Source organism: Hyperolius riggenbachi, chromosome 5, assembly GCF_040937935.1.
Source record: "Hyperolius riggenbachi isolate aHypRig1 chromosome 5, aHypRig1.pri, whole genome shotgun sequence".
Classification (NCBI taxonomy): Eukaryota; Metazoa; Chordata; class Amphibia; order Anura; family Hyperoliidae; genus Hyperolius; species Hyperolius riggenbachi.
The window spans coordinates 389,574,399-389,638,352 of record NC_090650.1 but is presented as its reverse complement, the minus strand read 5'-3'; the positions used below and the strand labels follow the sequence as shown (position 1 = coordinate 389,638,352).

The 63,954-nt window shown below is 45.3% G+C and overlaps 2 protein-coding genes across 3 annotated transcripts in view; both read left to right on the top strand.

The window, feature by feature from the left end:
* The first annotated feature begins 6,677 nt into the window (after positions 1-6,677).
* FBXO43 (F-box protein 43) lies at positions 6,678-32,876 on the top strand. The gene is made up of 5 exons (XM_068234898.1): positions 6,678-6,926; positions 12,773-14,241; positions 27,309-27,411; positions 29,069-29,254; positions 32,539-32,876. The coding sequence occupies exons 1-5, from the start codon at positions 6,816-6,818 to the stop codon at positions 32,788-32,790; spliced, it is 2,121 nt and encodes a 706-aa protein (XP_068090999.1). The 5' UTR covers positions 6,678-6,815; the 3' UTR covers positions 32,791-32,876.
* Positions 32,877-56,335: 23,459 nt separating this feature from the next.
* The window catches only part of RGS22 (regulator of G protein signaling 22), a 157,828-nt gene continuing 150,209 nt past the window's right edge, over positions 56,336-63,954 (top strand). Inside the window, exon 1 of one of the 2 annotated variants that reach the window (XM_068237725.1) lies at positions 56,336-56,400. In XM_068237725.1, coding sequence (XP_068093826.1) covers positions 56,397-56,400 — 4 coding nt within the window. In that variant the 5' untranslated portion in view covers positions 56,336-56,396. Of the gene's footprint in view, positions 56,401-60,073; positions 60,258-63,954 lie in introns of those variants that run through there. The other variant, XM_068237724.1, reaches the window with a different exon arrangement.

The following is a 63,954-nucleotide window of genomic DNA, read 5'->3' as shown; positions in this document are numbered from 1 at the left end:
TAAAAATGAGAAGTTTCACGGAGAAATAGTGAAATGTGCATGTCAAGCCTAGTACGAACGACCGTTTCCAACGATGTACTACTTTTGCAAACGATCGTCGTTGGTTAAAATCCGCCGAGATAGAACTTTCTTTTGTAGCGATTTGGCTCGTTCGTCGTTTGCCTTAATAGTCGGTGGTTCGTTTTTTGTAACGATAGTCGTTGGTAAAGATCGGGAAACGATCGTTACAAACGACTATAGTCGCATGTGTGTACGCACCTTTAGGGTCCTGGGCAATTGCCTAGTTTACCCCCTATGGAGACACAAGCCCTGCCAGTTACTGCTTTAGGCCTTGTTTCCGTCTATGCACTTCTATCTGCTTTTCAGCAACGTGTATCAATCTTTGGGCTCGATTCACAAAGCGGTGCTAACCCAGTTAGAGACTTTAGGCGTGATAACCATTGCAGCACTCTGGTGAAAAGCCAGTTTAGGTGTGATAGGTTTAGATCGCGCGCAAAGCAGCGCCATTAAACTCTATGCGAAGTGCACCAGACTTTGCTAGCGCAAAACTTTTGATCAGCTGTGCACTGCAGTGCTAACCCAGTTGGTGCTTTTATCACGCCTAAACTGAGTTTAGGCATGATAAGGGGCTTTTCACCAGGGTGCTAACTGTTAGCACTGCTTTGTGAATCAAGCCTTTTAACATTGATGTGCAGATAAAAAGCGGATAGAAGCGCACAGCGCTAAACTTGCACTGACACAATGGGCTCTAGTCATAAAAAATTTGTGGCGAAAAAGCTCCTGAAGGGAAAATACCGCAGCGGTATTTTAGACTTCTGGGTGGTCATTCAAAAAATCTAGCCAGCTGCGATGCAAGTGTGGAGATCTCCCGCTGAAGGCTGGCGGTAAGCTGTCGGAAGGCATGCGGAAACACTGAAGCCGGCAGTCCCTCCGTGCGCTGCTCTCTCTGGGAGGTCTGTCCCGTTCACTTGTATGTAATCCGCAGGCTTCGAGGAAGCGGTATTTCCCGTCCACATACCGCTTCCTCTAATCTTTATGAATGGCCATTTTGTTACTTTTTTCTAGATAAATCTAGAAAAACACTGCAGAAGGCGGAAATTTCTCGCTCTGCTGGGGGATTGTAGATTTTCATGCGGGAACAGCTTTTATGAATGCTTACTTTGCTAAATGGTCGGGAAAGTCTGCTGTTTTGATCGGAAAACTTGCGGTAACGGTTTATGAATAGAGCCCAATGTGGTGGACAGACCATTACAATATAATTGCATCATGTTAGCAATGTAATTATATTGCATGCTCACATCGGTGCATTAATCATGTATTGTGAAGGGTCTGTTAGCGTTGTAACAGTGGCATAGCAATAGGGGTTGCAGAGGTAGCAACCGCATTGGGGCCCTTGGGTCATAGGGGCCCCAAGGGGCCCTCCCTCAAGCACAATATTAGCTCTCTATTTGTCCTGTGCTGGCAATAATTACTTCTATAGATGCTTAAAATAGTAGTAATCATTAACAAACTGTTCCCCATCCCCTACTTACACCTCTGACACTGTGGAAATCCTTGGCAGGTTTTGGTGCGCCATATCAATTATGTATGGAGTGCTTGGGAGGCCCCATGTAAAACTTGCACCTGGGCCCGCAGCTCCTTAGCTACGCCACTGCGTTGTAACTACAGCTCGAGAAAACCAGCACCAGAGCTCAAATGAAGAGTAGTCCTCACCGATGGAATTAGACTGCTATGTGGGGTCTACTGTCCCCACCACGTTAACACCTGCCCCGCCCCCTCCTTTCCCCAACGTGTGTCATGGTGAAAAACGCCAGGGATCTGTTGGGATAATACAAGGCATGCTGTTTTCATGTGGTTCCGCATTAAGCATGGCTACCGCCTGAGGGAAGGAGCTGTTCCTATGCCTGGAAGTTTTTGTTGCCACTGAACGATATCTCACTATGTAAAGCACAAGTTAGAGTGAGCAGTGATTTCAACTCTGCAGAAAGTATAGAAAAGCAAAAGTGTAATGAAAATGGCTTTAAAAATGCTAATTGCAAAGTGTGAAACAGTCCTTAGGCTCAGTTCACATGGCGGATCAGAAACGTCCTGTTCGGAACAGACAGTGTAGTGTCTGCTTCCTGATGGTGTGTTATAGCCAAGAGCAGATGTATTTCCACTGTAGGTTACTGTGGGAAATGTATTTGTTTTCCAGAAAAATCATGCAGATCAGGTGTTTGCGTTGTGTTTACTGGAACAGTTGAAAAACATCCTGTCAACAACAAAGGATCCTTTTACTTTCAGTTTTTGTGGTCCAGGGAAATAGGCTGCAGTGCGAACTGGCCATAAGGCTAGATTTACAGTAGTGCATTGCAGTGCGGCATAACTGCTGCTTTGTATCGCGGCTTACTGCAATGCACCACCTATAGCGACATTCGCAGTGCCGCAGGTGTGTTGCAGAATAACTGCATGCAGTATCGTAAGGCTCCACATCAGGGGTAGGGAACCTATGGCTCAGGAGCCAGATGTGGCTCTTTTGATGGCTACATCTGGCTCTGACAAATCAGTAGTGGTTTATTCACTGCTCAAGCAGCGCAGCTTAGTGTGGCGTAACTGGAAATCACTGGGCCCCCCTGCGAAACTTTGGATGGGGCACCCTCCCGCCAACCCACCCCCTGCTTTCTGCACAAGTAAACTGAGAACCAATGTTATTCAATTGGCTAGAGCATGTTTTGCCCATGCAGATAAAAACTGACAGCAGTAAAGCATTGCAGGCATTTTCTTTATCAATTACATTAGTTGTGACAAAACGTGCATGTTTTCACTCATACAGACACACATGGTGTACAGAAAACGCATACGGAAAACTGACAGACGATTGTGCTCCCAGCCGCAGCTTATTATACTCACTCTGTCCATCACTGATGGAACAGAACTGGCTCTGCAGACTTCTCCAGCATCACTACAGAACACAGCACTTGGGGAGGGGTAGAGAGGTTTTGGGCTGGGCGCTGTACAGAGGAGCCTGCTGCACACTGAATAGGGACTATCTACAAATCTGTCTACAACACTTTGTATGATTTGTTATCAGTAGCTGAGCAGATGCAGTCATTAGAACAGTTGTGCAGAGAATAGAAAAGTTTTACTCTCTGTACCCATAGTTATCAGTCTCTCAGGATGGGGCCCCCTGTGGCTTCTGGGCCCCCCTGCGGCTGCATCCCTTGCAGTGTCTATTGTTACGCCCCTGGCTACGCTACTGCTCTAGCATGCACTACTAACTTACTTGTGCTCCCCCAAAACTAACTACCGCTCCAATTGTCCCACCCTGGATCCTGCCAGGTCCAGTGACTTTGTTGGACGAGATCCCCTAACTTTGATGAGCCCAATAGGCTGCCTGTCACTTGATGCATGTGAAGGGGTACTTGAGATGTTACAATAATGCTGAAACATTATGGAAGAGCGTTAGATTGTGAGCTCTTTTGGGTGGATTTATGTAAAGGTCATTTCGGCACCCGCTTTTCCCCGCGCTGCGCCTGACCTGGGTCCCGCCATAGACTTATTATATTTATGGCCACACAGCAGTGTATTTGGGGTGTCGGCGATCGCCAGATCCCAGATTACTTCTCGCTCCAAGTTGCTACGACTCGGAGGGGGAATAGTATTGTAACGCCACCCAAAATTTGTGCAACAGCAGCACCCTGCGCCAAAATGACGGGCGCCAAAAAGCCATGTACACGAATTTAAAGAACTGAAGCAAGAGGGATATGGAGGCCTTATTTGTCTCCTTTTAAGCAATACCAGTTGCCTGGTTATCCTGCTGATCCTCTGCCTCTAATACTTTTAGCCACATCCCCCTGAACAAGCATGTAGCAAATCGGGTGTTTCTGACAAGATTAGCTGCATACTTGTTTCTGGTGTGATTCTGACACTGCTGCAGACAAATAGACCAGCAGGGCTGCCAGGTAACCGGTATGGTTTAAAAGGAAATAAATATGACAGCCTCCATATCCCTCTCACTTCAGTTGTCCTTTAAGATGAGTAAGGGCTGATTCAGATGGACTGCTGAAGGCGACTGTCCTCGACATTAACACTAGGAATCCACCATGCTGTAACCGAGATGAATTAGAGCGTCTTTGTTTATCTCCCAACGTTTACATAGTTTTTAACCACTTCCGGATTTCGGGTGGTTTGGCTGATCTGTGCTGCAGGGGCTCTTCAGCCCGCAGCACAGATCAGAAATCAGGCAGGGCGATCAGACTCCCACCCATCCCCCCCCTTTTTTTCCCACAATATGGGGATGTCCTGCTGGGGGGGGTCTGGCCGCCGCGCTGCTGTGCCTAGCAGGGGGGGGGGGGCTCCTCAAAGCCCCCCTCCGCAGCACTATTCCTCCCTCTGCCTCCTCCCCTCCCTCCTCTCTTCATTATGGGCTGCGGAGGACGGAAATCCGTCCTGCGTGGCCTCAGATAGGCTTCAGCCTATCTGATGCCGGCGATCCCCGGCCAATCAGAGGCCGGGGATCGCCGATCTTCTTTACGGCATTGCTGCGCAGCCCCCTGTAGCAGTTATGTGCCACGCCGTCCTCCTCCAATCATTCCTTCCCCGCAGCCGGCACCGGGCAATTATTCGTCTAACAAGATGAATAATCCGCTCACATCTCTGGGAGCTTACAACGCAGTACGAGGTTTTCTTGTACTGCTCCTGCGCAGTAAGCTCCCGGAGACGCGAGCGGGAGCACGGCCACACAGAAGCTTGACACGCATAATTAGACCGGGACCGGCGGCGGGGAATGAGTGATCAGGGGAGGATGGCGTGGGACATTACAGCTACAGGGGGCTGGTAGAAGCCCCAGGAAAGTGTCTGTTTATGTTTATTGCAGGACTCCACAGTACCCCTTTAAGGGCCCCTCTGGTCTAGGGGCTCCGGTGCTGTCGCAACCTCTGCACCCCCTATTGCTACACCACTACCCTAATGCTACATGCAGCTTTTGGAGTTGGCTGCATTCAGGGCATATTCACAGTGGGACGTTGAGTTTTAATGTGACATTAGTTGCGACGCAGCATTACAACACAAAAAAGGTATTAACGCTGCATTCCTGTGGCATACAGTAGATACAGTGGAGCATACAGGCAATAAGTATGTCTCTCTGTATCTCTTAACGCCTGTGTTTAGAGGTAACGCACTACAAGCAGTGAGTTACCATAACGCAACATTTACAACGTGACATTAACGTCTCACTGCGGATGTTGCATAGGCTTAAAGGACTTCCGAGGCCAAAATCCGGGCCCAAAACATAAAAAAGTTAGCTACCTTCATGGCTTTGTAAGGCACGGAGGACGCCGTCCGCGCCCTCCGTGCCGTTCCGCCTGGTCCCCTCTGGTGAATAGCCCCCCGAAAGGCTGCGACCCCACGGTCCGGGTCGGCATCTTCTGCCCCATAAAGATGGCCGCCGGAGCTGGCCACGGCTGCGCAGTCCGCATAGCCGCTACTGCGGCTGCGCAGCTCTATGGCCAACCCTCCGATCCACGCTGCCTGTTACGTGATCGGGGGGTTGGCCCTAGAGCTGCGTAGCGGCTATGCGGACTGCGCAGCCGTGGCCAGCTCCGGCGGCCATCTTTATAGGGGCAGAAGATGCCGACCCGGACCGTGGGGTCGCAGCCTTTCGGGGGGCTATTCACCAGAGGGGACCAGGCGGAACGGCACGGAGGGCGCGGACGGCGTCCTCCGTGCCTTACAAAGCCATGAAGGTAGCTAACTTTTTTTATGTTTTGGGCCCGGATTTTGGCCTCGGAAGTCCTTTAACATTAATTCGTTAACCTGCGTTATGACTTTATAACACAGGACAATAAAGCCCCACTGTGAATGCGACCTCAGTTACATTGTACTCCATAGGGCTCTAAACGCAACACGGCATCACTTTCCAGTCGGCATTGTCTGTCAGTGCACACTGTAAATATCAAGAAACCTGTCAGTGCAATGATTATTATTTAGTATTTATATAGTGCCTACATCTTCCGCAGCACTGTACATAGTATATATTGTCTTGTCCCTAACTGACCCTCAGAGGAGCTCACAATCTAGTCCCTACCATAGTCATACGTCCTATGTGTATATTGTGTACTATGTGTTGTAGTCTAGGGCCAATTGAGGGGGAAGCCAATTAACTTATCTGTATGTTTTTGGGATGTGGGAGGAAACTGGAGCTCCAGAGGAAACCCATGCAGACACAGGGAGAAAATACAAACTCCTTGCAGATGTTGACCTGGCTGGGATTCAAACCAGGGACCCAGCGCTGCAAGGCAAACCACTACGCCACCGTACTGCTACTGCCCAATATGAGTATTAAGTGCAATATGAATTCGTAATATCAGACCAATTCAAGGCAAATGCAAAGAACTCTGGAATAAATGTGAAGCAATTGCCCAGAACAACCAATCAGCCTTCAGCTGGCAACTAAAACAAGGATTCGGTCTGGTTTCTGTGGACAACTGCTTCACTTTCGGTCAGACTGCTGCTGATCTACCCAATGATTCCGCTTCCTATACTGTCCGCGGTGCTGAACTGTATATAACCAGCTCCCTACACTCTGATTGGGAATAGACGCTGCGCGCTCCCGCGGTACAGGCGCTCGCTCTGGCACGGCCGCGCGCCTCGCACAGGCAGGTGACGGTTGGGAAAAGGCGGGCGATTCGAATGTCAGTGAGGGAAAGGTTGGCTGGGGGACGCTGCTCGGAGCCGCTGTTCCCATAGCGAGCTGCCCGGCTAGGGGATTGGTGTTGCCATAGGAAAACCTCGTGTAATGACTGTAGTAATAATATAACATTGCAGGTTTCAGTGGCATGACAGCGGGGCTCACACAGCATCCTCTCCTGCTTGTTTTTTTATTTGTATTTATGTCTATGGACTCGAGCCATGAGCCCGGATGCTGGAGCTTCCTCCAAGGACTGAAGGTGACAAGGGCAGGGCAGGGTGGGCTGCCAGAGCTGGGGGCTACTTTGTGACAGGAGAGCTGACAGCTGGGGATGACAGTGCCCACCTATGTCTGAATCTGGCAGTAAGGGCCGCTTCACAACGGATGCTTGGTGGCAGCCAGAAGCCATGACGTCTCATTCGGGGATCGTTCGGTTTACGGCGTTCTCAGCGTTTGTCACCCCTGCAAGGGGACAAGAAGACGCAGCGGCTAAGCGACCCCAGAAGCCGGCTGAACCGGACGTTAAATTGGGATTAGAACGCCGCGTTTGCGCAACTGCCGGTAACCGCGTGATGCTAAGCGCTCCCATTAAGGGCTCTTTTCCACTATGAAATGCGATTGTGTTCGCAATCACGTCTCAATTTCCACCATGCGATTACAATTGCGATTGAGCTACTATACTCCTAGTAAAGCTCAATCGCATCCAAAACGCGGCAGGACGACTATTGCGTTTTGACCAAAATCGCAATCGGATAGCACTAATGGAAATTGCTGCTGCAGTTTCCATTAGTTTAATGTACCTTGCGATTTGCGATCAGAATCAAATTGCAGGCTAGTGGAAAAAGGCACTAACTTGAATAGGAGCGTTTGGCCGATGAGTCCCGAGCGCTTGGCGGTAAGTGTCCGTGTGAACCAGCCCTTAGGGCTGGTTCACACTGGGGCGCTTTTGCAGTGCCTTGCTGGTCACCGGCGATCAGCAAAGCGCTGCTGCTAATGTATCCCTATGGATACATTCACACTGTGGCGTTTGCAATTTCAATCCATCGCAAACACACTGCATGCAGCATCTTTGGGGCGATTGCGGTGTGATTCTTGATCTATTGTCGGGAATCACAAGCGCAAATCGTGAGATTATACCAGCGAAATGCAATCGCCGGGAAGTGGTGGGCAAGCGCCAAATGTGTACAGGCCCTCCATCGGTCTTATCCCTGGTACACACCATGCAATTTCCTATCAGATGGGTCAAATTGATTACAGTAGAATTCCTTTCTAGTATACGCCAAGGGACAAGGAAAAGTAGTTTACTATATCAGAATTGGTCTTCCATTGTGTATACATGCATAGATGCATTTGCTGAGGACCGAGTTTACTATATCCAGATGTTTACAGTATCAGCGTTTTATGACATTATACTGTTTTTCTGACTTTTTATTACTGTAGATCTGCTTTCTGATCCTTTTTTTCTGATCGATTTTGTATAGAAGTTATCGGAAAAAGATAAATTATCAGACCTGTCGGAAATAATCGATTAGACCCATCTGACAGAAAATTGCATGGTGTGTACCATGCATTGGGTCTAGGATGGACATACATATTAAACGATTATATGGGTTTTTAAAGAGAACCCGAGGTGGGTTTGAAGAATATTATCTGCATACAGAGGCTGGATCTGCCTATACAGCCCAGCCTCTGTTGCTATCCCAAACCCCCCTAAGGTCCCCCTGCACTCTGCAATCCCTCATAAATCACAGCCACGCTGCTGACAAACAGCTTGTCAGAGCTGGCTGTGTTTATCTCTATAGTGTCAGTCTGCTGCTCTCCCCGCCTCCTGCAGAACTCCAGTCCCCGCCTGCATCCCTTCCCTCCCTGCTGATTGGAGGGAAGGGACGGGGGCAGGGACCGGAGCTATGCAGGAGGCGGGGAAGCAGCTGAGACTGACACTACAGATGTAAACACAGCCTCACAGCGTGGCTGTGATTTATGAGGGATTGCAGAGTGCAGGGGGACCTTAGTGGGGTTTGGGATAACAACAGAGGCTGGGCTGTATAGGCAGATCCAGCCTCTGTATGCAGATAATATTCTTCAAACCCACCTCGGGTTCTCTTTAAGTACTTGGATTTACTCTGTCCAACCTAAAGATTACTGCATTGTCTGCTTTTTTAAAATTTTGATGGTAGAAAGCTATTTATAGAAAGGTGTGTTTTTGTTTGTTTTTTTTGTTGTTTTTTTTTCCAAGTCTTATTTTCTCTAAAAATAAATATTGTAAGAACTCCTGTCCCTGATAATTTCTTTCTCCTTGATGCACCTTTTAATGGGTAGAGACTACTGTAAGCCAGGAATTCGCACGTGCTGTTTTGGAGATGCTTTGACCTAGTCGAGCCATCACAATTTGGCTGTCGTCAGTCGCTTATTAGATCCTCATTCGTGTCCATTTTCCCTACTTCCAACACATCACCTTCGTGAACTGTTCATTTGCAGCTACAGAGTGACGCACAAAAGACCAGTCTGGCTGCCTGTCAGGTGTTTGAGCTGGCAAGCTGACGCCAGTAGTTGGGAGCAATTTTGGGTGCCTGGAGTCGGGGAAAAAAATGCAGACTCCTAATGAATTTAAACTGTAATTAAAATAGAAAATATGATAAAATGTTCTATTTCTCAGATAATCGTCATCATTATGTATGTGTAGATACTAAATAACATCTATGCTGTAAGAATAAAGCCAGATGTGTAGCTGTATCACTAATAGGGATGGTCAATGAGATGGAAATAAATCTGCGTTGATGCTGATTTATGCAAATGTACTTTGTACTCTTTGCTCATGAAATCAAATAATTTGATATGTTTAAATATGGTTTGGTGACAACAAATTAAAGGGTACCTGAGACGGATGAAAAGAAGTTTTTTGTTTGTTTATACATACCTGGGGCTTCCTTCAGGCCAATCAGTCTCTCGCTGTCCTCCACCACCTGGAGCTTCTGCTATGAGTCCCAGTAATTCAGCCAGTCAGCGCAGTCCGGCCACGTGCCGCTTCTACAGCCAGGAGCATTCTACACCTGCACAATAGTGCTGCGCAGGTGTATTACGCTCGCGGCGGAGTGTGTGCATGCGCACTACGCCAGACCGGCTCGACAGAAGATCCAGGTGGTGGAAGAGGACAGCGAGGGACTGATTAGCCTGAAGGGGGCTGGAGGAAGCCCCAGGTATGTATAAAACTTTTAAAGGGGAACTGAAGAGAGAGGTATATGGAGGCTGTCATGTTTATTTCCTTTTAGACAATACCAGTTGCCTGGCAGCCCTGCTGATCCTCTGCCTCTAATACTATTAGCCATAGCCCCTGAACAAGCATGCAGCAGATCAGGTGTTTCAGTGGTTCAGACTTATAAGTCTTATCTGACAAGACTAGCTGCATGCTTGTTTCTGGTTTTAATCAGATACTACTGCAGAGAAATAGACCAGCAGGGCTGCCAGGCAACTGGTATTGATTAAAAGGAAATAAACATGACAGCCTCCATATACCTCTCTCTTCAGATCCCCTTTAATTTCATTTGTCTCAGGTTTACTTTGTTACACAGTAGTACTATATTCTACATATGCACTCCCCACAGAGCTGCAGGGAATGCACTGAGGTGTTGTCTATCACCCATAAACCTGGTTCAGATTGTGCAGGAAGAATGTGTAATAGAGGAGAGGAAGAATCGCCTCATTCCCCTGCACATCATTCTTACATGCACCCACAGTTACATTGCCTAGGGCCTGATAGGTGTTTGTTCCCATCTGTACCTTTTTCAAGTACTCTTACCAAGAACTAGTTCAAACTGTATCAGTTGCATTGCATTCTGTAGATCAACAAACTGCCCATACATCTTCACGTTTCTGCATTGTAATGAATTGCACTATTGATATAGCTCTCTGAATGCAGGCTTTCAGTTAATGTGTATAGCATAAAGTGCAGTGTTGGCTCTGACTTGTTCGTTTTGCAACGTGCACAGTGTGAATCCAGCCTAAGGCCTTGTTAACATTAGATGCGTTGCCATCCTTATTTTGGCAACACGTACAGAGGACACGCACAAACATCAGAAGTGCATAGACTGCACTGTCCGATGTTCACATTACATGCGTTGTGTAGCAGTGCGATGCGCGAATGCACTGCTGCGCGCATTTTTATTTATTTATTTATTTTTTGGGGGGCAAAGCGCATGGCTGACCCAATCACTACAGTGAATGGGATCAGCCACAAGGCAGGATAACGCAGATGGGGTGCGATCGTACACATTGCGATCGCATGGCCATCTGTGCGTCATAATGTGAACGAGGCTTTAAAGTAACATTGCCAAAGCCTAGCGTGCATTCACACTGGATCATTTGTGTTTCAGAATAATTCTGCATGTCAACTCATTGCCCATAAAATTCTATGGGTTTGTTCACAGTACTGTGTTGTAACGGATCGTATTGTTCATTTAATTAACACCCCCCCCCCCCCCTCTTTAAAATGTTTGAGTTAGAGAACAAAAATATTACAGTACAATTAGACCTCTGGGAAGCCTAAAAATTCAGCAGAATTCACATCATGTTGCATAAGCAAACCCTTAAATGCATATTTTACAAGTCTCAATTTCCAGCAGTTATGGTTTTAAAATAAAATGTTCTACTGTGAATAAAAGCCACACATTTTATTTGCCCATTTGTCCCGTTTATTGCAACGTTTAAATTCTATCCCTAGTACAATGTTTGGTGACAATATTTTATTTGCAAATAAAGGTGCATTTGTTCAACTTTACATCCATCACTAATCACAAGCCCAACATCTATTAATAAGAATAATAATAATATACCCTCTTGACATGCGCTAATAATTACGTTAAATAGGAAGTAATGCATGGCTGTTACATTTCAGAAGTGATGAAGGCGTCTCATTGATGCCAGTGATCACGGGGGGCTGAGGGGAGATGAATGAAAGGGAACAAAGTTCCCATTTATTAATCTAACTATTAGCATCGGGAAACGAGAGAGTAGGAGGCAGCGCGGCGGCACCAATTGAGAATGATCACTGTTTTTGCGGTTACAGCAGCACCTGCCGTGGACGTGAGGCTCACGTCTGTGCGGCTGAAATGGTTAATGAATACATGAGGCATATAATCAGATTTACTTACCGGGCCAGCCACAGGAGTGACAGAAAGCGGTGCTGCCTTGCGCATGTGCAGATGGTCGCTACGGAGGGGGCCCAGGAGGCTGGCTGGGAGCAGAGCTGTGGCGAGGGACACATAGGCTTCAAGGGGCTGGAGGAAGCTCCAGGTAAGTAAATCTGATTGTATTTTATTTGCCTCGTGTATCTTTTGACTCACTGGTTGGATAGTCAGGGGAGTTTTTATCCATCTGCTTCATACCTTCATGAATTTATAAGGGTATCTTTCATCTTTGTGTATAGTATAAATGTAAGTTAAGGTATAATTATGTTAACCATAGCATATCCATAGGTATTATGTTAACCATACGGGCATTTGCCTACCGTTTCTTGGATTATAACATCTTTCATGTTGCAGTGTTGAGTGTAGTCCTTCTTGACTGTCCTCAAAGTGGAACTGTAACTTCGCTGTAAACAGTTTCACTTACCTGTGGCTTCCCCAATCCCCCCAGCAGCTGTCCTGTCCCGCGCTGTTCCTGCACGATCCTCCGTTATTTCACCATGGCTAAGCTTCGTTACAGCAGTCGACGGCGCCTGCGTGCCCCGTGCTACGTGAAGCTTTCTTCGCGTTCCAGCTCGCAATAGAGTCCTGCGCTAATACCAGGATGCTATTGCGAGCTGGAGGGCGAAGAAAGCTTCGCGTAGCCCGGGGTGCGCAGTTGCTTTTGACTTACAAGTCGGCGGTAACAAAGCATCCACGGCGGGAGAACAGAGGCTCGGGCAGGCCCGGCGCGGGACAGGACGGCTGCTGGGGGCTTGGGGAAGCCCCAGGTAAGTGAAACTGTTTGTTTATAGCAAAATTACAGTTCCGCTTTAAATTGGCGTATAGATATACTTTGGGGGGGGGGGGGGGGAACGCATTTTAGTTTTTTTCAAACGCTGACCTACCATCATAGATGTTTTTCTTATGTGTTTTATCTTTGTAGGCTTACAGAAGGAAAAAGCAAGAAATGGCCTATCGCCGATCCGTTCAAGACAGTCCTGCTGCAAACTACGCTGGTTATGTATCGGGGGCAAAAAAACATATCGGCTACAAAGAATCGCAGATGGGTATATCCCAGGATAGTGGATATAATGAATCTCTCAAGACCTTCGGTCTGAGCTATGATGACACTAGCAATGACTTTTCAGAAACGAATACTCTAACGCAATACGAAGATTCTGAGAACGTTGATCCTACTTTCGTATGCTCCCCCATAAGGAGTGATGTCTGGGAGTGTGGAACAGGCACAAAAAAGAGGCAAACAGAAACCTGCGAAACTCCACGTGTTGCTAAAAAAGACTTTTCACTGAGACGTAGGCTTCTCCTTGCCAAAGCAACATCTGGAGGGAGCTTGGACTTTGAATCATCAGTGTGTTCGTCAGAAACCTCTAGAAACAAGAACACTCCTCAGCGTCTCCCTAGTTTTGGGGCTAGGGTGTCCAACAATTTAGACGACACCCCAAAAGATGTGCTTTACAAACCATTAGCAACAAGCACTTTAAAAGCAGAACCAGACACTGGTACCGTAAATAAAAAATGGAGGATGTCTTTTGCACAGCAGAGGAGCTCTACCATAGATGATTCTAAATACGACACAGTTCCTTTTCCAGAGGTGAACCATCTGTCTCCAGTTCAGTGCACAGCAGAGTCGCCTACTGACAGCATCCTGAGTTTTAATGAAAACACACCAGAGATACCTGCTACTCCAGTATGCAGCTTAAATTCACGTGCAAAAGAGGACTTTCAAACGCCTATTAGCGATCTTTCGGCTAGTTTTCGTTTTGCATTATGCACCCCCACTGAAGCACAAATTAGTGACTTGGAAAATTCCGTAACTGAGGATAGTGCCTTTCACTCACTCAGCTTTGATAAATCACAAGACTCTATCACTGATCATGAGGGCTCTTTCCAGGAACTGATTCAAAACAAGGAGACTCCTAAATCTGCCCCAAGCAACACCCGTCCTCGGAAGCTGGATCGGTGTCGGAGGTTATCCACTCTGCGAGAGCGAGGCTCACAGTCTGAGATTGAGGATGATTATACTGAAGCAAACCTACTGAGTTCATCGTATAAATCAAAAGTAGCCAGAGACTCTGTGACTGAGGAAAACGAATTGAGCTTTGAGGATAGTCAGAACAGTTATCTTCTAAAGGTTGAGGATTTAACTGGTACACCAGCACTGCGTGTCGTTCATGAAATACTGTCAAGAAGCATCCACAAGAAAGGATCCACACTGCAGGATCTCTTGGGTGGTGGAGATTCTTCACAAGCGTCAGAAGATGTATTGGCAGTGCTCATCGGCAGGAAAATGGGACTGGAAAAAGTAGACGTTTTATCTGAATTGAAATTCCGAAACTTGAGGCACATATTACATTTTATCTTTAAATTACTGGATGTAAAAAGCATTTGCAGGTAAGACTACAGCGTGTGACTGACTAGACTAGGATGTTGGCAAACCTGCTGGGCTGGGAGGGTGTCTGTAAAGCGAGGAAGCAAATGGGCGCGAAAGTAAAATAAAATGTGGGTCCCCGATAACCTATTGTTTGTAGAAACAAACTATAAAAATATTTCGCAATATCTGACTCCCTTAATTTTAAATGTGTAAACTTATGTTAACTCTATATTGTGGAATATACAACAATTTGTTAATATCGATTTAGCCATATCCCGAAAACTACCCCTTAATGCTGGTGTTTGAATGGGCGCCTATGGTGATACCTTTTAAAATTGTAGGGTTTTTTTTGTTTTTTTTTTTGCAGGGTGGCTATGGTTAGATGTGAGGGGTGGGTGGTTAAAGGGTACCCGAAGTGAGAGGGATATGGAGGCTGCCATATTTATTACCTTTTTCCCAGAACGTCCTCCTGACAGCACCCTTCCTACGAGACTTGTCTCCCTCCTAAACTTTGGACAGGAAGCTATAAGATACAAAATTTGCATAGCAGGCAGGCAGGAGATTTATATAAAGCAGACACTCACATGAGCCATTCAGTTGTGTTTCCTGTCCCGGACGGGACGCTTTGGAGGATCTCCAGGTGCTACCATGTCGGGCGGCAGGTGCAGCGCGGGCAGGTAGAGGCTGAGCAGGGGTTTTCAGCTTGTCCAGCGCACAGCGGATCGGAGGCTTCTCCTGGAATGGTGGCAGGCTTATAGCGGCAGGAGCGCGAACCGGACGTTCCGGGCGGAAGTTGAATGACGCGTCAGCTGATTACGGAGCGGCAGAGGCCACGGCGGTGAAATTGATTTCAGCTGCAGGTAATTCCCTTAGGGGGTGGTTTTTATATGTGTATGTATGTATGTGTATGTATATCTATCTATATCTCCTTGATTCACTATTGCTGTCGGTGATCATAGAGGACGCTGTAGGCCCTTCTCCTCTGCCTCCTGCGGAGTCTTGCGCTATTCCCTCTCTGGTGAGCAGTGATATTGTTTCTGCCTAGGGGGCTGTTTTGTGCAGATAGCTACTTCTGAATAGCTGACAGTCTCTTGTTTCTTTGTAGCCTAAAGCCCCAAAGACTGATAAAGACAAATCTTCTGGTCAGCCTGTTCAAAGTGGACAATCTTCTACCAGACCTGAGAAACGTTGTGCTATGTGCAATTCTCATTTCTACTCTTCCTTTCCAAAGAAACTTTGCCAATCCTGCAGGGAAAAAGTTGTTAAAGAGGAAACTCATGTTGTGTTTAAAGACTTATGCTTCATACACACTTGAGATAAAAGTCTTTGGAAAATGAAAGATCACAGACCAATTTTACCCCCTTCCATGTAGTATGAGAGCCATACTCTACACAGTCTATTCTATGGAGCTGAACTCCCCATCAGATAAAATCTTTGCAAGATGCTGCACACAAAGATGCCCGTACACACTCAAAAGATCATTATCTGCAAAAGATCTGTTCCTGCCAAAAATCTATTCCTGCAAAATGCATTCATAGTCTATGAGATCTGAAGATCCTCATACACACTTGGTTTAACAGACAATCATCTGCAGATCAGATCCACCAGGATGGATCTTCAGATCTGCAGAGGATTGTCAGATATGCAGATGAAGTCTGTTAAACCAAGTGTGTATAAGGATCTGCAGATCTCATAGACTATGAATGCATTTTGCAGGAATGGATTTTTTGCAGAAACAGATCTTTTGCAGATAATCTTTTGAGTGTGTACGGGCATCTTTGTGTGCAGCATCTTGCAAAGATTTTATCTGATGGGGAGTTCAGCTCCATAGAATAGACTGTGTAGTGTATGGCTCTCATACTACATGGAAGGGGGTAAAATTGGTCTGTGATCTTTCATTTTCCAAAGACTTTTATCTCAAGTGTGTATGAAGCATAAGTGGGATGGATGCGAGCAGACATGGCTTCAGCTATTAAGAAAATTAAAGATTCAGCAATTGCGGAATCATCAGTTCCTTTAACTTCTGCTGCTGTTGTAGTCCCTACCCGGTTACCAGCGCCTATAGTTAGTGATGGTCACAGTCAGCCAGGGGAGGACCTGCCGGCACCTGTTTCTTCCTCTCATGTCTCGGTTTCTAAACGAAAAAAGAATGAATCTGAGGGCTCTGAATCATCGGGGAAGAGGGAGAGATTTCATCTTTAGGGGAGATTTCTGGGGAGGAGGAAGACAATCCCGAAGTACCTCAGAAATTTTCTTTTTCACCTAATTTAATGAAGGACTTGCTGGCTGCTATGCAGACCACTATGGGTATTAGTTGAACGTAAAACCTTGACACCCCTGGATCAGATGTACGTGAGCTTGGCGGAAACTCAGAATTGCTTCATCCCAGTCCATTCCTCTCTAAAGACTATGATTGGGAAGGAATGGGATGACCCTGAAAGGAGGGCATTCTGGCCCAAGTCTCTAGCTCATCATCTTTTCAGTCCAGAGGCTCAAAAATTCTGGGGTCCGGCTCCTAAGTTGGACCCGTCGTTTTCAAGGGTGTCCAGAAAATCCGATTTACAGTTAGAGAATTTTGGTAATTTAAAGGATCCTATTGATAAAAAATTGGATAACCTTTTACGAAGAGCTTGGGAGTCGTCGTCATTAACTTTTAAGCCTGCGGTAGGCCGACCTCTTAAAACTTTGTTCACTCAAACCCAATCAAAGATAGCTACAGGTGTCCCTAGGGAAGAAATTTTGAATGATTTCCCAAATCTGTTTAATGCTACAACTTATTTAACAGATGCGGCAGATGATACTGTAAAATTGACTGCCAGAACCACTGCCATTGTCAATTCTGCAAGACGGAGGGGTATGGGTTAAAACTTGGCAGGGGGACAATCCTTCACCTTCACAGGGTGATCCACACAACTTGGAACAAGAACTGTTATTTCCCCGGCCTTCCCAACCCAGTAAGCAATGACGCCAGTATACCAGTAGGGGGAAGGCTTTCCCACTATTACAAAACATGGCTCCAGTTCTTCACAAATCAATGGCTCCTGAAAATTAGTGTTGGAAGGTTACACGATTGAGTTCGAGCATCCCCCACCCCAAAGATTCATTATAACTCCAGATCCAAGGTCGGTAGACCAAAGAGAGGCACTACAAAGAGAAATAACTTCCCTTCTGGACAAAAGGGTAATTCAAGAGGTTCCTTGTGTCAAAGGGGACAGGGATACTACTCTCCAGTTTTTCTGGTAAAGAAGCCACAGGGGACTTCAGATTCATACTAAATCTAAAGGGGTTGAACAAAGCTGTAAAATACAGGAGGTTTCGAATGGACAATGTCAGTTCTGTAATAACCCTTTTGCAAAAGGACTGTTTTCTAGCATCGCTAGACCTCAAAGATGCCTACCTGCATGTGCCAGTTCATCTGGGATCTCAGCGATTCCTAAGGTTTGCAGTTATCCTTCAAGAAAAGGTAAGACACTTCAATTGAACGCATTACTTTTTGGACTTGCTTCATCTCCTTGGCTGTTTACTAAGGTCATGGCAGAAGTGTTATCAGTCTTGAGGTATAGATCCATTAATATCATAGCCTACCTGGAGGATTTATTGATGTGGGGTGATTCATTAACTTCAGTGAAAGAACAGGTTAAAGTGGACCCAAATTAAAAATACAAGATTTCAGAAATAAAATCTATTTTCTAAATTATAATAGCAGCCTTTTTTCAGCTGCATGATGCCAAATATAAAATATTTTTACATTTATCGGAGCAACCCCTCCCTTCCTTTCAAATTGCCGGGACAAAATCCGGCAAACTGGTGGAGTAGCAATGGAGGAATTGCTAATGGCTGCCCCCAGTATAACCCTAGGTATGAAAAGAGAAGGGTGAAAAGCATGCACTGAAATGCTCAAAGGTTTGAAGGAGTGTTTATTTATCTTTGTATGTGTTAGAGTGGTGCAACTAAATCTTTTTAATAAAAAAAAAGTTTGGTTTGGGTCCGCTTTAAGGTATGCATTGATGTGCTTCAATCATTAGGCTGGTTGATTAACTGGTCAAAGTCCTCTTTAGTACCCAGTCAATATCTATGGAATATCTGGGATTTATCTTTTATTCCCGGCAGGAGAAAGTTTCTTCCTGAGAGGAAAATTACTGCAATACTTAATTCTGTTCTTTCTTTTCAGAATTCAAGAACTTTCAGTATAAGAAGAGCCATGGCAGTACTTGGTCTGTTAAGCTCAGTCTTCCCCCCCCCCCCCCCCCCCTCCCCCTGCAGTTCAATGGGGTCAATTTCACCCGAGGACTCTGCAGCTGTGGATACTAAAAAAATGGAACAGGGCCAATTGCATCTCTGGAAAGAAAATACTAATCCCCTACAATGTGAAGTTGTCGTTGAATTGGTGGCAGAATCTATCTCATCTGTCAGAAGGTCGAATGTGGTCTTACCCTGTGCAAAGAACCATAACGACGGATGCCAGTACCTGGGGGTGGGGGGCTCACATGGACTCTCTACCGGCTCAGGGGCAATGGTCCAGATCGAGATCAATAAGATCTTCAAACAAAGAAATGCAAGCTGTGTGGCAGGGCTTTCAGCACTTCAGCAATCAGATCTATCAGTGTCACGTATTAATCCACTCCGACAACAGCAGTGTGGTAGCTTACCTGAACCATCACTGTGGTACAAGGAGTCGTCTGCTTTGGTCTCAGACGGCAAGGATTCTTCAGTGGGCAGAGGACAACTTAGAGTGGCTCCGACCAAGAATTGAACTTTCTCCCAGTCAGTAGCTGATACCTGCTTTTACATGAGAAATCTATTCATTTTCACAAACAGACCATCAGGGGGCACTGTATGACTGATATTGTGGTGAAACCCCTCCCACAAGAAGCTTTGAGTACAGAGGTACTTCTGGCAGTTTCCTGTCTGTGAACCCTGTTACATTGTGGGAAATAGCTGTTTACAGATGTTTCCAACTGCCAAAACAGCAAGCAGCAGCTACATCCCTTGCCAGCAGTAAAAATGTCACCATGTAATATAAATCAGGGATTAAAAATCTTTTACAATATGCAAACTCTGACTAAATCATTTATACATAATAATTGTAAAAATGAAGCACTTTTTTTATTACATTATTTTCACTGGAGTTCCTCTTAAAGATCCATCAGAGCAATTCATCTGTAGGGGACCTACAATATTCTAGTGGATTACCCCAGCAGATCCACACTGTTACAGGACGAGTGGTCTCTGAATCCAGAAGTTTTTTTTTGTTTTGTTTTTTTTATCAAGTCAGCCTAGCATGGAGCACTCATGCAGTAGACTTATCGCCAGGAGAGAAAATTCGAAATGTCACAGGTTTTGCTCCCTGTGTCCGAAGGACAATCCTTGGGTACTGGATGCTTTTCGATAGACTGCGTTTCCCCCAATAGCTCTAATACCGAAAGTTCTGAACAAGATCATCCAGGAGAGAGCTCGAGTAATTCTGATAGCACCTTTTTGGCCAAAGAGACTGTGGTTTGCTCTGTTACAGAAGTTAACGAGGTTTTAGCCAATAATGTTACCAGACAGACCAGATTTGTTGTTCCAGGGGCCAGTCTTTCATCCAGATTTAAAAGTAATTCACCTTTCAGCGTGGAACCTGAATGGGGGATCCTAAAATCAAAAGGTTTTTCTGACAGACTATCTGAGACTTTGATACAATCTTGCAAAAAGGTTACAAGGCAAATTTATCAGAAGGCATGGAGAGTATACTGTGACTCGTGTACAAAGACCAATATGGATACTAAGCTTTCTTCTTCAGTTCTGGAATTCCTTCAAGATGGTTTTCAGATGGGTCTGAGTATCAGCACTCTTGAAGTCCAGACGGCGGCATTAAGTGTATATTTAGAAAGAAGATTAGCGCAGGAGGAGTTTTGTTCATTTTTTTTCCAGGGAATAAAGAGACTTCGTCCTATTATTGTGTCTAGAGTTCCTCCTTGGGACTTGAATGTGGTGTTACAAAGCTTATGTGAACATCCCTTTGAACCTCTATATCAAATTTCTCATAAGTTCTTGTCTTTGAAAACAGCCTTTCTTCTGGCAGTCACCTTGTCCAGAAGGGTGAGCGAGCTTCAGGCTCTGTCCATTAAGCAACCTTATTGTACCATCTCTGATGATAGGATCACCCTACGTCCAGATTTTGCTTTCCTACCAAAGGTGGTCTCAAAATTTAATCGGTCTCAGGAAATATTTCTCCCATTGTTCTGTGATAGGCCATCTAATGATAAAGAAAGGAAACTTCATTGCTTGTAGAGTACATTTGAAATCGGCGCCGGTAGACTTGGGCGCAGGATCCAGCTGTTATACGGCTGATCCTGCTTCTGCACAAGTCCAGGCCGATTTAAAGGGATACTGTAGGGGGGTCAGGGGAAAATGAGTTGAACTTACCCGGGGCTTCTAACGGTCCCCCGCAGACATCCTGTGTTGGCGCAGCCACTCACCGATGCTCCGGCCCCGCCTCCAGTTCACTTCTGGAATTTCAGACTTTAAAGTCTGAAAACCACTGCGCCTGCGTTGCCGTGTCCTCGATCCCGCTGATGTCGTCAAGAGCACACAGCGCAGGCCCAGTATGGTCTGTGTCTGCGCAGTACACTCCTGGTGACATCAGCGGGAGCGAGGACACGGGCATGCAAGCGCAGTGGTTTTCTGACTTTTAAAGTCAGAAATTCCAGAAGTGAACTGGAGGCGGGGACGGAGCATCGGTGAGTGGCTGCGCCAACACAGGATGTCTGCGGGGGACCATTAGAAGCCCCGGGTAAGTTCAGCTCATTTTCCCCCAACCACCCCTCCCCCCCACAGTATCCCTTTAATTACTATTCCCCCTCCAGGCCGACATGGATAATGAGGGAATGAAATAATTCGGCTTCCAGCGATTGCTGGAGGCCGAAATTATTATGTTTTTAAGCAACCTCGGCTCCGTCTGCTGACGGCTCCAACGTTACTCACTGAGCGCTGCAATAGGAGTGATTCCTATTGTAGTCTATGGAGGCGCCGGCTGCGCCCAAATCTAGCAGCGCTGAAAAGCACTGCTCCGACGCCCTGTATGTTAGAAGGTGCATCCTTCACTATGTTGAAAGAACCAAATCCTGGAGAAAATCGGACGCTTTATTAGTGCTTTTTGCAGGTAAAGTCAGGTGAAGACAGGCTTCCAAGATGTCAATTGCAAGATGGATCAGACAAGCTATCTCTGCAGCTTATCAGGTTCAGGGCAGACCTTTACCTACTTCAATTAAAGCCCATTCTGCAAGTAGAGATGGCCCAACCGTTAGCTGCCCGAATCTCTCTGGGCCCTGTACTACCTCTGGGTCGCTATGACCCGGAGTAGTACGCCTGCGCTGGCCCGGCGGTGCGCGTCCTATATCGCGCGCCTGTCGCCGGGCACTCTCTGCGCATGAGCGTGACCTCACTCATGACGTCACGCACATACGCAGAAAGTGCCCGGCAACAGGAGCGCGATCTAGGACGCGCACTGCCGGGCCAGCGCAGGCATACTACTCCGGGTCATAGCGACCCGGAAGTAGTACAGGGCTTAGAGTTTCTGAGATGTTCGGGAACCGTTTGCAACATCTCTGTCTACAAGGAGTATTGCAACCTCATGGGCAGAGAGGGCGGGCGCTTCCATCGAGCAGATTTGCAGAGCGGCCACCTGGTCCAGTCAAAATACATTCGTTAAAGAGAACCCAAGGTGGGATTTACTTATGTTAGTGGGGCACAGAGGCTGGTTGTGCACACTAACACCAGCCTCTGTTGCCCCATGCTGTGCCTCCAGGACCCCCCTGCGCGCCGCTATAGCCCCCGCAGTGCTGGCGACACGCAGCTTGTCGCCAGCACAATGTTTACCTTCTCCTGTCTGTTAGCGCCGCTCCCCCGCCTCCTCCGTATCGCTGCTACCCGCCCACGTCACTTCCCTCAAAGGGACGCGGGCGGGTAGCGGCGATACGGAGGAGGCGGGGGAGCGGCGCTAACAGACAGGAGAAGGTAAACGTGCTGGCGACACACTGCGTGTCGCCAGCACTGCGGGGGCTATAGCGGCGTGCAGGGGGGTCCTGGAGGCACACCATGGGGCAACAGAGGCTGTTTTTAGTGTGCACAACCAGCCTCTGTGCCCCACTAACATAAGTAAATCCCACCTCGGGTTCTCTTTAAACATTACTGATTAAACTTGTTAGCTAATAGTGATTTGTCATTTGAAAGAAAAGTTTTGCAGGCAGTAGTCCCACCCTAAGACTATTTTCTTGTTTATTGTCTCGTAGGATGGGTGCTGTCAGGAGGACGTTCTGGGAAAGCTCATCTTACCTTCGGTAACGATTTTCCCAGTAGTCCGAGTGACAGAACCCCTCCGGCCCACCCTTAGAGGTTGGTTTAATTAAATTAGTTATTTCAGCATCATATGGTGTCCGTGTCTTTTGTATTACCAAATGGCTCATGTGAGTGTCTGCTTTATATGCATCTCCTGCCTGCCTGTTATGCAAATTTTGTAACTTATAGCTTCCTGTCCAAAGTTTAGGAGGAAGACCAGTCTCGTAGGATGGGTGCTGTCACTCGGACTACTGGAAAAATCGTTACCGACGGTAAGATGAGCTTTAAACAATACTAGTTTCCTGGCAGTCCTGATCCTGTCTCTAATACAAGCATGCAGCAAATCAGGTACTCTGACACAGGTTTTACTGTATTAGCCATATGCTTGTTCCAGGGTTTTGACTCTTAACACTACTTATGCCAGAAGCTCAACAGAGCTGCCAGGCAACTGGCATTGTTTACTAGGAAATAAATACGGCAGCCTCCATATCCCTTTCAACTTGGGTTCCCTTTAACTACGTAACGACCGCGGCTGCAGCCCCAGGACCGCCTAACGCCGATTGACGTCAAGTCCTGGAGCTGCAGCTTACCGGGGAATGCGCGCATGCGTGATTGTTCCCTGCCAATTCACGGAGCTCCCCTCCGTGATCAGCCTGCTAGCCGCGATCCCAGCTAGCAGCCGAAAAGGGAAAGAATTCCCCTTTGTTTACACTCGGCTGTCCCTCATTGCGGCTCCCAATGCGTGGCCTCTCATAGGCTGATGCCTATGAGAGGTGGGGATGAGTGTCGATCGCCATCCTATGGCGATTAGGACGGCACGGGGGAGGGAGAGAGGAACAGCCTCCCTTTTTGTTAGTGGGAAAAAAAAATCGCAGTAGCGATTAGAGACCTCGAAAAGAGTGTCCTATTAAGGACACTAAATGAAGGCAAGATCCAGTTGTGTGCTGGGTTGTCAAGCTGCACAGCCCTGTATTGGGAAAAATAGCTTGGTCACTAGGGGGTTTAAGCCCATGGTCATCAAGTGGTTAAAGGATATCTGAGGTAAAAATGACTTTTTAAGATATCCCACGGTTTTATTTTATATTTGAATTTAGTTTGTAGGTTTTGACTCTTTCATGGTCTCTGCTCAATGTCGCCTTCCTTGAAGTATGCTAGAGCTCAAATCTATGAATTATTGACCCTTTTTATCTCTTTTCTGCTCTTAGAAGCCATTTACTGGCAGGAAAGTGGTTTATGGCTGTAATTATTAGTGAGGGTTTGTTATAGTCTGACCCAGTCCAACCCGGACAGAAACTGCCACTTACATACTGATTTTACTTTCTCTGCCTGAAAGGGTTAAAATAAAAAATAATGCAGTTATTTGTGTGCCTGGCACTGTACATACACATGTCTCTCTCATGTTTTCATGTCACCTCGGTTGTCCTTTAAAGGGTTTCAGGGCTGAAAAAAAGTAAAAAGATTTATACATACCTGGGGCTTCCTCCAGCTCTATCGCTCCCACGCCACTGTCCTCTGCTGCCCGCAGCTTCGGGAAGCGGGTCCCGTCACTTAAGTCAGTTTGGGCCAGTCTACGCAGGAGAAGTGCGCTGTTTTGCATACTTTTTTCAGGTCTGGTAAACTTTAAAGGGATCCTAAACTGAAAAGGATATGGATTTGTCCTTTTAAAATAATACCAGTTGCCTGACTCTCCTACTGATCCTGTGTCTCTAATATTTTTAGCCACAGCCCCTCAAGCATGCAGATCAGGTGCTCTGACTGAAGTCAGACTGGATTACCTGCATGCTTGTTTCAGGTGTGTGATTCAGCCACTACTGCAGTTAAAGTGGTCAGTAGGACTGCCAGGCAACTGGTATTGTTTATAAGGAAGCATTCATAGCTCTCTGTTAAGGTTCCCTTTAAGGTTAGGCATGGGAAGGGAGTGGTTGCGGTCAGTGATCTGCAAACTTGGCTCTCCAGCTGTTAAGGAACTACAAGTCCCACAATGCATTGCAGGAGTCTGACAGCCACAGTCATGATTCATAAAGGGAAATGCATTGTGGGAATTGTAGTTCCTTAAAAGAGTCTGAAGCGAGAATAAATCTCGCTTCAGACCTCATAGATAGCAGGGGCATGTGTGCCCCTGCTAAAACGCTGCTATCCCGCGGCTTAACGGGGGTCCCTTCACCCCCAAATCCCCTCCGTACAGCGGGGGAGCGCTTCCGCATTGGGGCAGGGCTAACCGCCGCAGCCCTGCCCCACGCGCGTCTGTCAGACTCGTATCTCTGCCTCTCCCCCGCCTCTCTGTCTTCCTTCACTGAGGGGCGGGGGAGAGGCGGCGATGCGCGTCTGATAGACGCGACTAGAGGCAGGGCTGCAGCAGTTAGCCCTGCCTCCAGGAAACAAAAATTTCACGACCAAGTTTTGCGGGGGTGGGTTCGGGGGTGAAGGGACTCCCGTTTAGCCGCAGGCTCTTTAACAGCTGGAGAGCTAAGTTTGCAGATCACTGGGTTAGGCATAGGTAGTAGGAGGGTTTAGTGTGAGAATAGGGTTGTATTGAAGCTATAGTAAAATATTGGTATATTTTACCATCATCATTTGCACTGAATAATAGAATACCGGTGTACTTACTGATATTCTACAGGTTTTCGTTTTTTCATGTACACTTTTTTTTCCTTTCAGAAGAAAGGATGAATTTGGTTGCCAGCTTCTTTATTTACAATGGCAACTTTTTTGCTTTTCCCTATTCTCTATAAACTGAGCCCTTACAAATAAGATGCTGTTAAGTGGTACGCACATCCAATTTTGATTGGCAAATTACTGAGGGCCAACAGATTTTGAATACTATTATGAAGTGTGTAGGTAAGCTCTCATACTACACAGGGTGCATACAAACCCTACCAGCATAAAATTGATACTTGGAAACTAAATGACTATACATGAAAGCAACATTTTCACTATGCTGTTTAGCTTGTAGGACCTCTATAGAACAGAGAACTGTAGTGAAAGGATATGGAGGTTGCCATATTGATTTCCTTTTAAGCAATACCAGTTTCCTGGCTATCCTGCTGAACTATCTGCATGCAGAATCACACCTGAAACAAGCATGCAGCTAATCTTGTCAGATCTGACAAAAATGGCAGAAACACCTGATCTGCTGCATGCTTGTTTAGGGTCTGTGGCTAAAAGTATTATGCTAGGCATACACGGTTGGATAGTTATCAATCGAGCCGCTGATGGCTCGATTGATAAGATCCAACCTGTCCGATCACCGCAGCGGATCAATACCGCGCTCGATCCCTGCGGGCAGGCAATAGAAAAAAACGAAGCGCTGATAAGAAGCGCCGGTGGGGACGAGCGGGTATCGATCCACGCGGATGAGCGGTGACGCGCCGGCATCGAGCCGCTGGTTTGATTCCGGCGCATAAACGAACAGTGTATGCCCAGCATTAGAGGCAGAGGATCAGCAGCACAGCCAGGCAACTGGTATTGCTTAAAAGGAAATCAATATGGCATATCCCTCTCTCTTCAGTTCTCCTTTATGGTGCGCACATCCAATTTTGAGTGGCCAATTTTACCACATACTAAAGCCTGGTACACACTTTCAATTGATTAGTCAATCACTGACCATTTCTACCACCTCCATGTAGTATGAGGGCTTACCTACACAATCTGTTCATCATATTCAATATCTGACTCTCCTAATACACAAAGGTGGTAAAATTGATCAGTGATTGGCCAGTCATAAGTGTGTATCAGGCTTTTTTCTATAGATGACCTATAAGGTAAGCATAGTAGAAATGTTGCTTTTGAGTTCATTACCTTAACCTCCCTAGCTCAGCTCGTCCAGAGACGCTAGAGGGCACCGCTCAGGCCCCGCTGGGCCGATTTTGATTTTTTTCAAACCCCCAGCTAGCACTTTGCTCGCTGCGTGTTTGCTCCGATATCCGCCGCTACCCGACGCGAAAGAGGCCCCCCCCCCCCCCTCTGCAGACCCCGTGCGCAGCCTGGCCAATCGCCGCCAGGCTGCGCTTTGGGGTGGATCGGGAGTCCCTGTGACGTCACGAAGTCGATGTCACTCCGTTCGTCGCCATGGCGATGGGGGAAGCCTCAAAGGAAATCCCGTTCAGAATGGGATTTCCTTATGGGCGTGATAGCTGGCGGCGATCGGAAGGGAGGGAGGGAGCAGACAGGGTACAATCATGTAGCTAGCGCTAGGCTAGCTACATGATCAAAAAAAAAAAAATCGGGCGAAAAAAAAACACTCATGCGGCCGCGGGAATTGGAACGCCCAGCAGGTTAACACAATTTTATGGTGGTAGGGTTTGTATTAAACATCTTAAGGGCCTGCGAAATTGCAAATGATCTCCACAAAAAACGTAAAATCCATTAACTACAAACTGCATTACAAACTTTAGAGCGGCAGGCTGTAATCACATGGCAGCTCTGTGCTTGCTACATTGCAGTTTAAAGCCTGGTACATGCTTTCGCCGAAATAAAATCGCATTTCCCGAGGCATCCCTGCTATGTAAATTGCAGCATTACATGCACTTCCTTTATTGCTGTAAATCACAACTTTTATAATGAGTGCTTATGGCAGTACCCTATTTTTTTCCCGAGGCACCTCCTGCACCCATTTTTTTTCTGGCTTCGGATGCAAATGCCTCATATGACACAAGGATCAAGGAGGGGGGACTCTGGTGTTTTAACGGCCTTTGAAAACTTTATCTGAAAATGAGTTTAAAAGTAAAACTTTGTAAAAAAAAAATTACTGATATGTGTCCTTCTATAGCATCTGGAATGTAAGCAAGGAGTGGCGTGAAATGATTGTCCAAGACAGAAGTGCGTGTCAGAGAAGAAAAGTATTCATGAAGAAGCTGAGAACTGAAGCAGAGGTAGCTTTTTTTTTTTTTTTTAAGAGCACACTTTTTTATTTATTATAATTGATCATTTAATGTTTTTTGCCTTATTTTTGTGGTTGTGTCGTCTTCGGCACCAAGACTTGCTAGCAGCCTGTCCTTTTACTGATGCGTTTAAAGTACACCTGAACTGAGGGATATGGCGACTGCCATAATTTCCTAACAATACCAGTTGCCTGGCTTTCCTGCTGATCTCTTTGGATGCAGTTGTCTGAATTGCACATCTGAAACAAGCATGCAGCTAATCCAGTCAGACTTTAGTCAAAAACCTTGAAAGTAGAAAAGACTGGGTCTCTACATGGATTTATGCAATTTTTCGCTTGATTTATTAGTAACACAGCCATAAAACAGCATCATTCAGTGAAACCTTTCATCTGCATTCCTGTTTAGGGTCTATGGCTAAATGTTTTAGGAAGAGGATAAGCAGGACAGCCAGGCTACTGATATGTTTAAAAGGAAATAATGCAGCCTCTCTATCCCTCTCAGTTCAGATGTTCTTTAAAGGAAACATCCAAGCTTTATATAAAAAAAAATTTAAAAAAATCCATTTACCGTACATGGGCTTCTTCCAGCTCCAGGCAGCCTATCTATCCCTCGCTGCAGCTCCCCTTCCAGCTGGTGACCTGGGGTCCCCTCCATTTGCCGATGCATCTTCTGACTGCGCTCACATAGCCTGGAGCGTTCTACATAGGCGAAGTACTCCACAGCACACTCTAGGCGAGCAGAAGATGCAACGGGGGAGGGGGGGGGGGGGGTTGTCACCGTCTGGAAGGGACAGATGGGCTGGAGGAAGCCCCAGGTGAGTAGATCTTGTTGGGGTGTTTTTTGTTTGGTTTTTAAGCCCGGACCTTCCCTTTTATGGGAAGCTGTGAGCTGTAAATCATCTGCTGGACAGTTCAGTTGGATGATATTTGACAAACCACTCCAAATTCTTGATTCATTATTCTTGGCACTCTGAATCAGCGCAAGTTAAATGTTACGTGCTCTAATTAAATCAGCGTGAGTTAATTACAGAGTGGGATTGCTGCAGGCAGTGTAGCATGCGCTCCTTAGCAACGGCCGCTCCTTGTGAAGTCCTGCGCAATAAGGGTGAAAGGGTCTAGTACGGAATGCCTTTGCATACAAAACCATTTTGGAAGTGAATGTCCTCCATTAGTGCAACTGAATGTAAATTTAATGCGAGATGTTTTTATCAATACTATAATTCAACGTTCTATATGTAGCTCAGGGCCTTTGAGGTGTTTATCGGGGTCAGTTCAGCCCTTGCATACTTTGGTACTGCAGTTTGAATGCACGTAACGTGCCTCTAATTTGCTGACTGGCTTCTTTTTTGTATGAGTTGGGAAGGAGTTATGGATGTTCCATCCAGGCGATGAATTTGAAATTTTTGAAAAAAAAAAAATTTTTTTTCTTTTGTTACTATATCTTTGTAGTTTGAAGCAAACCTCAAGTGTGCAGGCAGTTTATAATACAACGTGCTATGAAAGCTTTTATGTATTTTAATTTAAGCAAAAATTTAGTAAAATCTGATCCACCTGACCTACTATTCCTAAATGTAGCCATCCATGCAAAAAAATAAGTGCTTTTTGTGCTTCTCTATAATAGCTTTTTCTTTTCTTCTCCAACACTTCAGCAAGGGCGGCTGTTGTCGTCTGAAGATGCAGCTACTAGGTTACATGCGTTAAACCGTTCTGCTCTTAAAGCTGTTCAGGCACAAGCTAGAATTGGCTTTCATACTCCAACTTCATGTGGTTCTCTTACACCAAAAGACATTACCTCTGTTCCCCAATCTAGAAGCAAGCAGCAAGAATATGTTAAGGTAGGTTTTCTGTTTCTCCTACACAAGCCATTATGTTCCTGGATTCAAAATTCCTGTGCATGCGTGGTTCTTGAAAGACTGTACTGCGCAGGATTCTCGCAGCGACGGGCGTGTGATCGAGTTGGGTGTGCAGATGGTGCTATTGGGGGCTGGAGAAAGCCCCAGGTGAGTTCAGAATTGCTTTATTCTCTGCTCGGTGTCTTTTGAACCATTTTGGCCGTGACTGACATGGTTTCCATTCATTGATCTAAGTCCCCGGCAGAAAGACCGATGGCTTCTTATGAGAAGCTGCCGTCTTTCTGGACCAAAGAAAAAAAAAATGTACGTACTTTTTTTTTTTTTTTTTCACACAAAACACAAATTACATTTTAAAATTAACTGTTTACCTCCCACACCCAAAAAATACCCAAATAAAATTCTTGAATTTTAAAAATTACCCAAGGGTCTGAACTTTTTTTTTTTACTATGCAAAACTGAAAAAATGCACCTTTATTTCCAAATAAATTATTGGCACCATACAATGTGATAGGGACATAATAGAAATGGTGTAATAACCGAGACAAATGGGCAAATAAAATGTGAATAGCATGTATTATTTTAAAGCTATAATGGCCAAAAACTGAGAAATTACTTTTTTTTTTTTTTTTAATTTCTTAATATTCCTGTTAAAATGCCTTTAGAAAATAAGAATTCTTAGCAAAATGTAACACCCAAAGAAAGCCTAATTGGTGGTGGAAAAAATAAGATATAGATGAATTCATTGTGATAATGTTATTGGCGAATGAATGGGAGGTGAAACTTGCTTGGATGCATAAGGCGTAAAAAGCTGAAGTGGTTAACCACTGCCCCTCCCCCGGGATGAGTAACTGTCCCTGCAAAATCCCAAATGTTCACAGCTGCTACATTCCTTCCCACACTCTCCCACGATCATTACTGCTGCCAATCGTTAACCAGGAGATCAATGAATGGGAACACCATTCCCAGTCATTGATCTAAGTCCCCGTGTGAATGACCGCAGCCGGCGGCGCCGCTATTTGCAAAACTTTCACATCCACGCATTACTTCCTCTTTGTGTATTACTACACGTATGGAAGTTATGCGCAAGGACATCTTGTGGCCAAATAGTAAAATTACATCTACAAAGTTCTTTTTTTTTTTTTTTTTTTTTTTCCCATTAACCTCCCTGCATTCCATTTCTGCAGGATTTCTGTAAAAAGTGGTTCAATTTTCATGAAATTTTTGGCTTGCAACTTACTAAATCCATCAAGCAAGGGTCTAGTATCCATTTTGAGTATGTGTCAAATACAAAATCCTGTCAAAGTTAAATTCAAATTACTAAAACAAACTTTTTAATCACAAATGGAAAAATCCTCCTCAAATATAGATGAAGAAATCTACAGATGCAGAAACAAATACTGTCTAGTCATAAATACTGCATTACATTTATCGCTGTTTATGCAAAAGCAGCATTTTGATCTTTATTTTTTCCATTGTCTGGAAGCAGCCCGGTCTGGTCGTTCTGGGGTCCATTAGCGCTGCACTCCTGTGTCCCCCTGCGGGATGAAAAATGACAATTGCTGGGAATCGCCATTGAAAGCCAACAAATGCTTTTCTGCACGCTTGCAGAAAAGCATTTGGATGAGACACTGGGCAGGTGATTGAGACATCCGCCTGAACCAGCCCTAAGTCCATACCACACGCTGGTCTGAACTCTGAGTGGTGCACCATAACAGCCATGATGGGGGTGGTCATTATCATCATCATTGACGGTACTATTTAAAAAGCATTATCTCCTAGGTGAAAACGTCGAAGAAAAAGTGAATTGAGCAAAGGCCATAGTTCTATTTAATATAGCTGCCTGATATGCATGAACTATTGCAGTTTTGTTTCTATAGGGGCTGTGCTAGCTGTGTGATTATATTTTTGTTTGGTCTGCTGTAAGTCCCATTTCACACTAGCGTTAAAAAGCGGTCTGTTCACGTAACAGATACTGTACAAACGGAACGGATCCAATGTTAACCTATGGATCCGTTCCGCACAATCCGCTGAATGGACTGCATGTTTCCTGCTTCACCCATTTTTCCGGACCATTGAGCCCAACGGACCAGAAAAGGAAGATGAAGCCCTGCATTGGGGCAATGAGCATACGGAACGTTTCTTCATACTAGTGAAGAAAAGGACTGCTCTAAGGGCAAAATCCACTGGGGGTGGGGGTCTGGAGAGGATGTGGAGATGAAGTGCACCTGAGCGGGAAGGGGAAGGAGGGTTCCTTAGCCATACTTCAGGCTTCTTCCCCTTCAACTCTGTCCCACGTCGCGTCATGTGACTACCACGCTTCCACTTTCCGGGTTGGAAGAAGCGTGGTAGTCGCATGATGGGACGTGGTATGCAAGGGGAAGAGACGGAGGCCTTTGTTAAGAAACCCTCCCTCACCTGCCCGCTCAGCAGACCGGAATGTCAACGGAGTGAAAACTGATCCGATCGATAGGTGGTCAGATCCGGTTTCACAGATGAGTTTGCCAGTGTGGACCATGCCTTACGGATCCGATGAAGCGGAAATCTGATCCAATTGGCTAAAAATGGCAGTGTGAAATGGCCCTAATACATAAGCACATGCACTTTAGGTAATCTACTGAACCGTTTATCCCTTTTTGTTAAAGGACTTACGAGGCCTCTTTGCTCAAAAAAAAAAAATAAAAAAAGATACCTGTGTCAGTTTGTGAGGCACGGAGGACGCCGTCCGTGCCGTTCCACCGGGTCCCCGTCGCTCAGTATCCCCCTGAACATCCCCCGACCGCACGGCCCGGGTCGGGCTCTTCAGCCTTCACAAAGATGGTCGCCGGAGCTGGCCGCGGCTGCGCAGTCCGCATAGCCGCGAGTGTGGCTGCGCAGCTCTAAGGCCAACCCCCCCCCCCCCCGATCCACGCTACAGGAAACAGCCTGTTGCGTGGATCAGGGGGTTGGCTTTAGAGCTGCGCAGCCGCACTCGCGGCTATGCGGACTGCGCAGCCGCGGTCAGCTCCGGCGGCCTTCTTTGCGAAGGCTGAAGAGCCCGACCCGGGTCGTGCGGTCGGTGGACATTCAGGGGGATACTGAGCGGCGGGGACCCGGCAGAACGGCACGGAGGGCGCGGACGGCGTCCTCTGTGCCTCACAAACTGACACAGGTATCTAACTTTTTTTTATTTTTTTTGAGCAAACAGGCCTCGTAAGTCCTTTAACAAAGGTTGTTTTTATATTTTTTGTGTAATGTCGCCACCTTGTGGCCTTTGTGTTTTATTGCAGATTGCCAAAACTTTGTTCACAGATGAAGCTTTGAAACCATGTCCACAGTGCCAGTACCCAGCTAAGTATCAGCCATTGAAGAAGCGAGGCAAGTGCAGCAGGGAGGACTGTGGCTTTGACTTCTGCATCCTTTGCTTGTGCAGTTTTCATGGATCAAAGGAATGTGGCGCTGGCTCAGGGAAAAGGCCACATACTAAGAAAGATATACTTCCTGGAAGTGCCCAAAGCAAGCGCAACTTGAGAAGACTCTAACTTTGATATTTTATGACTGTTCTTTACTTTTTATTACTGTATTTTGCAGTGTTCCCATTTTGTACACTGATACTGACTGTATACGGTTCACAACCCACTATGCTGTGCGCACAACTGCAGGATAGGGCCACACTTCTGTGATGCAGAGAATGTATTGCAGCCGTAGCACTTGATGCCTCTATTTTGTATGTGAACGTCTTCCATTCTGGGCCAGTGTTATGTTTCTATAACCCAGTCTGTCCTATATGTATATAAATTAACTTTTTTTTAATTTTTTTTTTTCCTAATTTATTTTTAATTTATTTTTGTTTAATTTCTTCTTACTATGTAGTTGTGATTTTTAAATAAAATGTTTTAGGAGTTTTTATTTACTGATCTAAACTTGAAACATTTATATGATGCATCCCTTTTTAAAGGCGTCTAAATTTGTGGCATGTTGTACAGTTTCTATTGTTGCCTATAAAATAGCTTTTTCAAGAAAGGTGTTTTTTCTTATTTTATCTACAGAACTTGAGTATTGTTAAAGGGAACCTGAGATGACAAGAAGATGGGGGGGGGGGGGGGGGGAATCATACATACCTGATTTTGTCCCTCTGCGCCGTCCGCCGCCTCCTGACTCTTACGTAAGGGCTCCCAGTATCTTCAGCCAGTCGGAGCTTAGTGCGTAGTACTACTGCGCAGGTTCAGTACTCTCCTGGCCGAAGGAGCATTTGCCGACTGGCTGAAGATACCAGGAGCCCTTACAGACAATCCAGGAGATGCCGAGGGTGCAATCAGGCCAGAGGGGCTGGAGGAAGCCCCAGGTATGTATGACCTTTTTTTTTCATCATCTCAGGTCCACTTTAAGGCACAGGTACTGTCTCATTGCTCTGCAACACATGTGGCCCTGGGTTTGTACAGGAAGTCACTACACCTCTGTTCTCCATTGCACACTGAACTAAGTGATGCTGTGTTGTGCACAAAATGCATGCAGTAGTGCGAAGTCAAAATGCACTGCTGAGATCACATGACTCTGCTCATCAGAAAGTGCGCTGTATGATATCCCTGCATATCGTACACGTGTTTTGCTAAAATTATCTCAGCAAAGCGACGGTGTTCCCATACCTATGGTGACATGTAATTTTATTTGTGTATAAACACAAACCTTTGTTTTACCTGAAACAAATAGGTAAAAATTGTTGAATGTATTTATAAACAGAGGGAACCTATGGCTATTTTGCATGTTATGCATTGCTATGCAGTTAAAAAAAACAAACTTAGAAATCAAATTTATGCATTGCACACTGCATTGTGAATTTTTGGCCAAAACTGCATGCATTTTCTCTATTTTATAGCAGAGTATAAATTGTTTTGTTCTCCCCACCTGCTATGTGATGTCACTCACAGCACTGCTCCATCAGTCCTTAACTCATAACAATAGAACATGACGCTAACCTGCAGGCTAACCACGTGCCTGTACAGTATCAGCCCTGTACTATCACCTGAGGGATCGAGTAACGATCCTTTCTGGCAACTGTGTGTATAAGACTTTGCAAATTCATCACCGCCTTCTCAATGAGCTGTGGTTGTGACCTTGATTACTGCTCAGACTCTTGAGCAGACAGTGCTGCCAGGTTACAAGAGAGGCTTCTCATTCGCCAGATATTAGGTTTCCTAGCTCTGGCCATTGAGATGCTAAGCCTTTTGGGTTGATGCAAACTGATACCACTTGGATTTAGCCTAATCAAATGCAGCAGCTTATTGGTCCAATTTTCAAGCTTAAAATTATTAGCATTTCATTGACCAACTTTCTTGTCTGTCAACTGCAGCTTTTGATAGGTAAAGCAAATGTGCCTTCACTTTGTAACCTAGGGTCACAAACTTTTATGGTCATTATTTGTCTCATGACTTGTGACCATTTGCTGCGGTGCACACCACCACTAGGTAGAGCATGCAGGAAATCCAGCAAGCTGTGATGAAGCAAACTAGCAGTAATAATGCAGTTCTACCAATAAGTAGTAGCAGTGAAGGATCCAATGCAGCATGCAAACATACTGACTAGTCACCAGCTTTGCATGTCCATGCCAGGTCATGAGCAATAGATAATGTTGGGTATAAACTGTTCAAGCTGTGTCAGTGGCATCTCCTTGCCTCTCCTGGTCACCTGCATACATTCCTTTCTTGACTCCGTGCTCAATTGCCACATGTGGACCGACTAGCTTAGCTTGCAGTAATAGTCCTCTTGTACATAATCCAAGTGTGCTATCTCTGGGTGGCAACAGCTGATAAAGCATAAGAGGGAGGCACAGCCTAAACATTTTGCCTGCTGGTGACATGAGCTTTGTTAGGGCATCTCAACTTGAGGCAGCCATCAAATTGAGTCATTTGAGTAAGGCCTCTTTTCCATGGACTGTTGAACGGTGTGCTCAGCAAGCAGATACCAGGCAGCAGTGAGCAGTTGTGCGAGTTTGAGATGCATTTCACTGCCTATCAACTGCCTGTGGAAAGAAGGCCTAAGGCTGAGGCCATGCTCAGATGCAACATGTTGCGTTTTTTATTTTTATTTTTTGCTCTTGAGTAACCCCTCTGTGCATCAAATGGCACTAATTGTCTGTCTGCTTTAAATTACAGCTGATGGGTGCTTGTACAGGATTCCCTGGATTTTATGTCATTGCCAGGGGGAAGAGTCTCACTTGAGCCTGCTTAAAAGGGACCCTGAATAGACAATAAAAATGGAATCTGAACTTACCTGGGGCTTCATCCAGTGCCCATAGCCTTTAAAGTCCCTTCTGTTCTCCTGCTGACGGCTCTGGTAGCGTATGACTTGAGTTATGGTTAACTGCACAGCACGACCTGCTCAATCATGCTCACTTCATTCTTTCAAGGACCAGGCATGCGCAGAACGCTCAGGGTGTTGAGCGTGTGATCGGGCCGCACAGTTGTGCACAACTCCCGGCCAAGTTGCACTCTACCAGAGCTGCCAGAGGGAGAACAGATGGGACCCAGAGATCACTGAGGGACTTCACAGAATACGGGGGCCTGGAGGAAGAAAAGTTCAGATTCCATTTTTGTCTGTTCAGGGACTTTTTTTTTTTTTTTTCATCACACATTGCTCCCAGTGAATTTGCCACAAAGCAGGTGTGACCCATGCCTGATTCAATCAAGCTTGCTGTCTATCTCATGTAATGGGCACCTATGGCAGATTTTGTGCTGGTTGGGAGAAGTCAAAAGCCATCCAAACATAATCATTTGAATGTGGTTTTGCAATGTATAGTCCATTACTTAGTTCTAAACGCCTTCATGGAGTTCTTTAAATATCCAACTTGTTAAGCCATTGTCCTTACACTTTGTGAGTAATAAGTAAAACTATAGCATGACCAGTAATTTTCTTCACAATGATCAGCCACTGTCTTGGTTTTTTTTTTGACAACAGTGAAATGTGAAACTTAATCCACATTCACACGATTCTAAGTATCCCCTACCTGATGCTAACCAGAAACCTGATATACCAAGTTTTAAGTCATCTCATTTTGTTAAGTACTAACCAAGTGCTTGAAGTCATCTATTGTGTGTCTTGAAAGCCAATAAAGTGAATTCAACCATGACCTGTCTGCAATAAACGATACCTCACACATCTCTGCCATACTGCAAAGCCAAGCAGATGAGATAACCAAGTCAGGCAAAAACTTAGCTAGAAATTTGGGTGCACCAGGCACTGCCATTGCGGCGCTCAGGCACTAATTTTGGTGCTGTCGAGAGGGAGTCCAAATTACTATAGAAAAAGTGTAATTTAGCTTGCAGCTTAACCCTGAGTCCATGGTGGCCTGGAGGGGGAATAGTAATTAACGCCACTGGAACTTTTGCAGGATCGGGGTGAGACATTTTTCGGCTTCATCCTGCACTCCAAATTTCCCAGTGCCTTAATTACATGTACATGAGAACCATTTCCTGGACCAGCAGTGCATATTGTCTGTTACCAGTGAATCTGCCATCGTCTATTTTTTTTTTTCCCAACTTTTTATTTTGATTTTCTTTTACAAACCTAAAAGATAACAAATGCAGAGCAGTATAAAAAGGAACTCAGATGGCAATAAAAGGACAAAGCATAAACAAACATACCAAACAATATGGGTTTCACAGCTATAGTAGGACATTAAAGGACAACTGAAGAGAGGTATATGGAGGCTGCCATGTTTATTTACTTTTAAACAATACCAATTGCCTGGCAGCCCTGCTGACCCCTCTAATACTTTTAGCCATAGACCCTGAACAAGCATGCAGCAGATCAGGAGTTTCTGACATTATTGTCAGATTTGACAAGATTAGCTGCATGCTTGATTCTGGTGTCATTCAGTCACTACTGCAGCCAAATAGACCAGCAGGATGGCCAGACAACTGGTATTGTTTAAAAGGAAACAAACTTAGCAGTCTCCATAGTCTTCTCACTTCAGTTGTCCTTTAAGGAGTATGTAGAGCTGACCATGGGTCCCAAATGTTATCAATGGAAGGTGTGGTTTCTCTGATGACAGAGGTGATTGTTTCTAGGGTATAGATAAAATGTACACGGTGGACCAATTCGCACCTCAAGGGAGTGAGATTTCTACATGGTTTAGCTAAAGGTGCTTTAGAGGCATTACAAATCTGGCTCAGGAGCTTATTCATTCTGAGGTTTTGTAAACTGGGAAAGGGGTTTGTGGAATAAAGCAGACCATGGGGTCTGGCTGTGTACCCAGTACCTCAGAGGCCAGTGAGAAGAGGGCAAAAAAAAAAGTCAGAAACCAGTGGACAAGACCACCAGAATCTGTCTTCTTTTAAGTCCAAAACCAAACAAGGCAAATTTTCACAGCAGTGAACAACGATAAGAAAATATAAACTGTGTAGAAGCAAAGTAGTGAACATAATTGTTTCATGTCCCACATGAGCTTGCCACTGCAGAAAAGGTAGCTCCCCCTTGTCTTTGGATTCAGCTGCTGCCGGGCAGGTAAATCAGACTGAACCATGTGACATCCTGAGTAGGAGGAATGATGGATACCAGGCCACATTTCCCACAATCCCTGCAATAGGCTGGATTTACACTGCGCATTGAATAACACGCGTATTATGTGTGTGAACTGCAAGACACCATGCGCATCAATTCAGAGCTGCATGCAGCAAGTTAGAATGTGATTCGTTGCAACGCAAAGATGTGATTAGGCCCATAGAATTCTATGGGCAGTGAGTTGACATGCAGAATTATTCTGCAATAGACCTGATGCAGTGTGTACACAAATAAGTGAGATTAGGGGCTTGATTCAAAGAGGGGCGGTTTGCTGCATTTCTCTGCTAGCAAATCTGGATGGGGAAGTGCAGCTGATTGAAATCAATAGGCTGCTGTCCAATTTGCATGTAGGAAGAAAATTAGACTACAAGCATCATAAAAATGCATTGCGCATCCAAATTCCTATAGCTGTGTATGGCACACCTAGAGGCATGCAGATGTGTTCTCGCATCACAAGTGGAAACGAGCCTTTGCGGTGCCCCCAAGTAATAGGTAGCTAGCGATTCCCCTGGCTGAAGGGAGATCTCAGTGAAATGCTGAGAGTTGGGAGAGTAACCTCTCATTTACGCTCTGCTTGGGACTCTGCATAGGGAAGGAAGGAGAGAGGCATGGGGGAGGAGTGTGGAGTGAACTGCTTTGCTATCATCAGGCGCCTGTAGGCATAAGCCTACATCACCTTATGGAAAATCCATACTTGTCTGGGGCTGCATAAGGAAGAGAGCCTGCACATGTGATGCTCCATGTGTAATAGGGGCTGGTGCCAACAGAAGAAGGATGACGGGGGTACAACACAGGAAAGTTGACTTGAGGCCAAAAAGAGCCAGCCCCATTCCTCATTCCACTGCTGCTTCTATCACTAATTCATTCTGGTGCCCCTCCATGTCCTCCGAGGCCGAGTACCCAAACTGCGACCCAACATCGACTTATTTACCACTGAGTGCCAATGAGGGGGGGTTTGCGGCGCGGCCCGCACCGAAAAATGGGCGTGGTCATGATATTGTATGGGCGGGGCTAACGTAATGATGTAACAGCGAGGCATAAGAAAGCAGGGTTTCTGCCATGATGTGGTGAAACAATGATTAGCATCATGGGTGTGCAGAAACTGTGTGATGCTATTTATTAGTATACCCGCCGTAACCCCAAAGCAAAAAATATAGCCAACTATGACCATTAAATAATAAATGCAGCAACAGTTACCCCAGACATCAGAAAATTAACGCAATGTGGGAAACATTTCAGCAGAAAATAATGCAATATTGGTAACATTTCAGCAGAAAATAAGCAGTGGGCAACATTTCAGCAGAAAATAAATGCAGTGGGCAGCATTTCAGCAGAAAATAACGCAATGTGGGCAACATTTCACCAGAAAATAAACGCAGTGGGCCACATTTCAGCAGAAAATAAACGCAGTGGGCCAGATTTCACTAGAAAATAACGCAATGTGGGCAACGTTTCACCAGAAAATAAACGCAGTGGGCCACATTTCACCAGAAAATAACACAATGTGGGCAACACAATGTGGGCAACATTTCACCTGCAAAAAAAGGGATTTACTCACCTGACAGAAGGCTCCTCTCCCGGCCGGCCTCTGGTGCGCAGCTCCCCCGGACGATCCTCCTGCATATCTCCCGCGCTGAATGCAATAGCAGGACTATGGGAAGATGGCGCCCGAAGCCCTGTACTGGAGACACAAATAGTCTCCAGTACAGGGCTTCGGGCGCCATCTTCCCGTAGCCCTGCTCTGCCTGCCGGAAGACTATGCAGGCTGGAGCGGGGCTGCGAGCTATGAACTGGCGCGTCGTCTAGTAGCCGTTGCGGCCAGTTCATGTAGTTCATAGTGCAGCAGCGATGGCGTGCCAGCAGATTCGGCTACGTGTGCCGGGTCTGGCACGCGTGCCATAGGTTCGCTATCTCTGTCCTAGGGTATCCAGGATTCCCAAACTCTTGGCCTCTGCTGCCATGCCTTCTACATCTATGCAGAGGGCATGTATGGCCCAAGAGAGCAGTCATTTCAGGGGGGATTCAGGCTAGAGTGATACTCAAAGCGGACCTGAACTCAGAACTTCCTCTCTGCTCTAAAAGACACACAACAGCATAATAACCTTTAAACAAAGCCACAGACCTATACATGCATTATAAAGAATGCATATACAAGTCCTCTAGATACAGTGCTGCCCATAACTATGCATACCCCTGGCAAAGTTTGACTTAAAGGGAACCAGAGAAGATCAAAAAAAGCTTTTATACATACCTGGGGCTTCTTCCAGCCCCATAAGCCTGGATCGCTCCCACGCCGTCGTCCTCTGCTGCCTGGATCTGCCGCCACCGGGTCCCGTCATTGCCGCGAGTCGGCCGGCGGACGCGGCCGATTCTCCGCATCACACAGGAGCTCCCTCTATACAAGTACGCATGAGGCTGCCTACCGCGCAGCCGCATGCGTACGGGTATGGAGGGAGCCCCCGTGATGCGGACAATTGTCCGCGTCCGCCGGAAGTGACGGACCAGGTAACGGCGGTTCCAGGAAGCGGAGGATGGCAGCGTGGGAGCGATCCAGGCTTATGGGGCTGGAAGAAGCCCCAGGTATGTATAAAAGCTTTTTTCATTTTCCAGGCTCCATTTCTCTCTGGTTCCCTTTAAAGTTACTTTTATTCAACCAGCAAGTCATTTTTTGATTTTGGGTGACATGGTGTCTCCCAAAAGATAATAAGACAATGTACAAGAGACATTATTGTGGAAAAAAAATTCTCAGCTTTTATTTACATTTGAGCAAAAACTGTCCAGTCCAAAATTATTCATACCCTTCACAAACTGTCACAGTCTGTGGGAAAATCCAAAGTTCTATACCATTCCAAATAGTCCAAGCTGTTCTAAAGCATCCTAATTATCCTGATTAATTGGGAACAGCTGTTTTAATTAACTCAACAGGTGAAAAACAGCAGCTCTTTGCAGTTGGTTTGTGGACAGTCATGGTTAAGACAAAGGAGCTCAGTGAGGACCTGCGGCTGTGCATTGTAGCTGCTCACAGGTCAGGAAAGGGCTACAAGGCCATTTCTAAATGTTTTCAAGTTCCAGTGGCTATAGTGCAAAGTATTATTAAAAATACAAGATGTTCCACACTGTGGAAAATCTCAGAGGATGTGGTCAGAAGCCAAAAGTGACACCTGTGCTGGCCAGGATAGTGAGAGAGGGGAAAAAGAATCCAAGGATCACCACCAAAGCCATCCTGGTGAATCTATGCTCTTCTGGTGGCAATGTCTCAAGGCAGACAATCCTACAGACACTGCACACTGCTGGGTTCCATGGATGCAGACCAAGGAGGACGCCACTTCTCCAGATAAGGCACACTAAAGCTCTCTTGGCCTTTACAAATGCTCATCTAGACAAAGAAGAAGACTTCTGGTCTTCTGTGTTATAGTCAGATAAAACAAAAATTGAATTGTTTGGTCACAATGATGTTTCCTTCATTTAACATAAAAAGGAGACGCCTTCAACCCAAAAAACACCATTCCCACTGTCAAACATGGTGGTGGTAGCCTAATGCTTTGGGGGGGGTTCAGCCAATGGATCAGGGAACCTAATCACAGTAAACGGCACTATGAAAAAAGAGCAATACATGAGGATTCTCAACGACAACATCAGGCAGAGTAACTTGCAGAGAAACTTGGCCTTGGGCACCAGTGGACATTTCAGCATGACAATGACCCAAACACACAGCAAAAGTGGTGAAGAAATTGTTAGCAGGCAACAGCATTAACGTTTTGGAGTAACCTAGCCAGAGTCCTGACTTTAATCCAATTGAGAATCTGTGGAGGGAGCTAAAGATCAGTGTGTTGGCAAAAAGACCCTCCAGCCTAAAAGATTTAGAGCTCATTGCTAAAGATGAATGGGCAAAAATACCTGTGGAGACATGCAAAAAGCTGGTATGCAATTATAGGAAGCATTTAATTGCTGTGATAGCTAATAAAGGCTTTTCTATTGATTATTGAGAAGAGTATGAATAATTTTGGGCTGGACACTTTTTTCTCAAATGTAAATAAAAGCTGATAATTTTTTCCCCACAATAATGCCTCTTGTATATTGTCTTATTATCTTTTGGGAGACACCTATATAATTTCTTGTAAAAAAAAATACGTGCTGGTTGAATAAAAGTAACTTTAACCACTTGCCGACCGCCTACTTCATATTGGCGGCGGCAAAGTGGCAGCCCCAGGACCACGTAACGCAGAATGGCGTCAGGTCCTGGGGCACTGTTTTGCCGGTGATCGCGCGCCGGGATGCGCGCGCATCCGCCGGCAATAGGCTCCGCCCACCCGCGACGTCAACCCGCCGGCCAATCGGAAGTGCCGGCGGGTTGTTAACCCGACGATCGCCGGATAGGAAGCGTATAATACGCTTTGTAATGTTTACAAAGTGTATTATACAGGCTGTCTCCTGCCCTGGTGGTCCCAGTGTCCGAGGGACCACCAGGGAAGGCTGCAGCCACCCTAGTCTGCACCCAAACACACTGATCTGCCCCCTGATCGCCCACAGCACCCCTCAGACCCCCCCCCCCTGCCCACCCCCCAGACCACTGTTTGCACCCAATCACCCCCCTAATCACCCATCAATCACTCCCTGTCACTATCTGTCAACGCTATTTTTTTTTTAGTCCCTAAACTGCCCCCTGGGTACTCCTGATCACCCCCCCACCCCTCAGATTCTCCCCAGACCCCCCCCCCCCCCTGTGTACTGTATGCATCTATCCCCCCTGATCACCTGTCAATCACCCGTCAATCACCCATCAATCACCCATCAATCACCCCCTGTCACTGCCACCCATCAATCAGCCCCTAACCTGCCCCTTGCGGGCAATCTGATCACCCACCCACACCAATAGATCGCCTGCAGATCTGACATCAGATCACCTCCCAAGTGCAGTGTTTACATCTGTTCTCTACTCTAAACACCCACTAATTACCCATCAATCAACCATCAATAATGCCTCTTGTATATTGTCTTATTATCTTTTGGGAGACACCTATATAATTTCTTGTAAAAAAAAATACGTGCTGGTTGAATAAAAGTAACTTTAACCACTTGCCGACCGCCTACTTCATATTGGCGGCGGCAAAGTGGCAGCCCCAGGACCACGTAACGCAGAATGGCGTCAGGTCCTGGGGCACTGTTTTGCCGGTGATCGCGCGCCGGGATGCGCGCGCATCCGCCGGCAATAGGCTCCGCCCACCCGCGACGTCAACCCGCCGGCCAATCGGAAGCGCCGGCGGGTTGTTAACCCGACGATCGCCGGATAGGAAGCGTATAATACGCTTTGTAATGTTTACAAAGTGTATTATACAGGCTGTCTCCTGCCCTGGTGGTCCCAGTGTCCGAGGGACCACCAGGGAAGGCTGCAGCCACCCTAGTCTGCACCCAAACACACTGATCTGCCCTCTGATCGCCCACAGCACCCCTCAGACCCCCCCCCTGCCCACCCCCCAGACCACTGTTTGCACCCAATCACCCCCCTAATCACCCATCAATCACTCCCTGTCACTATCTGTCAACGCTATTTTTTTTTTTAGTCCCTAAACTGCCCCCTGGGTACTCCTGATCACCCCCCCACCCCTCAGATTCTCCCCAGACCCCCCCCCCCCCCCTGTGTACTGTATGCATCTATCCCCCCTGATCACCTGTCAATCACCCGTCAATCACCCGTCAATCACCCATCAATCACCCATCAATCACCCCCTGTCACTGCCACCCATCAATCAGCCCCTAACCTGCCCCTTGCGGGCAATCTGATCACCCACCCACACCAATAGATCGCCCGCAGATCTGACATCAGATCACCTCCCAAGTGCAGTGTTTACATCTGTTCTCTACTCTAAACACCCACTAATTACCCATCAATCAACTATCAATCACCCCCTATCACCACCTGTCACTGTTACCCATCAGATTAGACCCTAATCTGCCCCTTGCGGGCACCCAATCACCCGCCCACACGCTGAGATTGCCCTCAGACCCCCCCTTATCAATTCGCCAGTGCATTATTTACATCCGTTCTTCCCTGTAATAACCCACTGATCACCTGTCAATCACCTGTCAATCACCCATCAATCAGCCCCTGTCACTGCCACCCATCAATCAGCCCCTAACCTGCCCCTTGCGGGCAATCTGATCACCCACCCAAACCAATAGATCGCCCGCAGATCCGACATCAGATCACCTCCCAAGTGCAGTGTTTACATCTGTTCTCTCCTGTAAACACCCACTAATTACCCATCAATCACCCCCTATTACCACTTGTCACTGTTACCCATCAGAATAGACCCTAATCTGCCCCTTGCGGGCACCCAATCACCCGCCCCACACGCTCAGATTGCCCTCAGACCCCCCCTTATCAATTCTCCAGTGCAATATAATCTGTTCTTCCCTGTAATAACCCACTGATCACCTGTCAATCACCCCCTGTCACTGCCACCCATCAATCACCCCCTGTCACTGCCACCCATCAATCAGCCCCTAACCTGCCCCTTGCGGGCAATCTGATCACCCACCCACACCATCAGATTGCCCCAGACCTACCCTCAGATCACCTCCAAAGTGCATTGTTTACATCTGTTCTGCCATCTAATCACCCACTGATCACCCATCAATCAGCCCCTATCACTGCTACCCATCAGATTAGACCCCTATCTGCCCCTAGGGCACCCAATCACCCGCCCACGCCCTCAGAACGCCCTCAGACCCCAGCCCTGATTACCTCGCCAGTGCATTGCTTGCATCTATTCCCCCCACTAATCACCACTGTCACCACCTGTCACCCCCTAACACACCTACCCATCAAATCAGGCCCTAATTTGCCCCGTGTGGGCTCCTGATCACTCGGCCAAACCCTCAGATCCCCCTCAGACCCCCTTCCGATCACCTCCCCAGTGCATTGATTGCATCTATTTTCCCCTCTAACCACCCCCTGAGACACCCATCAATCACCTCCTGTCACCCCCCTAGCACTCCTATCTATCAGATCAGGCCCAATACAACCTGTCATGTAAGAGGCCACCCTGCTTATGACCGGTTCCACAAAATTCGCCCCCTCATAGACCACCTGCCATCAAAATTTGCAGATGCTTATACCCCTGAACAGTCATTTTGAGACATTTGGTTTCCAGACTACTCACGGTTTTGGGCCCGTAAAATGCCAGGGCAGTATAGGAACTCCACAAGTGACCCCTTTTTAGAAAAAAAGACACCCCAAGGTATTCTGTTAGGTGTATGAAGCGTTCATAGAAGATTTTATTTTTTGTCAAACGTTAGCGGAAATTGATTTTTATTGTTTTTTCCACAAAGTTTCATTTTTCACTAACTTGTGACAAAAAATAAGATCTTCTATGAACTCACCATACACCTAACGGAATACCTTGGGGTGTCTTCTTTCTAAAATGGGGTCACTTGTGGCGTTCCTATACTGCCCTGGCATTTTAGGGTCCCTAAACCGTGAGGAGTAGTCTAGAAAACAAATGCCTCAAAATGACCTGTGAATAGGATGTTAGGCCCCTTAGCCAGGGACGGAGCAAGACCAAGTTGCGCCTGGGGCAAGGTCAGGTTTTGGCGCCTAAAGGTCAGGTTTTGGTGCCTAAACTGCCATTCATTTTGCCGCCTTTTTAAGAATTCAACAAACTGCGCCTGGGGCAAGATACCCGCTCGCCCCCCCCTAGATCCGTTCCTGCCCTTAGCGCACCTAGGCTGCAAAAAAGTGTCACACATGTCATATCGCCGTACTCAGGAGAAGTAGTATAATGTGTTTTGTGGTGTATTTTTACACATACCCATGCTGGGTGGGAGAAATCTCTCTGTAAATGGACAATTGTGTGTAAAAAAAATCTAATATATGTCATTTACAGAGATATTTCTCCCACCCAGCATGGGTATATGTAAAAATACACCACAAAACACATTATACTACTTCTTCTAAGCACGGCGATACCACATGTGTGGCACTTTTTTGCACCCTAACTGCGCTAAAGGGCCCAAAGTCCAATGAGTACCTTTAGGATTTCACGGGTCATTTTGCGACATTTGGTTTCAAGACTACTCCTCACGGTTTAGGGCCCCTAAAATGCCAGGGCAGTATAGGAACCCCACAAATGACCCCATTTTAGAAAGAAGACACCCCAAGGTATTCCGTTAGGAATATGGTGAGTTCATAGAAGATTTTTTTTTTTGTCACAAGTTAGCGGAAAATGACACTTTGTGAAAAAAAAACAATTAAAATCAATTTCCGCTTACTTGTGACAAAAAATAAAATCTTCTATGAACTCACCATACTCCTAACGGAATACCTTGGGGTGTCTTCTTTCTAAAACGGGGTCATTTGTGGAGTTCCTATACTGCCCTGGCATTTTAGGGGCCCTAAACCGTGAGGAGTAGTCTTGAAACCAAATGTCGCAAAATGACCTGTGAAATCCTAAAGGTACTCATTGGACTTTGAGCCCCTTAGCGCAGTTAGGGTGCAAAAAAGTGCCACACATGTGGTATCGCCATACTCAGGAGAAGTAGTATAATGTGTTTTGGGGTGTATTTTTACACATACCCATGCTGAGTGGGAGAAATATCTCTGTAAATGGACAATTGTGTGTAAAAAAAATCAAAAAATTGTCATTTACAGAGCTATTTCTCCCACCCAGCATGGGTATGTGTAAAAATACACCCCAAAACACATTATACTACTTCTCCTGAGTACGGCAATACCACATGTGTGGCACTTTTTTGCAGCCTAACTGCGCTAAGGGGCCCTAAGTCCAATGAGAACCTTTAGGCTTTACAGGGGTGCTTACAATTTAACACCCCCCAAAATGCCAGGACAGTAAACACACCCCACAAATGACCCCATTTTGGAAAGTAGACACTTCAAGGTATTCAGAGAGGAGCATAGTGAGTCCGTGGCAGATTTCATTTTTTTTGTCGCAAGTTAGAAGAAATGGAAACTTTTTTTCCCCCTTTTTTTTGTCACAAAGTGTCATTTTCCGCTAACTTGTGACAAAAAATAAAATCTTCTATGAACTCACCATGCCTCTCAGTGAATACTTTGGGATGTCTTCTTTCCAAAATGGGGTCATTTGGGGGGTATTTATACTATCCTGGAATTTTAGCACCTCATGAAACATGACAGGTGCTCAGAAAAGTAGGAGATGCTTAAAAATGGGAAAATTCACTTTTTGCCCCATAGTTTGTAAACGCTATAACTTTTACCCAAACCAATAAATATACACTCAATGTTTTTTTTTATCAAAGACATGTAGCAGAATAACTTTCGTGCTCAAATGTATAGGAAATTTTACTTTATTTGAAAAATGTCAGCACAGAAAGTAAAAAAAGTCATTTTTTTGACAAAATTCATGTCTTTTTTGATAAGAAAAAGACACCGAGGGCCCAATATGGTGTAGTATGCTCAGGACAATAGTGGATAATGTAATGTGAGAAGGTTATACTCACAAACAAGGGTTACCGCTGAGGCAACCACTGTGAATGCAGGTGAGGAGATTAGACCTGTCCTCACTCAGGGTTAAGAAGTCGCTCTCCGTAGATAGAAGAAAGGTAGGGGTGGGTCCCCCTTTCACCAAGGGTGGACACTATAATGAGTTTGATGAACAGAGGCGCCAGCAGAATAAAAACAACAATTAAAAGTTTTAAAATATGCTGGGGAGGCAGTGGTGGACTTACCTTTCGAAAGCAGACTAGACTACTTGTCTGACATAAATAAACACTTTATTAGTACCCCAATAGATGCAACGCGTTTCGCAGGACCAAGCCCGCTTCATCAGGCAATAAAACAGGTGACAAAACAGTAGCTCTCAGGTAGCACATATAGCGCCTCTGGGAGGCTACTTTATTTATCTATATTTCAATACAGTGGGCCTGATCCAATTCACTTTTTCTCCTAAGTTTTCTCCTAGGTGATATTTTCACACCTAATCAATAAAATGCCTTTAAAGAGAACCAGAGACAAAGCACCCTCATGTATTTTACCTTATAAATCAGTGGGAACATGACAGTAAACATCTAATCTGCTCTTTGTTTAATTGTTCTCTGTTTAATCTGACTGTTATCACCTCTGATAAGAGTCCCCAACTGAGCACTCAGTCTACCTTTGCTATGGAATGTTTATAGCTGAGTCTGTCTTCTCTGGTGTCTTTTCAAGCCCAATCCTGCCCCCTTGTGGCTCTGCTATAATGACTCAGCTATAATTATTCCCTGCAAAGCCAGACTAAATGCTCAGTCCGGGATTCTTATCACAGCTGATAACAGACACTTTTAGCAGTGAGGATGAAACGGAGAGCAGGGTAGGTGTTTTCTCTAATGTTCCCACTGATATATATATGGTAAAATACATGAAGGTGCTTCGTCTCTGGTTCCCTTTAAAGCCACCAGCAAACAAGAAAATACTCAGAATAGTATACAATGTTGACATGACCCTTTCTCCTACTTTTTGGTACTTTGTTAACTGCAGAGTGCTGGAAAGTTATTTTGAACAGAAGATGAAAAATGATCTCCTAGGTCCTAGGAGAAAACTTAGGAGAAAAGATGCATTGGATTGGGCCGTCTCTAAAGGTGGCCACACACGATACAATAAAATGATCCGATTTTACAGTAATTCGATAAAAACGATCGTATCTCCTGAAAAAAAATCAAACGCTTTTTTTTTTCATTCGACTGAAAAATCCGATCGGATTTCCCGTTTTCTTCGTTTTAATCGATCCGGAATGCCAGATATTTTTCTTCAATCTTTCTAAAGATTGTATGGTGTGTTGGATTGTCAATTTATTAATATACACACCCTAGCAATTTTGTCAGTTTCCAATCATTTTTATCATAATTGGGGGAAAAATTGAACATACGTGTGTGGTACATTGGTCATATTTTTAATATGTTACAATTCAAGGTGGCCACACACCATACAATTTTTTAAATATCTGTTCAATTTAAGAATTGCAATACATTTTTCTGACTGATTGTAACATTTCAAAAATATGACCAATGTACCACACACCTATGTTCAATTTTTCCCCAATTATGATAAAAATGATTGGAAACTCTGACAAAATTGCTAGGGTGTGTATATTGATATACTGACATTCTAAAGCCTCATCTACACGCGTAGATGAGGCTGCGATCCGGCGGCTCGATTAGCCGCCGGATCGCCTCTTCCGCGTACCCGCCGCGTCCCCGCTCGCATACGATTCCCCGTCGCTCGTCCCCGCCGGCGCCGCTTATCTTCCGCTCGATTCCCTGCCATTGTCCCCTCGCGGGGAGCGAGCAGGGAATTGGCAGAAGAAAGATCCGTCCTGTTGGATCTTATCAATCGAGCCGCATCAGCGGCTTGATTGATAAGGAGCATCGCGGCCGCATCTACGTGTGTAGATGCGGCTTAACACACACCATACAATCTTTAGAAAGATTGAAGAAAAATATCTGGCATTCTGGATTGAGAAAAATCGAAGAAAACGGGAAATCCGATCAGATTTTTCAGTCGAATGAAAAAAAAGCTTTCGATTTTTTCGGAAGATACGATCGTTTTTATCAAATTGCCAAAAAAAACGGATCATTTTATTGTATCGTGTGTGGCCACCTTAAGGCTTTGTTCACATCTAAAATTGCAATCGCTGAGACCAGAATTTTGCGATTTTGTGAGTGATTTTTTTTCCCCCAAATCGCTCTCTGCAAAAGCGCTTCACACAAATTCGTAGCGTGCAGGTACCTGTGCATGCGGATAATTGGTAGCGTCCGCCGGAAGTGGCGGAACCCGGTACCGACGATAGAGGAAGCGGAGGACGGCGGCGTGGGAGCGATCCAGGCTTATGGGGCTGGAGGAAGCCCCAGGTATGAATAAAAGCTTTATCATTTTTCCAGCATTGATCATCTCTGGTTCCCTTTAAAAAAAAAAAAAAAAAAAAGCAAAATGCCCTAGGTGTGACCGAGCCCTCACTGCTGGCTATATTCCGCAATGATTTCTACTGCTCTACAGACATAATACATAAATCCAATGGTTTCTGTTGTTGAGATTCCAGATCCAGTCCTATTATAGCATCTCTTTTGGGTTCAAATCATGAGTGAGGAGGGGATTCATGAATCAAGCTACAGGAAATCTCGGCTTATTCACACCTAGGGCGTTTTGAGTTATTTTGAGCGCCGGCGATTTTTAAAAAGGCCTTAAAAGCGCTTGTGCAATGATTCCTTATGGGACAGTTCATATCAGCGTGTTTCGTCCGCTTTCCGCTCAGCAAAGCGCTGCCTGTACCATTTTCAGGGGGAATTTTGCTACAATGGAAGGTACAGGAAAAGCGCAAAACGCTCACAAATCGCTTTATCCGGTGATTGCGTTTGCACTTTTATGAATAAATACATTGTATTTATTCATTTCTAGGTGAAAGAGAAAAACGGAATCGCTCTGCAAAAGCGCTTACAAAAGCACTTTGCCCAAATTCATAGCACCCAATGGAGCGCCAGAAAGGTAAAAAAAAGTGCAAAAAAACTATTTCGATTTTAGATGTGAACAAAGCCTGATTTCTGCTGATCTATACCTCCTTGATATGAAGCTAAATAAACACATAGCACTGTATCTATAGCATTGTAACATGCAGCCTGCAAACATTTGAGTGAAAGGCAGCTGATCACTCCTTTATTCCACTTACCGTATACCTTTCATACTGGCGGTCAGCCTCCACATTCCATCTCCTGGGTTACAGGTTAACAAAGGAGCCGTCAATGAAGGTTCACAAATGAATTTGTGTATGATCTTATGTGTACAAGTCACTTCAGATAATCTCTTGCTTGTTCTATGCTGATGAAAATATTGCGTGCATCTAAGGCGAGGCAGCAGATTTCAGCGCCCACTCTGTGCTGCGCAGTGTTTGATTTGGGCACCTTTATAGGCTGTAATGTTAATGTTAATTAGCTATATCCCAGCCAGGGCACAGAGTTTGCATGTTCTCCCTGTGTCTGTGTGGGTTTCCTCCGGGTACTCCAGTTTCCTCCCACATCCCAAAACATACAGATAAGTTAATTGGCTTCCCCTAAATATTCTTTAGACTCTGATGGACATACGACTATGGTATGGTTTAGATTTTGAGCTCCTCTGAGGGACAGTTAGTAACCAGATATACTGTAGTATATTTTGCGCTGCGGAAGATATTGGTGCTATATAAATCCTGTACAATAAAACCCTGTGTCTCTGCTTCCTCTGTCCCTGTGCCTTCTTGCCAGTGCGCATGCGCGGCACACTGATGTTACACACTACAGGAGGGCTAGGGTAGGAGGGCGTCCATGTGCGTACGCGAGTCAACGTCGCTTCCATTGCGTACGTGTGCGCGCGTTGGCCATAATATACATAGCCAATAAATGGTGTTATTCTTGTTCAAAATGTTATACCTTGACCAAAAATTTTACTTTATCCCAATCAGTAGCTGATACCCCCTTTTACATGAGAAATCTATTCCTTTTCACAAATAGACCATCAGGGGGCGCTGTATGACTGATATTGTGGTGAAACCCCTCCCACAAGGAAATTCTGAGTACGTACTCTTGGCAGTTTCCTGTCTGTGTACCCTGTTGCATTGTGGGAAATAGCTGTTTACAGCTGTTTCCAACTGCCAAAACAGCAAGCAGCAGTTACATCACCTGCCAGCAGTAAAAATGTCACCATGTGATAAATGTCAGAATGTAAATCAGGAATTTAATAGATTTTACAATGGGCAAACACAGTCTAAATCATTTATACATAATTATTGTAAAAATGAAGCACTTTTTATTAAATTATTTTCACTGGAGTTCCTCTTTAAATGATGATTTTGCTTGCTCTTATTGGCCAAATCCCTCAGAGTTGACTTGGAAGCGTTGCACCAATCAGAGAATGCAGAAGTTTACTGTTGTAATCGGAATACCATGGAAAGATTAGGCCAATCACAAAACTCAAGAATACTCTGTAGTGTCCAAGTCTTGTGATTGGTGTAAAATGAGAGGGGTCAATCCGATTTGTTGTGGAAAAATTCTGCATTCTCTGATTGGTCCACTGCTCATGAGTCCTGTGATTAGGCTAAAATTAAAATCAAATTTCCGGCAGAAATCCGTTTTCCGATTTCCGATCAGAAATGCAGAAATGTCAATTCCGCCGAATCTGAACGATCATCCCTAATTGCAGTATAGCTCAGATAACAGGCAGCATCTCTGAATCTACTGCTGGGGATTCCTAATGGTCCTTTTATTTTCATGTTTTTTATTGTTTAGCAGTAATTAAAGAGACTCTGAAGCCTCGCAAAAACCCTGTTTTTACTTCACAGTGCTTTTTAGTATTAATGCCCTACCTGAAACGCCGCATCCCCGCAGCTAAACACTCAATTAATCCCCCCAAACTTCCTGGGCAAAAATGTTGCTGCCCAGGGGAGGCAGAGCTTTGGGCTGTAGCTCTGCCTCCAGTCCAATCAATGTGCGCTGATTGCCGCCTCTCCCCGGCCCTTTCCGTGAAAGAAGACTGAGAGGGGCGGGGAGAGGCGGAGATCCGCACAGATTGGCGGAGTAGAGGCAGAGTTACTGCTCAAAGCTCTTCCTCTATGCGGAAGCGATCCCTGAATCTTCCCCAGGGGATTTTGGGGGGATTAATTGAGTGTTAAGCTGCGGGGATGCTGCGTTTCAGGTGGGGCAGTGATCTGCAAACTTGGTTCTCCAGCTGTTAAAGGGAACCTAAACTGAGAGGGATATGGATTTTTCCTTTTAGGGCTCGTTCCCACTGTTGCGACGCGATTTCGGCCGCATTCCGACGCTTGTAAAAACGCATGCGGATGCGTTTCCACATGCGTTTTTACCCGCGATTTCGCCTGCGATTTCGCATGGCAGGGTGCCATGCGAAATTAACCATGACACTGCCAGGGCAAAATAAAATTGAAAAAGGTGCGAAATCGCACGCGAAATCGCGGGTAAAAACGCATGTAACAAACGCATGCGTTTTTACTATTAAATACATTAGCGGCGATTCGCACGGATTCCCGACGCAGGCGAAATCGTTGGCTCTTTTGTGCGTTTTTTTCACGCTGAAAAAAACGCACCTCAACAACGCTACAGTGGAAACAGGCCCATCCACTTGTATTACATGTGCGGATCTGCATGCGTTGGACGCATGCAGATTCGCGATAGTGGAAACGAGCCCTTAAACAATACCAGTTGCCTGGCAGCCCTGTTGCTCTCTATGGCTGCAGAAGTGGCTGAATGACACACCTGAAACAAGCATGCAGCTAATCCAGTTTGACTTCAGTCAGAGCACCTGATCTGCATGCTTGTTGAGGGGCTGTGGCTGAAAGTATTAGAGACACAGGATCAGCAGGAGAGTCAGGCAACTGGTATTATTTTAAAAGGAAAAATCCATATCCTTCTCAGTTTAGGTTCCCTTTAAGGAACTACAAGTCCCACAATGCATTTGCCTTTATGAATCATGACTGTGGCAGACAGACTCCCGCAATGCATTACCACATGCAATATTTTACCACAGCAGAGTAGTCTCAGTTTTCACTTATTAAAACAAAAGTACCTCTTTGATACTTTTTTTAAGCTCCACTCAAAGCAGGAAGTGGATCCAAATGTTAAAAGTAGGATACGCTGTAACTTGTTAAAAAAAATGGATCTGTTTGCCACGTTTCCACATTTTTCTTTACCAGACAGGTAAACATACAGTGTCCGCTCTCACTAGGCTGGTTGTCGTGTTCGCTTCAATTGCTGCCATCACAGAAATACTCATATGTCCCCCAGTTTTGCCACTGCTGGCTCCTCCGCTCGGTCCCCAGAAACAGAATGGCGACTGGCAGAAGCATGGGGATCCCAATGGGTTGCCAATTTTATTATTTATTTATTATTTAGTATTTATATAGCGCCGACATATTACGCAGCGCTGTACAGTGTATATATATCTTGTCACTAACTGTCCCTCAAAGGAGCTCACAATCTAATCCCTACCATTGCCATATGTCTATATTATGTAGTGTAAGTACTGCAGTCTAGGGCCAATTTTAGGGGGAGCCAATTAACTTATCCGTATGTTTTTGGAATGTGGGAGGAAACCAGAGTGCCCGGAGGAAACCCACGCAGACACGGAGAGAACATACAAACTCTTTGCAGATAGTGCCCTGGCTGGGATTCGAACCAGGAACTCAGCGCTGCAAGGCGAGAGAGCTAACCACTACGCCACCGTGCTGCCCATGGCAATGGAAATCCTCAGCAACAGTCAGTATTCTCATTGGTTCACGGTGGACCAATGAATATTTTCCCTATTGCTAGGGAGAATTGGTGTATTGTCACCTATGGGGAACCCCATTGCCCTGCCAGTCTCTGGTCAGTGTACCGTCTTCAGGACAGACTAAGTGGAGGAGTCAGCAGTGGTGGAACCAGGGGATATGTGAGTATCGGTAATCACAATCAAAGCAGACAATGAAGCGGACGGCTGAGTGGATGCAAAATGGATGGAGCAGATGCGCACTTAGGTTTAGACTGGAGTCATTCAGTTAGTTGACTTGGATGTGTTCATCTGATTTCATTTCAAAGAGCAATGTGTTATCAAACCTTTCAAATGTGCTGTTTCTTTTTTTCATTGTTGAGTGCAGTGCATTGGTGAACCACTGGAAACTTGTTCTGCCGAAAGGAATATTGGAACCTATGATATAACGCGTTGTCCCGTTGTGCTTTATTTAACCACTTGAGGACCCACCCTTTACCCCCCCCTTAAGGACCAGCGCTGTTTTAGGTGATCTTTGCTGGGTGGGCTCTGCAGCCCCCAGCACAGATCAAAGGGCACTCGGAGCGATCAGATCGCCCCCCTTTTTTCCCCACTAGGGGGATGATGTGCAGGGGGGGTCTGATCGCTCCTCCTGGCTGGCATTTTGCGGGGGGGGGGGGCACCTCAAAGCCCCCCTCCGCTGCGAAATCCTCCCCCTCCCTCTCCTACCTGCCACCCCCGGGAGATCTGGGCTGCACAGGACGCTATCCGTCCTGTGCAGCCAGTGACAGGACGTCCCCTGTCACATGGCGGCGATCCCCGGCCGCTGATTGGCCGGGGATCGCCGATCTGCCTTACGGCGCTGCTGCGCAGCAGCGCCGTACAAATGTAAACAAAGCGGATTATTTCCGCTTGTGTTTACATTTAGCCTGCGAGCCGCCATCGGCGGCCCGCAGGCTATTCACGGAGCCCCCCGCCGTAAATTGACAGGAAGCAGCCGCTCGTACGAGCGGCTGCTTCCTGATTAATTAGGCTGCAGCTGGCGACGCAATACTGCGTCGCTGGTCCTGCAGCTGCCACTTTGCCGACGCACGGTATAAGCGTGCGGTCGGCAAGTGGTTAAAAAAAAAGTTTTCCTATACACAGCCTAGACATCTTTCTCTAGGTAAGCAAACCCTTACCTTTTTGTATACATGGCATCATCCATCATTAGACGCCTCCTATCCCCCAATTTCTATGATATGCAGTAAGGGCCTGAGCCCACTGACACAGTTGTATCCGCTTCTGTCCGCATTTCAGCATCTGTAACATTGATGTGTAACTGAAAAGCGGACACAACTGCGTCAGAGGGCCCAGGCCCTTAGGGCTTGTTTCCATGCAGCGCAGAGCTCCATGCGTCACTCCTGGCAGGGGGCGGGGCTTGTGATAGCATTGATTAAACTGACTGGGATTGCGGGCTGGAACGCCCCGAAATGCAGAAAAAGTCAGGTCTGACAAGACTAGCTGCATGCTTGTTTCTGGTGTTATTCAGATACTACTGCAGAGAAATAGACCAGCAGGGCTGCCAGGCAACTGGTATTGATTAAAAGGAAATAAATATGGCAGCCTCCGTATACCTCTTACTTCAGTTCCCCTTTAAGTGTTATATACTATTTCACTCAGTATTTTATAGTTTCTTGTACTGTGATGGAGAAATGGATGGTGTGTTACCACTCTTCCTCTTTCCCCTCTACCCTCAGAGAACCCCTCTCCCCCCTCCATGCAACAGCGAAAGCATGACAATCTGTCCTCCATTTACTTCCATAACCCATCCCTCTCCTAATGCTGGGAAGACACCATAAGTTTTTTTTCAGCAGATAGATAGTTCGATAGATAATTTCCGACATGTCTGATCTTATTTTCGATCGTTTTTCTGATCGATTTCTCATAGAAGTGAATAGAAATTGATAAGAAAGATAAGAAAATCGATCGAAAATCAATCGAAAATAAGATCCGACAGTAAATCGATGGAAAAAAATCTCATTGTGTATTCCCAGCATAATGCTGGGCATACACGGCTCGATTTTGCCGCTCGATCGATTCCATCCCCGCTCGATTCTGCAGGCGATTCTCTGATCTTCCGCTCATTTTTCTTATCTTTTTCCATTGTCCTCAATGCAGAATCGAGCGGCGAAACAATTGGGTGGAAGATCAGACGTGCCAGAAATTATCTATCGAGTCATCTAAATGGCTCAGAATCTAGCCGTGTATTCCAAGCATTAGGGCTGGTTTACACTAAATCAGTTGCTGTCAGTTATAACTGAACAAACAACTGATCTGCAGCCCAGGTGAAGGAAAGGTCCATGCCTCTCTATGGGTGAATTCATATATACACATTTTAAATGAAAGCTTTTTACAATGCTCTGCCACAGCACAACTTTCAGCGTGCAATCACTTTCCCCCACCAAAATCCCCTACAAAAGGTCAATCTGTCTTCCTGTCAGGAATTATGCAATGTTTTGTTTAGCCTGTTGGTGGCAGTGTGTGTAGTGTAGTGACCTAGCCTGCAACTTCCTGCTCCACCTGCACATGGTATATAGGGCTTTCACTTCTCAATAGCAGGTGGCCCTATGCAATCTTACATCCAATCATACAGAGTAACTGTGGGCTTCCCTGGGACTTTGCCAGAGTTTTTATTGCATTTAGGTCTCTGCTTGCAGTCTCTTGGTCGGAACCTGAACCATACCTCACAACTTTTTGAGATGAGAAAGAGGGACACTTAAGCCACGCCCCTGCCACACCACTGATCACACCCCTGTCATACCCCTAGTCATGCATAACATAAAGATTTCATAAGAAAAATATGTTTTATAATTCAAACCACACTGGTCCTTTCTATCCTGGTTCATTTTCCTTCATATTAACATTTTAAAATTAGAAATACTGTATATCAATGTAAAAGATGGGAATAAAGTTTAGAGTCAATCAAACACATTTTTTTAGTAGAGAAATATATATATTTACATATAAAGAGGGACAAAGTCCAGAAAGAGGGACACATGAGGTGGAAAGAGGGACAGGGCTCCCAAAGAGGGACTGTCCTTCCAAAAGAGGAGCTATGCCTGAACTTTGGTTTCTGAACCTGTTGCTTTGATCCGACTCATCTTGCTCCCCAAACCTGCAGTTCTTCCTGTTTTTTTATTTTAATTTCATATAAATGTTGTTATTATTTGCACATATTAGCTGGTTAAAGTTAAAGTATACCTGAGATAAAGGATTTTTATTTACCAGGGCCGTCTTCCAGCCCCCTGTAGTCTCTGTGCTCCCTAGATGCCCTCCCAATCCAGTCCATTGTGTCACTGTCAGCCCCACTAAAGTCTGTGTCTCTGCTCAGTCACGCACTACTACACTTGCGCGGCCCCCTTTGATGCATGCAAGTGGAGTTTGTTAGGACTTGTAACTGCGCATGCGCAGAACATTGCTGGCCAGACGAGCACAACTGAGGAGGTGTGTGGCCAGGCACAGCGCATGCATAGTAGCCCCCAACCCAGCGGAATCGCAGACTTCACAGCAGGACAGTGGATTGGACCAGGAGGACGTTAAGGGATACTCGAGGTGACACGTGACATGATGAGACAGACATGTGTATGTACAGTGCCTAGCACACAAATAACTATGCTGTGTGTCTTTTTTTCTTTCTCTGCCTGAAAGAGTTAAACATCATAAGTATGTAAGTGGCAGCTCCTAGTCAGGACTAGTGTGTGACACTCACTGATAAGAAATTACAACCATAAAACACTTTCCTAGCAGAAAATGGCCTCTGAGAGTAGGAAAGAAATAGAGTCAATAGTTCATAGATTTTAGCTCTGGCATACTTCAATCAATGTGTCATTGGGCAAAAACAATAACACAGTAAAAACTTAAAAAGTAGATATAAATATAAAATAAAACTATGGAATATCTTAAAAAGTCAATTTAGAACATAGGAGCGGGAGGATAGGTACAATTGTTTATTTCATTCGTTTATTTTCACCACGGGTGTCCTTTCAAGCAGCAGGGACAGCCATACTATCCCAGTAAAAAAACACATATAAATAAGTAGATAAATACTTGTTCTACTTACATAACAGATGTATTGTACTGTCCACATTTTGATTTCAGTGACTTTTTGTAACGATTGGTGTCAGCAACACAGATTTTTCTGATTATTGGTGATCTGCAGTATCACCAATATACAGATACTATACCTGATTATGTGGTGATCTGCAGAATCACCAATAATGCTAGTATAGCTAGAAACGGGACAACCAATGTGGGATTGTGTTTTGGTGCAACAGTAACGAGAAGAGGAGATCTCCCAAGGAGCGGGAGATTCAGACAATACTGCAGCCAAGGATCCCCTGAGGAGCAGGGGATTCAGACTGTACTGGAGAAAGTGGACACCTGAGGAGCAGGGACCACTGACTGTGCTGCAAGGATGATCACCTGAGGAGCAGGTGATTAAGATTACACTACAGCCAAGGATCTCCTGAGGAGCAGGAGATTCAGACTGTACTGCAGCCAGTGGACACCTGAGGAGCAGGGACCACTGACTGTACTGCAAGGGCTGATCACCTAAGGAGTAGGTGACAGCTCTAGAGATTCCTGAATAATGGCTACCCCACTAGTGAGGACAGGAAGGTCCGACAAGCAGGGTAGGCAATGTACGGACAGATAAAGTACAAAGACGGAAGGCTGATTGGATGTTTCGGTACAGGCAGAGTCGGCAACAATAATCAGATGGGCAGAGGTACCGAATCAGCAAACAGGAGAGTAGTCAAGGAAGCAGAAGGTCATACCAGATAAACAATAGCAATGTAGCAATATCCTAGTCTAGGTGTGAAGTCCTTGGTTTCAACACCTGGGATCTAGACTAAGTACACAGATAACACAATGCAATTAGTACTTTAAGCTATCAACGGAAACTGTCTAAGTGTGGATCCCCAGCTCCAGCTGGTTCTAGCACACTGTAGGATCTGACTAAGGGTCTGAGCGCTCACACGTTAGCATTTGCAACAGCAGACTACCAGCAACTGACAGGCAGGTCCTATATATAGTCAGAGCGCTCCACTGCGCCGCCCCAGTCACTCAGCCAATCTGGAGCACTACTGGAGTCAGCTGACCGGCTGATCAGCTGACTCCTCTTTTGCTTGCATAAAGGTCCTGTCGCCTGGCGTAGCTCTCAATCTATGTGCACTAGAAGGACCAGGCAAAACAGCAGCATGTAACTGCGCGGCAGAGGCCGCCGGCTGATAAGCTGAGATAGCCGCCATGCCGCTTGGCAATGCGGCGGTATCTCCGCTATCCTTTACACTTTTATATAGTAAATAAAGAGAAAACGGTTCCTGGCATCTTCTATTTTTACTTCTTCTGACTGAAGCCAATCTTGACATAATTTCCTCCCCATTTCTTTTTTTTTTACTCCTAGAAACTGCATTGTCATATCTAGCTTGCTTTGTAAACACAAGTGAGCACAGCATAGATCAGATTTCAGCAGCTTCACACTGAACTGCCCTCAGCCAATTAGTGAGGAACAAGAAAGTGATGTGCAGATAACAAGCTTCCTTCTCTGCAATGTAACAAATAGAGCCAGGCTAACTGAGATAAGATTTATGGTTAGATTGGAATGCTTGCAATACAGGGTCAGGTTGCAGGCTGCATAATAAACACAGAGCAGTGGGTAAATGGAATTTGACTTTGTGGCTGATAATCCCGCTTTAAGATTGCTGACAAACTACAAGGATATTTTGGCAGGCTCGTGAGCTGTAAATAAACTTCTGTGAAACTTTTAGTAGTAATGATCCACTTTCTACATCAGCCCTGTGCATTGAGCTCAGTTGCTGTCTGTTGACTTTTAAGCACAAGGCAGCAGCAGAACTCCTTAGAGAGGGACATTGTAACCTGCTGGGACGTTAGCTGTGCTTTCAGGAAGGCTGTGGGTGGAGGAGAGGAGCTCTCTAGCCATTCATTACAATTCTGGGCAACTCCATAGCAACCTCCAGTCACACACACGCCCAGGAAGACAGCAATGCAATCCAGTAACAGCTACTGCTCCATAGACATCAATGGTTTGCCTCCAAGTGTCAGCAGAACTCGCCTAGCAAGACTGACTATGCAGCCTGACTTTTCCATCACTACGCCAAGGGACTAAACTCTGCCATCTGCTCGTTATGGGGCACAAGAGGCTGGCCACAGGTGAGAGAGGCTGCACTGATATACTATGTACTCTGCACTGTCAGTCTTTCCCTTCACTCTCTAGCTGTTAATAGATGCTGTGAGGGCTTGCTGGGGGGCTTGTAATTCCACAGGTTAAAAGTTATTCCAAAGAAATCATTTGTGTCCACTTATCTCAGCACATCTTGTATGATATAAATAGAGCAGTATATACACTTGTAGGTAGGAGTAGGAAAAGTATTGTAATACATTATCACAAGTAAGCGCCAGGTATGGATTCAGGAGGCATGGCCTGGCTTACAGGGATGCAAGGTGTAACTAGAGGGGTGCAGTCCCTGTGTTGGGGGAGGGGGGAGGGCAGAGCTGTAAGTTGTCCCCAAATATTACTTCACTCCCTCTGATAAAGGGGTCCATTCTTCAGATTGGGTGTTTTTGTGGCTTCACTCGTTATAGGTGTAAGGATTATGATGGCCACACTTGTTTTATGACCCTTGTGAGATGGACCCCAGGCTGTGAGGGCCACCAAGGCAAAGGATATAAACATTAGTGGGGCCCCATCAAAGGTTTGCAGGGGCCCCCATGATGTGTAGTTATGCCACTGCAGGGATGGATTCTCAGTGTTATAACTTCATCATTTTACACCCCACAATCACTCTTGTGTGAAATCGCCATTCATACCATAGTACGTGGATTGGGGTTGTAGAGCGTGGCTCCTGAGGGCCTGTCTGAGGTAAATGTGGCATGCAGTGTTTTGTGGTAAGTGGGCAAAAAATGGGCTCGATTCTCTAAGCCGTGATAACTGCTATCACAACAGTTATCACGCAAGCCGGCGTGCGCAAAGGTTTGCGCGCGAACGGTGTTACTTCGCGTGATACGCAAAGTTTTGCGTGCGACCACGGGCGCTTTTCACGTGAAAAGTGCTTGTGATCGCGCGCAAACCTTCACGTATCACGCGAAGTAACGCCGTTTGCGTGCAAACCTTTGCGCACGGCTCGCGTGATAACTGCTGTGATAACAGTTATCACGGCTTAGAGAATCGAGCCCAAAGTGTGCAAGTATGGCTAAACATCTCCACTACACAAGTATAATGTTTTTCAGGCCTCATTTAAAAGTGAAGCAGTTGCCCATGGCAACCACTCATTACCCTTTTATTTGACTGGTTGTTCTGGGCAACTGCACCTGTCTTGATAAATCATCCTCTTTGTAGCTACAATGTGTGATTAGAACTCTTTTCTATGCTTATCCCTGTAGACAGTAATTGCTAGGCATACATCTTGTGATGTCTCCCCTGACTGGGTAAATAACCAATCACTTCCTGTTCAAAAAATATTGTAATTGGATTTCAAAAGAATCATTCATAATGTAAATAATCTCTGTAGACTTCCATCCCATCCCATACACCTGCTCCATCCCAGTTCCATCCCAGTTCCATCCCATACACCTGCTCACAAAGTCACAAGTAGTCAATAACAGATATTCTCAATCAGTGTTAAGGTGGCCACTAACGATACCATTTATCAAATGATTATTCGTATGAACAATTGAAAATTATCTTTGGGACCATTGACAGAAGAAAATATGCTAAGCAATCTGATCAGATTAATGAAATCAAATAGATTTTCAGATTGATCCCGTGAATGTGATTGGATTGGTTAGGAGATCTTTGTCAGTTTGTGGTCCCAAACGTTAATTTCCGATCGTTCATACGAATACTCGTTCGTAAACGATCCTTTTGTAAATTGTATCGTTAGTGACCACACGCAATACAATGTTTTATATTTTTTTTCAATTCAAGAATTTTAATTAATTGTTGACTGATTGTAACATTTGAAAAAAATCTGACCAATGTATCAGACACCTGTTCAATTTTTCCCCAATATTAAAAAAAAAATGATTGAAACTCTGAAAACAATTGTTTGGATCTATAAATCAATAAACTGACAGTCTACAGGACCCTATACCATTCAATTTTCTTTTGATCAGATTTCTCGTTGAAAAAGAAAAAAAAAACTTTCGATTCCTTGGTGCCGATAGTATTTTTTAAGCAAATAGTGGTAGAATTGATTTATATATATATTTATGAGAAGTTGATTTTTTTATAGCTTTCTATTCAATGTTAAAAACACCTAATAATGTTATACTGGTAAGGTTAGGGCTCTATTAGTGTTTACAATATAGACATTGGTACATAATACAGAACTGGTAGATATAGTAATTAAAGTGACCAATGTAAATTGATGATCAACATGTATAACAAATTCCAAAACACAAAAGGGTGAGAGAGCACTGCCCTTGCAAGCTTACAATCTAAAGGAATGGGGGAAAAGGGGGGGGGGGGATAATATATGTACCCAGAGACAGTGTATATTTAGTAAGGAGTACAGATTGGCCAGAGGTTGAAGGGGAATGGCCACCGCTATGTACCATTTACCTTGCATGCTTCTCAGCTCTATGTTATCTGTATTTCCCTCCCTGTATGTACAACTCTATATACTGTATAGAGAGAGGAAAGATGTTAGCGCTATATAATTCAATTGAAAAAATAATAATAGTACACAGGCATGTGTCTCGGCAATGCTAGCTGCTTAAAGCGGATCCAACATAAAAAAACTAACTATAACAAGTAACTTGTCTATATATCGTATCTAAAGTTTAGATAGTTTACACAGAAAATCTAGCTGCAAACAGCTTCAACAGAATATGATTATTTCTTCCTGTGATACAATGAGGGCAGCCATGTTCTGTTTCTCACATTACATACAGGCAAGTTGATAGCATCTCCAGCCCTCAGCCTGTGACAAATTCAGTCCCATCTCCTCCTCCCTCCTCCCCTCTGCCTCTGAAATCTCTGGCTAGTAACCTCCTCCTCCTGCCCAGACTGAGCTCCCATAAGCCCTTGCTACAGTGCCAAGGCACTCTGAATAAGCTGTGGGCGAGGCTTGTTTAGTTTATAGGGGATTAGAGTATTAAAACAAAACAAAAAATGTGTTTGGCTTGAGGAATGCCCTATAAACTATATGAAAGGAGCACAATTATGCAATGAGTAAAAGTTTATCTCGGATCGACTTTAATCAGCCAGTTAAAAAGGAGAATCTGGAAACTGAGATTATTGTGATACGGCGCCTCTGTCTCTCAGTATTTAAAGTGTACCGAAGGCGACATGTGACATGATGAGATAAACATGTGTATGTACAGTACTAAACATATTAATAACCAGACTGTTTTAATTTGCTGCCTGAAAGAGTTAATTTTCAGGCATGCCAGTGACAGCTTCTGTCTTGTCGGTACCTTATCGGGAATATAGTAAACATCACTTGTCGGGCGTTTTGTCAATGTTTGTATAACTTGTTTAAAAATAAATATAAAATCAAAAATGTAAATGTAATGCTCCTGGGAAAATAGGAGGAGCTAAAATACAAACATACGCCTAACTGTGTGAGCTTGTTTTCCGAGGTTTTACAGTACTGGTTTAAACATGCAAATAAATGTGGACCAATTTATAAAAATATCAATTTAATAAATATTACAATATCAAAACAATATAATATTGCACTTTTGATATAAAACAAAACTCATAAGGTCATTCTTATAATAAGCAATGAGCTGGATAATAATTTCAGTAAAACATCAAAATGTTATTATACTTATTCACCAATACAAAAGGCTTAAACCAATTAGCAGTCAACTCAAATACAGTGCAGAGATATGACTCATCAAA

Excerpts from the sequence above, each read along its gene's own strand:
- FBXO43 (XM_068234898.1), top strand. The coding sequence starts at position 6,816 with ATGACAGCGGGGCTCACACAGCATCCTCTCCTGCTTGTTTTTTTATTT. Across the intron at positions 14,242-27,308 it reads GATGTAAAAAGCATTTGCAG|CATCTGGAATGTAAGCAAGG; the intron begins GTAAGACTACAG and ends GTCCTTCTATAG. Across the intron at positions 27,412-29,068 it reads AGCTGAGAACTGAAGCAGAG|CAAGGGCGGCTGTTGTCGTC; the intron begins GTAGCTTTTTTT and ends CCAACACTTCAG.